Source organism: Nicotiana sylvestris, chromosome 8 (assembly GCF_000393655.2).
Source record: "Nicotiana sylvestris chromosome 8, ASM39365v2, whole genome shotgun sequence".
In the NCBI taxonomy this organism is placed as follows: Eukaryota; Viridiplantae; Streptophyta; class Magnoliopsida; order Solanales; family Solanaceae; genus Nicotiana; species Nicotiana sylvestris.
The window spans coordinates 18,092,111-18,164,199 of record NC_091064.1 but is presented as its reverse complement, the minus strand read 5'-3'; the positions used below and the strand labels follow the sequence as shown (position 1 = coordinate 18,164,199).

Here is a 72,089-nt window from a genome sequence, read left to right as displayed (position 1 = left end):
TCTCATTGTACACGGAACTGGCCAACCGCGGGATCTCTATCTGCCATCTACTGCACCAATATACGCCCAGTTTCCATAGGGGGACGATGTTATATCTCTGTCATCGTGGAGGTAAGAGTTTGGTGGTGAAGATGGACGATAAGGCCAATCATCGATTCTGGTTCAACTTTTTTCTGCGTCAAGACCGAGGACGTATGAGGAATACTAACAATTTTCCTGAGGCGTGGAACTTTGATCGTAAGTACCGATCATTTATTTCACTTATTTTAGTAGTAGCGTAATTGCTCTATTTTCATATATGTATATATTTTTTGTCCAGCTGAGAAAGAGCCCCATTCGTTGGGTGTGGACATCCATGACTAGGTTCGCCAGGTTTTGCTTCATACTGTGGGGATCCGTGAATGGACGACCTTTCAAGAAGTTCGGGTCCAAGCCTTCGACGACTGGTGAGTTTTTAGCTGCTTCGACCTTTGGGTCGCAATATCGTTTTCTTTTTAAATTGTGGATAGTTGACCTAACCTTTTTTTTCAATATTAGGTCAGAGAGCTTCGAGAAGGGTGAGGTCTCCTACTCCGGCATTTTGCCATTCGAGTACTGCTATGGGTTCCGTTCTCATTGCGGCTGCGGATAAGCCTACCCATCCGACCACTTCTTCTCAACCCCCGGCAATGAATAGTTCCAGCCAACCATAGGCGGCTCCAGCAGCAAAGAACCAAGCTTCTCCTGTAATGCACTTGATAGACGAGTCGTTGCCAAGTGATGGGGACTTGGTTCCCTGCTAAAGGAGAATAGTGGATGTGGGCGTTGGGACCACCCAAGAAGTGGACTCTTTGAGAAATGATCATGAGTCGACAACTGCCGTATTGGAGAGTGATTCCATCCCGCCTGAGTTGCCATTGTCTGCGAGGTTGCAGAAAGGTCGCCTTTACGCGAGGACGGAGATAGAATTGGAGGCCGTATGAGGCTATCGATGCTATGTTAATGAGCGAGCCCTCGCGAGGTCGGTCGGCATTCCTTTGTCGGCCAAGGAGAGGGCAAAAGATGTTGTCGAGGAAAGTTACAAACCAATTCTGATATTGACCCCGAAAAGGTGCGGAGGTATAATGAAGGATTTGCTCGGGTGGAGAAGAGGCTGGAGGGGTCTTCTCGTACCATTGTGATTCCTATGGATCGCGACCTCTTAGTAAACACAGAGGATGTAGTCCCCTCCTTGGGTACCCTTTGTTCTAATGCAGAAGGTAGGACTTTGGCGACGTCAATGACGTTGCCCTGTCGATGGGCATAGCTGGCCTTGCTTTGAGGGTAAGTCTTCCTATTTCCCTAGTTTCTATGCCTTGCATCTTTTTCTTTCCCTTCATTTTTTTAGATTCTCTATGGTTCTTTTCAGATCATCATCTTGGAGATTGTGAGTGCTCGCCTAGAAGAGAGTTATCGAGCTACCTTTAAAAAAGATAGAGAAAAAGTATCATGAGTACCGTAACAAGAAATGTGAGATCTATAGGCGGTTTGGTGTGAGTGGGAATTTCCAAGCTATCAAGGACGAGTTGAAGCAGAAAGATGATGAGCTTATGAAGGTCATCGGTAAATGCAGCAAGCTCAAGGGGGCGCTTAGGGAGAAGGAAGAAGAGTTAGAAGTGATTAAGGGAGTTGAAGCTGACTGCGCGGATCTCCAGACCCAAGTGGTATCTCTGCGGGTCGAGCTCGAGCACTATATGATAAGGGCTGATGCTTTAAGTGATGAAGTCGTTGAGAAGATGACATGATTGGAGAAGGTTGAGTCGGCTCGGTTGGTGTCTTCGACGAAGGTAGCAGCTTTGGAGGATTCGATCCGCGTCCTCCGGTCTCAACGGGCGAATGATGTGGAGATGGCCATGCTCAAGGAGGCACGACTTGATGAGTGAATTGGGGGGCTGGAGAAGAAGGTCTCGAACCTTGGCGATCAAGTTGTTGCTCTTAAGGCTGAGAAGGCGCAATTGTTGGCTCAGTCGTCCTCCTCTCATACCTATGCTTACCCCGATGTTCCGCGGAACTTGTACGAGATGTGGATTCACACCGAGGCTTAGTTTGATATTTTCAATAATTTGATGACGGTAGGAAGAGTTCCTAAGGCTGATTTTGAGGATGCTCATGCTAAGGCGCGTGCAGCTAGGATTGCTAGTGGTTATGACCCAGCTACTCCGGGGACCGGTGATGGGGAGGAGGAGGAGGAATTGGATGAGCTCAAGCAGGATGCATGGTATGAAGAAGAATATCCTCAAGGTGATAGCGGAGATGGCGTCGCTGGGCTGAGTGGTGAATAAATTTTCCTTTGTAATTGTGTATATTTTGTGGGCGTCTACTTAGCCATTGTAAAGGATATGTTTTTCTTTGTGAAGTATGAAGTATTATTTTGCTTGTTCGTCTTTAAATCTTCCTTGTTTGGTTGCCTTAGTCGCAATAATTTTGATTTTGGCCACGGCCGAGGCGGATCAGTGTTAATTTGAACGAAGTCGAGTGAGAGTTAATTTGAACGAGGTTGAATGTCTCTTTAATTAATTCGAGCAAGGTCGAATGCGAGTCAATTCGAACGAGGTCGAATGTCACTTTAATTAATTCGAACGAGGTCGAATGCGAGTTAATTCGAACGAGGTCGAATGTGAGTTAATGCGAACAAGGTCGAATGTCACTAATTAAATCGAACAAGGTCGAATGTCACTAATTAAATCGAACGAGGTCGAATGCGATGCAACGTTGTTTCAGTGAACTTGGGCGAACTTCACGTACGTGTGCTTTGCATATATAAATTTGGAGAAATTTACATGTTTTCCAGGCCAGCATTCCAGTCCCAGTCTAATTTTCCAGGCTAGCATTCCAATCTTAGTATATCTAGTCCCTACATTGGTTGACCTGTAGAAGTATTGAGAGGTTGAGCAATGAACTGATTGGTCTGCACCTTCCTCTATTCGTACTTTAACTTGAAATGTCCTCCTTGTCGCCTCGTTAAAAACCTTCCCTAGAAAACCCAATTGGGACAAAACTCGGGTGAGGGAAAAAGAGTATGGCTCGGAGAACATTTTTCCTTAGAAGTTAAAGTACTTGAGGTGGGCGATGTTCTAGTTATTTGGTAGTAGTTTCCCTTCCATCATTTTCAGTTGGAATGACCCCTTGTTTGCTGTTGTTGTGATTTTATATGGGCCATCCCAATTTGTTCCCAGTTTTCCTTCCCGGGGTTCCTTGCTTGGTTGTGTTTTGGCCTTGAGTACGTAATCCCTGACTTTGAGTGGTTTGACTTTAGATTTTTTTTGTTGTAGTAGCGTTTTGCCTGTTGTTTTTTTGGCGATCATCCTTATGTAAACCATATCTCTTCGTTCTTCGGCTTCGTCGAGATCCTGTCTTTTGCTTTCGTTGTTTCTCGTCCCGCTCTCCTGGGAGTATCTCAGGCTTGGTTCTCCGACCTCGACTGGTATTACTGTGCCAGTCCCATAGACTAATGAGTAGGGTGTTTCTCCTATGCTCATTTTTGGCGTGGTGCGATATGCCCATAACACTTTCGGCAGTAGTTCTGGCCATAGCTTCTTAGCGTTCTCGAGCTTTTTCTTTATGATGTTCAGTATTGATTTGTTGGAGGATTCTGCTTGTCCATTGCTTGCGGGATGGTACAGAGTGGAGAGTATTCTTTTGATATGCCATTTCTTGAACAATTCGGCGATCTTTTTCATATTGAATTGGGTCCGTTGTCACAACTGATTTCTTTGGGGAGGTCGAAACGGCACATAGAATTCTACCATATGAAGGCAATTACGTCTTGCTCGCATAACTGGGCGAATGCTCCTGCTTCTACCCACTTAGATAAATAGTCAGTTAAAACTAAAAGATATTGTACGTTAACTCGCCCTGCTGGGAGGGGGTTGACGATGTGCATTCCCCATTTGATGAAAGGCCATGGCGAGGTGACTGAGTGGAGGTGCTTGCCCGCTTGGTAGATCATGAGGGAGTATTTTTGTCATTGCTCACATTTTCTCATGAAGTCATCAGCTTGTTTTTTCATGGTAGGCCAGTAATAGCCTACTCGTACGAGACATCTAACCAGGGCCCGATCACTGGAATATGCTCCATAGTGTCCTTCATGGACTTCTTCTAGAATGCGTCGTGTCTGGTTCGGGCCCAAGCATTTTTCCAGGGGACCACCGTACGTCCTTTTGTAAAGGTCGTTGTCAATGATGATGTACCTGGCCACTTGCATTTGAAGCTTCTTGGCTTCTTTTGTATCATCAGGGAGGACGTCGTTTTGCAAGTATGCAACAATATGGTTGCGTCAGTCCTAAGTTAGGTTTATAGTCCTTACCTCGATTTGGTCGATTGATGAGCAGAGGGGGGTGACCACATTTCCTTCTCTAGTTATAATTTTAGTTACCACCTCTAGCTTGGCGAGGCCGTCTGCTTCGATATTTTGTGCTCGAGAGATCTGGTCGAGCTGGCATTTATCGAAGTCGGGCAGTAGCTTGCAGATCTCGGCCTCATAACCTTTGCTCTTTGATCTGGAATGTCCCTATGAGTTGGTTAACTACGAGCTGAGAACCACAACGTAAGATGACCCATCTTGCTCTGTACTTGAGGTCCAGTCTTAATCCTGCAATCACGGTCTCATACTCAGCCTCATTGTTAGTCATGTCCGGGCATATGATGGATTGGCAAATTACTTCGCCTATTGGGACCTCGAGTACGAGTCCCAATCCAGACCCTGATGCATTAGAGGCGCCATCGTTGTACAAAATCCATAGATCTTGTATTTGGGGAGAGATATTGGCAACTTCTCTCTCGACTTCAGGCATTATTTTTGTGCTGAAGTCGGGAACGAAGTCAGAAAGTACTTGCGACTTTATTACCTTTTGCGGTTGATATGTGATGTCATGTTCGCTTAACTCTATGGCCCATTTGGCTAGTCTGCCCGATAATTCGGGCTTATGCAAAATACTTCTTAAGGGAAAAGTTGTGACTATTAAGATGGGTTGGCATTAAAAGTAAGGCCTACGCTTCCGTGAATCTACGACCAAGGCCAGGGCCAACTTTTTGAGGTGGGGGTACCTCGTCTCAGTGTCGACTAAAGTTTGGCTTATTTAATAGATGGGAGATTGCGTACCTTTATTTTCTTGGACCAGGACTACACTCACCGCCACTTCGGATACTGCTAGGTAAACGAGGAGGCATTCTCTAGGTTCTATTTTGGAGAGCAGTGGGGGGCGAGGATAGGTAGGCCTTTAGTTTTTTCAGGGCGTCAACTCATTCGACGGTCCATTGGAGTCCGTTGTCTTTTTTTAGTACACCAAAGAACTTGTGGCACCTATCAGAAGACCACGAGATGAATCTCGACAGGGCGGCTATACGACCGGTCATTCTTTGAACCTATTTTTTGTTGGTCAAGTTTTCTGGTATCCCTTCTATAGCTTTGATTTGGTCAGGGTTGACCTTGATACCTCGTTCTAATACTAAGAAGCCCAAGAATTTCCTGGAGGTCACGTTGAATGCGCACTTTTCAAGATTCAATTTCATTTCGTATCGCCTGAGTATGTCGAAGGCCTCATTCAGGTGATCGATATGATCCTCTTTCTTTTTCAACTTGACCAACACGTCGTCTATATAAACTTCCAAGGTTTTGCTGAGTTGATCTTTGAACATCCTTGTCACCAACCTTTGGTACGTCGCCCCCGTATTTTTTAATCCGAAAGGTATCACCCTGTAGCAATACATTCCTTGGTGGGTGATGAAGGTGGTCTTCTTCTAGTCTTCCTCTTCTATGAGGATCTGGTTATAGCCTGAATATGCATCTAGGAAGTTTAGCAGCTCGTGCCCGACCGTTGCGTCAATGAGCTGGTCGATATGAGGAAGCAGAAATGAGTCTTTTGGGCAGGCTTTGTTTAGGTCTGTAAAGTCCACGCACATCCGCCACTTTCTGTTCTTCTTTTTCACCATGACCACGTTGGCGACCCATTGGGGATATTTTGACTCCCTGATGAAACCGTTTTCTAACAACTTTTCAACCTCTTCACGGACTGCATAGTTTATGGTAGAATTGAATTTCCACCTAATTTGTCTCCTGGGGGGAGGGGGTAGAATGGGTCGACGTTCAGCTTGTGTGTCACTATCTCCTTTGGGATACCTGGCATGTCTGCATGGGAAAAAGCAAACGAGTCTACATTATTGTTTAAGAATTAACGGAATTTACCTGGTTCTTGAAGCTTGTGGCCGATGTAAGCTTTCTTGTTATGGTCGTTATTATCAAGTTGGACGCGGCCAAGGTCTTCTACGGTTGATCCTACGACTTCTATGATTTCGGGGTCTTTGATCACATCCTTCTTCTCGTCACTGCTCAACCCTATTGATTGCTATGCTTCTTTAGCTTTACCCTTCATCTGTTGGGTGTATGTGCAATCCTGAGTGATACGATAGCATTGCCGGGAAGTGTGTTGTTCTCCTCGAATATTGTGTATTCCCCATGGGGTTGGGAAATTTGATGATTTGGTACAAGCTGGAGGGAATAGCCTTCATGGCGCGTATCCAAGGACGACCTATTATGGTATTGTACGCGTTCTGGTCCATAATGTGGAATGTGGTTTCTAGGGTGACGCCACTAGCCAGGACGGTGAGTGTGATTTCTCTAGAGGTTTGCTCAAATGCATTGTTAAAACCAGTTAGTGTGATGTAGCGTGGCTCTATCTTATCATTGAGTCTTATCTATGCAAGTACTCGAGGGTGAATAATGCACATGTCGCTCCCGTCGTCTACCATAATTTGTCTTACATCTGTATCTAATATGCGTAAAGTGATAACAAGAGCATCATAGTGAGTAAAACCAAACCGTTGGTATCAGACTTGTCGAAAATGATACTTTCTTCGAGTTCATCGTACCGTTCGTGAGCGATTGACCGTTTGAGCTATTGGGTGGTGGTGAACTTCACATTGTTGATTAAGGCGTCGTCGCCCCCTCCGATGATCATTTGAATGGTTCGAATTGGTGAAGGTGGTTTGGGTGGTCCCTGGTGCTGTTCACATCCTCGAGCGAAGTTGGCTCTTCCTCGGTCGCTCATTAGCTCTTTCAAGTGTCATTAGTGAAGCATGTTCATGACCTCTTGCCTTAGGGTGATACAGTCCTCAGTTTTGTGACCACGCTGCTGGTGGAATTCATAGAGGGCATTTGACTTTCTGGTGCTCGGGTCGGACCTCATCTTCTGCGGCCACTTCACTTTTGGGCCAAGCTTCTCCAATGCGTAAACTATTTCTGAGGGAGAAACATAGAAATTGTGAGCAGATTATAAGGGGGCATACCTCTCTCATTTCGGTGAGTCCCTTTTCGCGGCCTAGATGGGCCTTCGTCGTGATAGGAGGTGGCATGAAGGTGCCTCTGACATAAGGTTGATGTCTTTCCCGATTAGGTCGGGATCCCGTTAGATCTTTCTTATTTTCATTTCTCTGATCCTTTCTAGACTTGGCTTGTACTGAAGTACTCAGCCGTTGGGTTGGCCCATTTAGGTCATCTTCGTCAGCTCGAACTTCGGTGTAATAGACATTGTGTATTTCGTCCCAAGTGGTCGGGGGTATTTCATGAGGCGATTCATTAGCTTTCTGGTCGCCTTTGAACCGCTTCTGTTCAACCCATTTTGGAAAGCTGCCACAACCATTCCTTCTGATACATTTGGTAAGGTCATCCTTACTCGGTTAAATCGAGCAAGGAAGTCCCTCAGTCCCTCTCCAAGTGATTGTTTTATGGCAAATATGTCGTTTACTCTTGCCTTCGCCTTCTTGGCTCCGGCATGGGCCATTACGAACTTGTCAGCCATCTCTTCAAATGTTTCAATTGAGCATGCAGGAAGCTATGAGTACCAAGTTAACATGCCCCCGGTGAGGGTTTCGCCGATCTTTTTTAATAAGATGGAGGGTACTTACTCTTTGGCGAGGTCGTTGCCTTTTACTGCGGTGACATAGTGAGTCACGTGATCCTTAGGGTCTATCATGCCGTCGTATATCTTTAGGTATAGAGGGATTTTGAAGGTTTTGGGTATAGTATGTGGTGCGGCTTCGTCACTATACGGTGCTCGACGAATCGATCGGCGTCTCTTTTTGGTAAGAGTTTTGGGGCACCCGGTATTTTGTTTACCCATTCTTGATGTTCTTTCATTTGATCTCGGAGCATTTTATTTTCATTTTCCATTTCTTCCATTTTCCTTAGGATGGCTGTGAGGGCGTCATTACCTGCATCATTAACATTGTGAGTGATACCTGTTATGAGCGGAGGCGGGTCGTGCTGTTCGACTGATGTTGGCGCAACGTAGGTTCTCGCGCCCTCTCCAATTGCCTTCTGAGCTGGTTTGTCAAGGATGCCTATCAACGTATTCGTTAGCCAAGCCTCGAGTACTTTTTTCACCGCTGGTGGCGCTTCATCCGCTGTAGACGTGGAGGCTTCTTTACCACGGGATGTTGTAATGAAGTCATGAGGAGGGGGCGAACTGTTTCGCCTGGGAGAGGTTTTTGGTGTTATATCCTCACCCTCCGTTTCAGAGACCTCATTGATTGTAAGGAGGTTGGCGGTGAGGTCGGTTACTGCTTTCCTCCTTTCATCTCCGTTACCTACCACATTAGATCTGTGTGCACAAGGAAGTGTAGGGTTTTGCATTTTTTTGGTTATAGATCTAGAAGAAACTAAAATTTTAACTAGAAATCCCCACAGACGGCGCCAAATTGTTTGACCAAAAAATATAAATCTTTGGTTAAACTAATTAAATAAAAAGATAAGGGGTTAATCTTAGTTAAAAATAATAACTTTAGATCCAAAAGCGGTTTATGCGGATAACATGGGACCACGTTAGATTAGATTTATTGCAATACACATTAAATGTTATAGTTATTGATGGGATGAGAATAATGATAAGCAATAAATAAAAATAAATGACACTAAATGTAAATAGAGAGAATGGCTCACCCAATATTGAATGAGGTGGATAATTCCTCTTTATGACAATTGATAGTTTATATGAGTCCACCAAACTATAGGGTACCAGGTCCTCTATGAGTTTCACTGAGAATACTAGTAAGACAGTAAGTAAATATGACAGAGAGTTTTACGTGGAAAAATCCCTGCTCAAGGGGATAAAAAACCACGACCTACACCAGTAGGATTTCAACTTCACTATGAGCAACTTTTAGATTACAACCTATGCAACCTAGGAATTAAACTCTTAATCCCTCACTAACTCGTAATACACCTATTACAAGCCACTTTGTAATACACCTATTACAAAGTGTCGACCGAGAAAGGGATTTTGGAGAGATTATCAGCCATTGAAGAGATAGAGTTGAAAATCTTTGGAGAAGGTCTAATGAGGGAGTATGATCAGTGAAGAGAAGAGGGCGGTTTTAAAAGAGAAAAGATAATTATGAGGAGAGAGATATGAACCAGTTCTAAAATGGCGGTAGTGTTTGGGGAGACGCAACGTTTCAGAGGGAGATGGAAAGGATTTGAAACGAAAAGACGTGACAGCAGAGTCTGAAAAGGTGGATGACATGGCAGTTGATATTTGTACCTTTTCAAGATGTGTATTAAAGAATGCACAGGACTACTATCCTTTGGTACAAGAACAAGGTTCTTGACCCGTCTTTGAAAATTTCAATCCTCTTTCATTACCCATGCAATGCATCTACAGCTTCTGTAATCATCATGAGTGTTTACCTGCAACAGTATTGAAGTGAGTTAGACTTGGCCAGAAAACACTTTACCTAATTTTACCTAAAGGTGATTTTCATAGCCAACTGATGGGAATCAGGTTCTCAATTAGGATTCAATAGCCCCAGCTTCACCCTATTTCTTTCAAAATGTCCCATACTCAGTGCTTTGGTGAAGATATCTGCAATTTAAACCTCTGTACTGCAGAACTTCATACAAATAATCCCTCTCTCCACATTGTCCCACATAAAATAAGGTCTCACATCAATGTGCTTGGTTCTTTTGTGTTGAACTGGATTCTTGGCCATGTTGAGTGCACTGGTGTCTAAGTTCATATTAGCTGGAGTTCGTTGATTAGTAATGTATACCAAGTGTGTCAGGTTCCATATTTGGTTCTTGACAGTAAGTTTGTTAGATCATCAAAATATAAGGCTAAGACATTGAAAACACATCAATTTCCCCCTTTTTGATGATGACAAACTGAGACATTGCTAACATATTTTTAGAGCAAAAATAACCAGATGAAGCAATAGGAACTTCACAAGTTCCCCTTGACTTTATGCACCCCCTAATCAGATCCATGTTTCAATTATACCTCCCCCTTTTGGCATCATTAAAAATACACAAGCAGACAATCATCATAAAGAAGTCTAGCCTAGCTAACTCATGCCATATATGTGCACACAACATGATAGAGAAGAGAAATAGAGAACACAAGCATTTAGATAACAAAAGAGGATAGTTTTTATATAGAAAACTGATAGATCTTAAATACTCTTGCCATATGTTTTGATGATCTAACAAACTTACTCTTAAGAACCAGATAGGGAACCTGACCTACTTAGACTGTTGCAAGCTTTAACAGATTCCAAATAAAGGTGAACTGCTACAGCTTCAGGGGCTAGGAACCAACACAAGGACCTGATGCTCTTGTGGTTTCCTTATAGCAATATAAAGTCAATCGAACACAGCTGGGAATGAAGTGACTGACGACACTGTTTCTACCACACTGCACTGCATTGTCCGCCCACTCATTCTCTAACCAAACAAAGTACTCACATTATTTCAAGTGATGTGATCAAGATGTACCCACAATGAGCTTTATACAAAACATCACTAAAAGGTTTCTGTTTCTCATTCAAGCCTTTTGCAACAACAGAGAAATCAATCCTCACAAGCTTGAAGAACAAGGTTGAACGCAACTACGAACCAGTTTCTAAAAGATAGACTGTTGTGGTCCTAGTTGAATTGTAACCTTGTTATTGTACTTATTGTATCTCCTAAACTGCTTACCTAGAAGCGTTTTGATTAGGAATCCTCTTGAAAATCCGTAAACTCCTTGAGTTTATGTCGTGACTAGATTTAGTCATAAAGAAAAGTCTTTGTAATTGTAGAGTTACAAAGTGGCTTGTGGTGAGAGCATCACAAGTTAGAAAAGGCCTTTGTAACTAGGATAGTCACAAAGTGGCTTGTGGTAAGAGTACCACAAGTTAGTTGAGTAAATCCTTTGCAATAGGAAGTATTGTAAAGTGGCTTGTAATAGGTAGATTACAAGTTAGTGAAGTTAAAAGCCTACATGTGTAGGTCGTGGTTTTTGATCCCCTTGTGTGAGATTTTTCCACGTAAAAATCCTCTGCCTTATTTACATACTGTTTTATTAGCATTCTCAGCAGAATCTTGTAGAGGACCAGGTACTCTACGGTTTGGTGGACCCATAAAAACTAACAATTCGTATTAGAGCGGGTTCCTTCTATCAGGCTAACACCTAGGAAGGATCCTCATGGCGGCTCCACCAAATTCTGAAGAAGGTCAATCCATATACCGACCCCCAAATTTTATGGACAATGCTATTAGTGGTGGAAAGCTAGAATGCACGATTTCATCATGGCTAAGGATTGTGAGCTATGGGATATCATTTACGATGGTCCTTATGTTCCAATCAAGGTACTAGATGAATTTCCATATTCAATGGCAAAAACCAGCAAAGAATATACTGAATTAGACAAGAAAGCTGTGGAGAAGAATTTTCGTGCCAAGAAAATTCTGGTATATGGAATGGGATCTAAAGAGTACGATAGAATCTCTGCCTGTGACACTGCAAAGGAAATATGGGAAGCTTTGCAAACAACTCATGAAGGAACTACACAAGTAAAACAGTCTGAAGATAAATCTAATACTGGTGATAGTTCCATGATGGCAGTTGAAGGCGAGGAGATTGGATATGACTCAACTTGTGCTTTGATGGCTCAATCAGATGATAATAAAGACAATGGCAACAAAGAGGTAAATTTCAGGGATGTTTAGAGAAATTTGAAATCCTATTCTCCAAAAAAACTCATATGCTTAGTTGATGTTTTAATCACTGCCTTTTGTAGTCTTGCGGAGGATAGGGATTCTTTTATCTTAGAATTAGAAGAATCTTAACATACTAGAAAAGACTTAGTGGCTGTAGTTACTGACCATAAGAAAACAATTGAAATCCTTAGAAAAGAAAAGAGTGATCTATTGGCAGAAATTGCAGACCAAAAGGAAACAGTAGTTAAACCATAGACTAAGTCAAAACTTGAAAGTTCTGAAAGACGAAAGGAGATAGCAAGTGAGGAATACATTAGGCTTGAAGATGAGGTGAAAGCTATGGGAATTGGGATATGTGCTAAAACTGAGAAAAACAAGCTTTTTCAAACCAATCTAGAAAGAGTATTGAATGGTCTTGAAAAGTCTCTAAAGTGGACCTGGTCCTCAGAAGCTACCACTGCCTTGTTTACTAATGATTGTAAAAATGGGCAGGGAGCAGGGTTCAAAAGGGAGAAAACTCCTCACAACCCTCACAGTAAGTACGTCACTGTCTCTGATAACTGGCCTCGTACCCAATATGGGAACACTGGGCGCTTCAAGGAAGGTGTCCAAGCCAAGAATCAATCAGTTCAGAAAGACAAAGTGGCTGCTGAAATTATGACCACAAAAGAGGGACCGGTTTCCACTCACAAAAAACACACATTACCTGCATGGACTAAGAGAGCTCTTATTCATCCTCTTGCTTACTACAAGGGACCCAAACTTGTTTGGGTTCCTAAAACTAACTCCTAATCTCTTGTGCAAGGAAAAGGGAAGGGAAGCGGTCAACAATGGTTCATGGATAATGGGTGTTCGAAACACATGACTGGTAACACCACAAACTTTCTTTCACTAAAAGCCCTGCAATGAAGGAGTGTATCCTAGGAAAAATGGGATACATTCTTGGAGTTGGAAAAGTTGGGAAGTCACTCACTCATTCTATTAAAGATGTGTACTATGTCAATGGGATTAAGTACAGTCTCATGAGTGTTTCTCAAATCTGTGATAAAGGAAACAAGGTGGAATTCTTGTCCAAAATATGTACAGTTACTGATCTTGTGATTGGTGAAATAGTACTGGTGGCCAAAAGATACAAGAACATCTATGTTGCTGATTTCAAATCTTTACAGAGTGGTGATATGAGTTTTTTGAAAGCTGTTGACGATGATGCTGAACTATGGCACAGAAGACTGGGCCATGCAAGCTTTTCTCTTCTGAACAAACTAATTCAGAAGGACCTGGTCCATAGTCTGCCTATGTCATAATTCAAGATACAAAAAGTCTGTGATGCCTGTGCTAGAGGAAAATATGTGAATTCCTCTTTTAAGTCTAAAAGAGATGTGAGCACCTCAAAGCCGCTTCAGCTTCTGCATATGGATCTGTGTGGACCTATGAGGGTGCAAAGCAGAGGAGGAAAAAGATACATTTTCGTAATTGTGGAGGACTATTCCAGATTCACATGTACTTTGTTTCTCAGAACAAAAGATGAAACTGTTGAAGTATTTGTGGCATTTGTGAAGAAAATCAAGGTGAAGATGGAGTCTAGAGTTATATACATTAGATCAGATCATGGGACAGAATTTGACAATGTCAAATTTGATGAATTCTGTAATGAAAATGGAATCACTCACAACTTCTCAGCTCCTAGAACTCCCCAGCAAAATGGAGTAGTAGAAAGGAAGAACCGAACTCTGGAAGAAATGGCAAGAACAATGTTGATTGACAGTGGAATTGCAAAGAACTTCTGGGCTGAAGCTGTCAACACTGCCTGCTACTTAGTGAACAAGTGCATGATTAGATCACTTCTGAACAAGATCCTGTATGAATTGTTGAATGGAAGAAAACCCAAGCTGACTCACCTAAGAACATTTGGATGCAAATGCTATGTTCTCAACAATGGAAAGGATCAGCTTGGTAAGTTCGATGCCAAGAGTGACGAAGGAATATTTCTTAGTTACTCTTCTCAAAGCAAGGCCTACAAGATATATAACAATCGGACTCAATGTGTTGAGGAAAGTATCCATGTTATTTTTGATGAATCTCATCCATCATTTGAGAAGAGTGATGAGGAAGATCAAGATGGAGAACCTTTACTTGTTCCTGGTGAAGTCATTAACATGACAAACGGAAAGGCAGATATGACGAGTCAAGTAAATGAGCCAAATGAAGACAACGCTGCCTCATCATCAACAGAACCAAGCACTTCAATTACAACCACTGAAGCTGAAAAAAGAGTGGTTGATGCAGTTCAGGGAATCACTCCTCTCGATTTTAGAGTTCAAACCAGGTCAAGAGCCAGAAATTCACTTGCCTTCTCAGCCTTTCTCTCCCAGATAGAACCCAAAAACATCAAGGAAGCCTTAAAAGATGCAGATTAGATTACAACCATGCAAGCGGGCTGTATCAGTTTGAGAGAAACAGTGTGTGTCACCTGGTACCCAGACCCCCAGATCAAACCATTATAGGAACCAGATGAGTATTCAGAAACAATCTCGACGAACATGGAATTACCACAAGGAACAAGGTCAGGCTAGTGGTCCAAGGCTACAATCAGGAGGAAGGGATTGACTATGATGAAACGTTTGCTCCAGTGGTTCGCATGGAAGCTATAAGAATTCTAATCGCTTTTGCATCTCATATGGAATTCACCTTGTTCCAAATGGATGTCAAGAGTGCATTTTTGAATGGACTCCTTAAGGAAGAAGTCTATGTGAAGCAACCCCTAGGGTTTGAATGTCATGAGCACCCTGAATATGTGTTCAAACTGGACTAAGCTCTGTACGAGATAAAGCAGGCTCCTCGAGCTTGGTAGGAAAGACTATCAAAATTCCTCTTAGAAAATGGTTTTAAGAGAGAGAAAATTGACAATACTCTTTTCTTAAAGAAATGAGGAAGGAACCTGCTCATTATTCAGGTTTATGTTGATGATATCATTTTTGGAGCAACAACTGACTCTCTGTGTGAAGAATTTGCAAAACTTATGGGAAGCAAATTTGAAATGAGCATGATGGGGGAATTAAACTTCTTCTTGGGTTTTCAAGTAAAATAGTCCCCAAATGTACTTCCATTTGTCAACAAAATACATCAGGGAACTCTTGAAGAGGTTTGACATGGAAGCATCAAAGGTGATAGACACTCCCATTGCAACTGCCACTCGACTGGACATAGATGAAACTGGATCTCCTGTGAACCAAACAATGTATAGAGGCATTATTGGGTCTCTCCTTTATCTCACTACAAGTCGACCTGATATTGTTTTTAGCGTGGGGCTGTGTGCAAGGTTTCAATCAAATCCTAAGGAATCTCACTTGAAGGCTACCAAAAGAATACTGAGATATTTCAAAGGAACACAGGACCTGGTGCTGTATTATCCATCAGGTGACATTTTTAATCTGATTGGGTATGCTGATGCAGACTATGCAGGTTATCTTGTGGACAGAAAAAACATCTCTGGAATGGCTCACTTCTTAGGTTCATGTCTTATTTCTTGGGGAACAAGGAAGTAGAATTCAGTGGCTTTGTCAACAGCTGAAGCTGAATATGTAGCAGCAGCATTCTGTTGTGCTCAACTTCTATAGATCAAGCAGTAACTGGAGGATTTTGGGGTACTCATTGAGAGTGTGCCCCTACTATGTGACAACACCAGTGCACTCAACATGGCCAAGAATCCAATTCAACATAAAAGGACAAAACATATTGATGTGAGGCATCATTTTCTGAGAGATAACGTGGAGAAAGGGTTGATATGTATGAAGTTCTACAGCACAGAAGATCAAATTGCAGACATTTTCACCAAGGCACTAAGTAGGGAACAGTTTGAAAGAAACAGAGTAAAACTAGGACTGTTAAGGCCAAATTAAGAACCTGATTCCTCTTTGGCTGGCTCTTATCCTTAAAGAAATAACTGGCTCAAAGTGTTTTCTGGTAATGTCTAACTTACTTCAATAGCGTTGTAGGTAAACACACATGATGAGCATAGAGGAGATAGAGGCAGTGCGTGAATGATAAAAGATGATTTATTCTTTTAAAAAAATGTCAAGAACCAGGTTCTTGTACCAACAGGTTAGTAGTTCTATGCATTCTTTTAATACACGTCTTAAAAAGGGTACAAAATACAGTTTCCATGTCATAAACTTTTCAGATCCTACTATCACGTCCCTTCAATTCAAAACATTCCATCTCCCTCTAAAACATCTCACTTCTCCACGCCCAACTGCCATTTCAGAACTGGTACCTATTCCTTTCCCTTTATAATTATCCTCTCCTTTTAAAAACCCTCTCTTTTGCTCTTCTTAACCATAAGTCCCACTCTAGAATCACAAAAAAGGAGAGAAGGATCGTCACACCACTTCTTCCAATGGCTGAGAAAACTTTTAATCTCTCTACCTCAGTTGTAACTACCACATACCTATCTATGGAACCTCTCGCTTTCACTGAGCCTTCATCACCCTCTATCACTCCTACTGCCGCAGTCACACCTTCTCTAGTTTCCCAACTCAGAAACCCTTGAAACTGTTGTTCCATTTTCTCCATCCTCTATTATTCCCACCAGTCAAACCCTAAGTGGAGAACAAGGTCAAAATACTCAGTTCACAAAGGATTCTGCCCTCGTTGCCATCGAATCCATGGTTGTGGAAGCACCGGTTGAAGAAGTGAAAGATGTCGTAACTGTGTTTGTAGTATCCGCTGATGGGGTATTGCATGAAATTACTTCCCAGAAAAATAAGACACACAGTGTGGAGGAAGAATGGGCCACTGTGGCTGTTGAATGGGATGCTGTAGCATACACTACTAGGGCACCACATGAGGAACCCGATCCCTCTCCGGAGGACCCAGGTCAGGGCTCTCATCCCCAGGACAGTGTTGTTCCTGTATTCGATGTTGTGCCCGTGGAAATTCAAGAAAACCTAGACAATGTGGCTCTTGATGTGTTCATTAGTAAGCGAAGGGTTGTGTCCACTCCTGAGTTTGAAATCAAACAACCTACTACCAGGCTTCAAGTCAAAGTGGCTTACGACTCTGCTCTCCAAAAGAGCAAGAAGAGTAGTAAGAAGAAAAGAAGAAAGTTGGTGAAGAATGGTATACCTGTAAGTGATGAGCCTATCCCTGTAGTCGAGGTGGAAGAGGGAACTCCAAAGGAACCTGGTTCACTTGTTAGGTGGTCCTCGAAAAAGGCAGAGCCTGTTTCAATGGAGAAAGGGTCAACATCTAAGTCTAAGATGAATGAGGTAGTGAGTGAGTTTTCCATGTCTAATAAGGATGTACTAGTCAAATCCAAAAGAAAAGGCAAAGTCAGTGGAGAAAAGTTTAGGAAATGCAAGTATGAATCTGTTGAAGAACCTAGTCCTGTGAAAAAAATGAGAAGTGAAGTCAGCCTTGACTCTGAGCGCCTGAGGCATCAAAAAGTTCTGCTGGGTCATACGTTTGACCCAATAATCTCTGAGATTGCCGAAATGCGCCAAATTCTGGAAATGGTCGAGTTTCAACAATGGGTGCATCTATTTCACATTGATGTACCTAAGGTGTATGAGGAGGAGGTACAAAGTTTCTTTGCTAGTCTCTTTCCAGTTGATACTAACTATGTCTGTGCTTTGGTCAATGGGGTGGACATCGTCTTTGATGTAAAATTGCTTGGAGAGATTTTAAAAGTTCCTATAGTTGGGGTGTCGAGTGTACGAGATGTTTGTCGGTATAAATTCAAAAATGCAGTGGTGAAAGACAATCCTAATCAGAAAGGGGACCAGATCCATAAGTAAACACTACTCCCGGTTTACCAACTGCTGTTTGAATTAGTTAACAAAGTCCTGTTGCCTCGAGCTGAAAGGAGGTCAGTGACTTCTAAGTCCGACCAATTCCTAATAGAGCAACTGGACGGTTTCAATCTTGTGAGTCTGCCTGCTATTATGATAGAACACATGCAAAAGGTTGCCACCTTCAAGGACGGTAATCGTGGCATTCCCTATGGATTCTTGCTTACCCCAGTGTTCAAATTCTTTAAAGTTCCACTTGGAATAGGTAAAGTGCAGACTCGAAAGTAGACCTTCTCACATACAACTTTGGAAGAGTGCGAGTGTGTGGATAAGTATAGGGGGTAGGAAGTACATCAACCGTGTCTCAACTTATCAATGCCCAGAACAATGCAGCTGAGGAAATTCGTCGGTTGAAGTCTAGGAATGCTATCCTGGAAGGTCAGCAAGCCCGAGGGGTTCCCATGTCGAATGATGAAGTGACTCATTTGACTTAGGAGAATGCTGATCTCTGGGCGCAAGTTGAGAACCTGAAGGCAGAACTGTTCAATGAGCAAAAGTCGGGAAACACCCGAATAGACCTCGTTCTCCAGACACTTGCTGCAGCTACCAAGTCGTTTACTCCTAGTGCCCCTTAAGAACCCCTTCAGTGACCAGTTTTTTGGATATGTTTCGTCTGTTTTTGTTTCTTTGTTGATGTTTGGTAGATGTTTTTTTGTTTCTTTTTTTTTGATGGTTGGGATGTACTACTACTGCTCCTGTGTTTTTATATTAAATCCTCTTTTTATTAAGTCCAGTACTCTCTCTCTGTGTTCTATTCTCTATCATGATTGTGTGCACATATGTGGTATGAGATAGCTTAACTGGACTTCTTTGTGCTGTTGTTCTTTTTAATGATGCCAAAAGGGGGAAAATAGGACTCAGGGGGGAACATATTGGGGGACTGGTTCTTAAGTTCTTACTGCTCTAATCATGTAAACTTTTGTTACGATAAGGCATAGTCTCAGGGGGAACTCTCTATGTTCCCTGATACTTTGAACTGGTACTGCTCTAATTCCACATTATAAATGCTAAGTTTTTCATCATCAAAAAGAGGGAAATTGATAGATCTTAAATACTCTTGACTTATGTTTTGATGATATAACAAACTTACTATTAAGAACCAGATAGAGAACCTGACCTACTTGGACTGCTGCAAGCTTTAACGGATTCCAACTAAAGGTGAACTGCTACAACTTCAGGAGCTAGAAACCAACACAAAGACCTGATGCTCTTGTGGTTTCCTCATAGCAGTACAAACTCAGTTGAACACAACTGGAAATGAAGTGACTGATGGCACTGGTTCTGCCGCACTGCACTGTCCGCCCACTCATTCTCTAACCAAACAAAGTACTCACATCATTTCAAGTGATGTGATCAAGATGTACCCACAATGAGCTTTATACAAAACATCACTAGAAGGTTTCTGTTTCTCATTCAAGCCTCTTGCAACAACAGAGAAATCAATCCTCACGAGCTTGAAGAACAAGATTGAACGCAACTACAGACCAGTTCCTAAAAGATAGACTGGTGTCCTTTTGAAAATCCGTAAACTCCTTGAGTTTATATTGTGACTAGATTTAGTCATAAGGAAAAGTCTTTGTAATTGTAGAGTTATAAAGTGGCTTGTGGTGAGAGCATCACAAGTTAGAAAAAGCCTTTGTAACTAGGATAGTCACAAAGTGGCTTGTGGTAAGAGCACCACAAGTTAGTTGAGTAAATACTTTGCAGTAGGAAATATTGTAAAGTGGCTTGTAATATGTAGATTACAAGTTAGTGAAGTTAAAATCCTACATGTGTAGGTCGTGGTTTTTTGATCCCCTTATGTGGGATTTTTCCACGTAAAAATCCTCTGCCTTATTTACATACTGTTTTATTAGCATTCTCAGCAGAATCTTGTAGAGGAACAGGTACTCTATGGTTTGGTGGACTCATACAAACTAACAAAAACATATGCCTTTGCTCATAAAGCAAAGACAAAGATCGGACTGTTGAAATCGGGAGCAGTACTGATATATCCCATCCACGTCAAAACAAAAGAAACAAACACAACTACCAAGTCATTAGAACAAAATTAGAAAATCTAGAAACTGGTCACTAAAAGGGTTGCTTAGGGGGCACTAGGAGTAGAGGGCTTGGAAGCTGCAGCAAGGGTTTGGAGAACTAGTTCTATCCGGGCATTCACCGACTTTTGCTCGTTGAGCAGTCTGCTTTCGGGTTCTCCACTTGTGCCTTGAGATCAGCATTTTCTTTTGTCAAACGAACTACTTCCTCATTTGACTTTGTGGCCCCTTGGTCCTACTGACCTTTCAGGATAGCGTTCCTTGCCTTCAACCTTCGAATCTCCTCAGTTGCACTATTTTAAGCATTGATGAGCTGAGAGATTGTTGATGTACTGCCCAACCTCCATTCTTCTCGATGCACTCACATTCTTCCAATGTTGTTTAAGAGAAGGTTTGCTTCTTGGTCCCTACTTTGTCTTGTCCTAGTGGCACTTTGAAGAACTTAAACACGTGCTTAAGAAGAAACCCATACGGAAGGCCATGATTGCCATCCTTGAAAGTTGTTACCTTCTACATATGTTCAATCATGATGGCAGCAAGCTCACAGGTGTAAATCCATCTAGTTGCTCCATTAGATACAAGTCAGACCTGGAAGTCATGGACCTCCTATCAGCACGGGGTAAAAGAACCTTGTTCACCAGCTCGAAGAACAACTTGTAAACAGGGAGCAAGGCTTCTTGTGAACCTGGTCCCCCTTCTGGTTTGCATTATCCTTCACAACAGCATTTTAGAAGTTTGACCCACACATATCTTTCACCGTAGACACACCAACCGTAGGGACTTTCAGAATATCCCCTAGAAGACTCACATCAAACACAATATCTACCCTATTAACCAAGGCACAAATATGGTCAGTATCAACATGAAAGAGGCTGGCATAGAAGCTTTGAACCTCATCCTCATACACCTTGGGTGCATCCATTTGGAATAGATTCCCCGACCATTGAAACTCAACCATTGCAATGACTTGTCCCATACCAGCCATATCAGAAATTGCTGGGTCAAAGTGCGATCCAATAGGACCTTTTGGTGCCTTAATCGTTCTTAAGCATAACTAGTTTCACTTCTCACCCTTTTCGCAGAAACAAGTTCCTTTGTAGGTTCCAACTTTCTCTTGCCAGACTTTTCAACACTTGATTTTCCTTTCCACTAGACTTGATCAACACATCCTCATCAGAACCTGATGATTCACTCACAACATCCTTTAGCTTTCCACTATTCGCAACAACTTTCAATTTTGAACTTGGGGTTGTAACATTCTCAACTAAAGCAGATTGCTTCTTCTTCTGGGACCTTTGCACCAAGGAACTAGGTTACTCTGTTGTTTCCTCCTCAACTTCCACCATAGGGACATCCTTATCATACACTACTTCATTGTTTTTCACTAGTCTCTTCCTTTTATTCTTACTACTCTTTTTGCTCTTTTGAAGGGCAGAGTCATAAGCTACCTTTGCTTGCAACCTAGTAGTAGGTCACTTAGTAGAACAATCAGGGATGATTTCTACCTTTCGCTTGACTATGAATGCATCAAGAGCAATGTTGTCTTGATATTCCTCATCGCTAGACCTCATCTCAGAGGCTATAATGTCCAAGGGCTCAACAACAAAGTGTGGAGAAGGTGCAGGAGTAGAACTGGACTGGGAGTGGGAACCTTGACCTGTTTCCTCCGGAGAGGGGTCAGGTACCTCACAAGAGGGCCCAGTAGTTTCTACTGGTGCAGAGCCTTCAACAAGCACCATGGCTCCTTCTCCCACTAGTCCCTGTGTCTCATTCCTCTGAGACTTGGGTACACAAGAATTTACCTCATGCAATATTCCATATGCAGATAAAACAAAGATGGTTGCGATAGTTTCATCCTCAATAGGCTCCATGGCCACCATAGAATCGGAAGCACTAATGGCGGAAGGTTGATCAACCCTATACCTAGAAACCTCTACAACCTTAGGACTTTTACCTTGTTCTCCACTTTTTCCTTGGTCAATGAGAATCTCTGAAGATAGAGATGAAGGATCAATTACTTTTGGGGTTTCTGAGATAGTCGCCTTAGAATTGGAGGGTGAAGGGAAATTTGGGTTAGAGGTGGTTTTTGTGGTTAGGACAGGGATGGTGATAGAGTATTTATCGGGGACGAAGGACTCAAGGGTTTTCTATGGGTTAGTGTCGACTAAGGAATGGATTTTGGAGAGATTATCAGCCATTGAAGAGATAGAGTTGAAAATCTTTGGAAAAGGTCTAATGAGGGAGTATGATCAGTGAAGAGAAGAGGGGGTTTTAAAAGAGAAAAGATAATTATGAGGAGAGAGATAGGAACCGGTTCTGAAATGGCGATAGTGCTTGTGGAGATGCAACGTTTCAGAGGGAGATGGAAAGGATTTGAAACGAAAAGACGTGACAGCAGAGTCTGAAAAGGTGGATGACATGCCAGTTGATATTTATACCTTTTCAAGATGTGTATTAAAGAATGCACATGACTACTATTCTTTGGTACAAGAACCAGGTTCTTGACCTGTCTTTGAAAATTTCAATCTTCTTTCATTACCCATGCAATGCATCTACAGCTTCTATAATCATTATGAGTGTTTACCTGCAATGGTATTAAAGTGAGTTAGACTTGGCCAGAAAATACTTTAGCTAATTTTACCTGAAGGTGATTTTCATAGCCAACTGATCGAAATCAGGTTCTTAATTAGGTTTCAATAGCCCCAGCTTCACCCTATTTCTTTCAAAATGTTCCCTACTCAATGCATTGGTGAATATATATGCAATTTGGTCTTCTGTACTGCAGAACTTCATGCAGATAAGCCTTTTCTCCATATTGTCCCTCAGAAAATGATGTCTCACATCAATGTTCTTGGTTCTTTTGTGTTGAACTGGATTCTTGGCCATGTTGAGTGCACTGGTGTTATCACATAGAAGAGGCACACAATCAGAAAATACCCCGAAATCCTCTAATTGCTGTTTGATCCATAGGAGCTGAGCACAGCAGGATGCTGCAGCTACATATTCTGCTTTAGTTTTTTGAAAGAGCCATTGAGTTTTTCTTCCTTGAGCCCCAAGAGATAAGACATGATCCTAGAAAGTGAGCCATTCCAGAAGTACTTTTCCAGTCCACAAGATAACCTGCATAGTCAGTATCAGCATACCCAATAAGATTAAAACTGTCACTTGAGGGGTAATACAGTACCAGGTCCTGTGTTCCCTTAAGATATCTCAAAATTCTTTTGGTAGCCTTCAGATGAGATTCCTTGGGATTTGATTGAAACCTTGCACATAGCCCCACACTGAAGACAATATTAGGTTTGCTGGCAATGAGATAGAGAAGAGACCCAATAATGCCTCTATACATAGTTTGATTCTCAAGAGATCCAGCCTTATCCATGTCCAGTCGAGTAGCCATTGCAATGGGAGTGTCTATCACTTTTGATGCTTCCATATCAAACCTCTTCAAGAGCTCCTTGATATATTTCTGCTGACAAATGAATGTACCCTTTATGGACTGCTTCACTTGAAGACCTAAGAAGAAATTCAACTCCCCCATCATGCTCATTTCAAACTCATTTCCCATGAGTTTTGCAAATTTTTCACACAGTGAATCAGCTGTTGCCCCAAAAATGATATCATCAACATATACCTTAACAATGAGCAAGTTCCTTCCCCGTTTCTTCAGGAACAAGGTGTTCTCAATTTTGCCTCTTGTAAAACTGTTTTCTAAGAGGAACTTTGACAGCCTTTCATACCAAGCACGAGGAGCCTGCTTCAACCCATACAATGCTTCGTCCGGTTTGAACACTTATTTAGGGTGTTCATGACATTCAAACCCTGGAGGTTTCTTTACATAGACTTCTTCCTTAAGAAATCCATTCAGAAATGCACTTTTGACATCCATTTGGAACAGAGTGAATTCCATGTGAGATGCAAAAGCGATTAGTATTATAATAGCTTCTATGTGAGCAATCGGAGCAAATGCCTCATCATAATCAATTCCTTCCTCCTGATTGTAACCTTGAACCACTAGCCTAGCCTTGTTCCTTGTAGTGTTTCTATGTTCATCAAGCTTATTCCTAAATACCCACCTGGTTCCTATAATGGTTCGATCTGAGGGTCTAGGTACCAGGTGCCATACATTGTTCCTTTCGAACTAATGCAACTCATCTTGCATGGCTATAATCTAGTCTGTATCCTTCAAGGCTTCCTTGATATTTTGGGTTCTATTTGGGAAAGAAAGGCTAAGAAGGCAAGTGAATTTCTGGCTTTTGATCTGGTTTGCACTCCAGAATCTAGGGTAATTATGTTGTCAAGAGGATGAGAGCTTTTATGTTTCCAGTTGGGTATATGAGGCTCATTTGTGGAAGAGCTGGGTATATCTAACTGGTTCCCTTGTGTTCTTCTCTCAGGTACTTGTAGAGTACGTTGCACCGTATCAACCACTCTTTCTTCAGCTTCAGTGGTTGTAATTGAGGTACCTGGTTCCCTTGAGGAAGATGCAGCGTTGTCTCCACTTGGCTCCTTCACTTGGCTCATCATTTGTCATATCGATGACTTCACCTGGAACTAGTAAGGGCTTCCCATCTTGATCATCCTTATTGCTTTTCTCACAGGAGGGATAGGACTTATCAAAGATTACATGAACACTTTCCTCAATACATTGAGTCCACTTGTTGTATATCTTGTAAGCTTTACTTTGAGAAGAATACCCCAAAAACATTTCTTCATCACTCTCGGCATCAAATTTACCAAGCTGATCCTTTCCATTATTGAGAACATAGCATTTGCGCCCAAATGTTCTTAGGTGAGTCAGCTTGGGTTTCCTTCCGTTCAACAACTCATATGGGGTTTTGTTCAGGAGAGATCTGATCATGCACATGTTCACCAAGTAGCAGGCAGTGTTGACAGCTTCAGCCCAGAAGTTCTTTGCAATTCCACTGTCGATCAACATTGTTATTGCTATTTCCTCAAGAGTTGTATTCTTCTTTTCCACAACTCCATTTTGCTAGGGAGTTCTTGGGGATGAGAAGTTGTGGGTAATGCCATTTTCATTATAGAACTCATTAAATTTGGCATTATCAAATTCTGTTCCATGATCTGATCTAATACATGTAACTCTAGACTCCATCTTCACCTGGATTTTCTTCACAAAGGCCACAAATACCTCAAAGATTTCATCTTTTGTTATGAGAAACAGAGTCCATGTGAATCTGGGGTAGTCATCCACTATCACAAAGATGTATCTTTTTCCTCCCCTGTTTTGCACTCTCATAGGGCCACACAAATCCATATGAAGAAGATCGAGTGGCTTTGAGGTGCTGACATCCTTTTTAGACTTAAATAAGGACTTCACATGCTTTCCTCTAGCACAGGCTTCACATACTTTCTATACTTTGAACTTTGACATGGGCAAACAACGGACCAGGTCCTTCCGAATTAGTTTATTCAGAAGAGAGAAGCTTGCATGCCCTAGTCTTCTATGCTATAGTTCAGCATCATCATCATCAACTTTCAGACAACTCAGATCACCACTTTGTATAGACTCGAAATCAACAACATAGATGTTCTTGTATCTCTTGGCCACAAGTACCACTTTACCAGTTACCAGATTAGTAACTGTACATATCTTGGACAAGAACTCCACCTTGTTTCCTTTATCACAGATCTGAGAAACACTCAAGAGACTGTACTTAAGACCATTGACATAGTACATATTCTCAATAGAGTGATTGAGTGATTTCCTGTCTTTTCCAACTCCGAGAATGTACCCCTTTTTACCATTGTCAAAGGATACACTCCCTAATTGCAGGGTTTTTAGTGAAAGAAAGTCCATGGTATTTCCAGTCATGTGCTTTGAACATCCACTATCTAGGAACCATTACTGTCTGCTTCCTTTCAGTGTTCCCTGCACAAGAAAATCAAGAGTTAGTTTTAGGAAACCAAACAAGTTTGGGTCCCTTGTAGTAGGCAAGAGGATGAATAAGAGCTCTCATAGTCCATGCAGGTAACATGCGTTTTTTATGGGTGACACCTGGTCCCTTTTTAGTAGTTACATTTTCAGCAAACACTTTGTTTTTCTGAATAGACTAGACCCTGGCTTGGCAATTTTCCTTAAAATGCCCATTGTTCCCATAGTGGGTACACAACCAGTTATCCGGTACAGTAACATACTTGCTATGAGGGTTGTAAGGGGTTTTCTTCCTTTGAAACCCTATTCCCTGCCTGTTTCCACTATTATTAACATACATGGCAGTGATAGCTTCCGAGGACTAGGTCCACTTGAGGGACTTTTAAAGATTATTTTTTACTCTTTCCAGTTCAGTTTGGAGATGCTTGTTTTTATCAATTTCAAAACACAGGCTAGTTTTCACAACCTTCAACTCGTTTTCAAGCCTAATGTGCGCCTTACTGGCTACCTCTTTTCCTTTTCCAGAATTTCCAGGTCTAGACTAAGTTCCTAGTCCCTCTATAGTTTCCCTCAGGTCTGCAATCACTATCAAGAGATCATCTCTCTCCTCCTCAATTTCAGTCACTCTCTTCACTAAGGCCTTTTTTTCTTTACTAAAATTCTCAATGGTTTCCTTATAGTCAACAACTACAACCACTAATTCATCCCTTTCATGTTCTATGCTAGCACTATTTTCAGTTAAAACAATTTTTTCTTTCTCCAAATCACTTATGGTTTCCTTCAAATCAACTACACACACTACTAGTCATCTCTAGTTTGTTCAGCTTCTCCTAGATCTAAGGTCAAAGCATCTTTATCCTCCACAAGACTATGATAGGAATCAATCAATACACTAGCTAAAGACATGAGTTTCTTAGGGGAGTAGGATTTCAGATTTCTCTGAACATCCCTGAAGTTTACCTCACTGTTGTCATCATCCTCATCATCATCTGATTGGGCAATCAAAGCAAATATTGAATCATATTCATTTTCTTCACTTTCAATTGCCATCATGGAAGTGTCACATACATCAGTTTCTTTTCAGACTCACTAGAGGAGTCTCCCCATGCTGCAAGAGCCTGTTTCACAACATTGTCAGCCGATCTCTTCCTTTTGAAGTGCTTGTCAGGAACCAGGTTCCTCTTTGTTGCTTTATCAGGATTGTATTTGGAGTGTTCTTTCTTCATGAGAGGACAATCTTTGATGAAGTGCCTTAGCTTTCCACACTTGTGGCAGAGGTCATAGTTCTTTGGTTTACTGGAATTGCCCCCTTTCAGTATTCCTCCATTTCTTCTAACCATCTTCTAAAACCTTTTGGTTAAGTAAGCCATGTCACTATCCTCCTCACTTGAGTCATGGCTTTCAGTTTTGAGTACCGGGTTCTTTTCCTTCTTTGGTTCTCTTATTTCACTGTCTATCATCCTCTTCATCTCGTAAATTTTTAGATTTCCAACCAGCTCATCTATGGCCAGCTCCTGTAGGTCCTTTGCTTTAGTAATGACATTCACCTTACTCTCATGAAATTTACCTCATGAGCTTGTTCCTGGAAATGATTTCACCAAGTGAGTATAGTTCATTTTGATGGAAGTGAATCTTATGTGCATGTCTTGAATAGATTCATCGTCTTTCATCCTAAAGAGTTCATATTCGGTGGTGAGCATATAAATCTTAGATTGCTTTACTTGAGTAGTTTCCTCATGTGCTGTCTATAAAGCTTCCCATATCTCCTTGACAGTTTCACAAGCTGAGATCCTATTGTATTCATTAGGTCCTATTCCATGCACCAAAATTTTCTTGGCACGAAAATTTTTCTCCACAGCTTTCCTGTTTGCGTCAGTGTATTCTTTTCTGGTCTTTGGCATCGTCAATGGAAGATCTTCGATGTTCTTCGTTGGGATGTAAAGACCATCACATATGACATCCCACAACTCAGAATCTTCAGCCATGATAAAATCAAGCATTCTTGTCTTCCACCACCCATAGTATTGCCCATTGAACCTGGGTGGTCTATACGTAGATTGACATTCTTCAAAATTTGGTGGAGCAACCATAAGGATCCTTCCTAGGTGTTAGCCTGATAGGAGGAACCTGCTCTGATACCAATTGATAGTTTATATGAGTCCACCAAACTATAGAGTACCAGGTCCTCTATGAGTTTCATTGAGAATACTAGTAAGACAGTAAGTAAATAAGACAGGGAGTTTTACATGGAAAAATCCCTGCTCAAGAGGATAAAAAACCACGACCTACACTGGTAGGATTTCAACCTCACTATGAGCAAATTTTAGATTACAACATATAAAATCTAGGAATTAAACTCTTAATCCCTCACTAACTCGTAATACACCTATTACGAAGACTTCAACTCATGACTAACTCTAGTCACGACACAAACATAAAGGGTTTATGGTTTTACAAAGGGGTTCCTAAGCAATGCTTCTAGCTAAGCAATTTAGAAATTACAATGAAGAACAATTACAAAGTTACAACTCAACTAAGGACAACGAAATACTAGATTTTGGAACTGGTCCATAGTAGCGTTTAACTTTGTTCTTGAGGCTCTTGAGAATTAAATTCAATGTCTCAGAAGGCTTGAATGCTTGAAGTGAATTCTCAAGTGTTCAAGTGATATTTTGTTGTAATACTCTTGTTAATACACCTTTGATGACATCACTTGAATGATGTAAGCACTTGGTTGGTCAAAGGACAAGTGACTGAAGAACTGTGCTGCACTGTGTCCACTGTTTCTGAGGCAATCATTTTTCAACTGTACACAGTTGACCTTCGTACTGCTGTTAGGGATACACAAGGGATCAAGTCCCCGAGTTAGTTCTCTGTCTTCTACATTTGCAGCAGTTCACATTAGCTGGAGTCCTAGCTGGAGCCCGTTGATTAGCAATATATACCAAGTGTGTCAGGTTCCCTATCTGGTTCTTGACAGTAAGTTTGTTAGATTATCAAAATATAAGGGTAAGACATTGAAAACCCATCAACAATGATGTAAGACAAACAACTATGGGAATATTGGAGACTTTCTCGGATCTATTGTTAAAAGTATAAAATAAACAATGAATCGAATATATTTAGAAAGGTTGTCTTTGTTTTTCAAGAGAGTCAACTTTTCAAGAGAGATCTTATCAAAATTAATAATACATGCCCCTTACTTTTTCTCTCTCTTCCTATTTATAAGACATGCTCCTAATCTGATCTAAAAGTACAAGTACAGAGAATATTCATTGGAATATTCTCTCTAATATCTTATTACAAAACTAGCCATTATTGTTGCTTTGAACACTTGACCTCGGCCATAATTGGTAGTAAGTTCCATTAATCTTCATTCGACCTCGGCCTAATCACCTCTAATAATCTCTCCTTGTGCTGGATTCCCTTAGTCGGATTTTGACCCATACAACAATATGGCTAGTACAAGAGTCAGCATGTGGACAAGCATTTCCTAGTCAGCTCCAAATCGCCTGGAGTCATATAGATCAAAGATTGAAGATCAGGAGCCAATACCAACATCGCCATATGCTTATCGAACAAGGTCGTTCCGGAGCAATCTGTCCGCACCTTCTCTAGACTAATAAATTTTGAGTTTTTTGTGATATTTCATTGACTACGTCCTACAGTTACGATTGAGCTAGCATAACAGACGGGATCCATCTTTATTGCTTGTAACATATAAGAGAAATCCTAGAGAACTATTAAAATTGGATTACCCTACAAATATTTTCCCTTTCCCAACATCGTAACACATTCTAATTACTACACGATACTATTATACTCAAATTATTGCTATAGCTTTTTTAATCGTCTCCACTGTTCATTCGCTATTGTCCATTGAAGATTAATCACTAAGATTTTCTTTCTCGTGTTCTTATTATTTTGATATAACACTTGGCTGAACAAAAAGTTTAAGACTCTTTAGCCAACTTCAATTATCAATAATAAAGAAGGTAAAACTTAGTCAAGAATAATTAACTTCAGATCTAAACATATACAATGGGAAATAATGAAAGATAGGAACATCTTAGATTTATTGATGCCATAATCTTATATCAAACATGAGAATTAGGCTTACATCTGAAGTAGAAAAGAATCACAAGTGAGAGAGCAAAGAAGAAAACCGGAGCCCCCTTGTATTAGTGCTTACACCCATCTATATATAGTTCCTAGAACTTCTATTCAGTTGTCTTTGACCAACATGCTTTCCTACGGCTGTCCTTTTTATCATTACTCGAGTACAATATTGACTTGACATACGCTATCGATGATTTGACCCCGAGGTCGATCGTGGTGTTCTTTGCTATTTCGCCACCTGGGCGAGATCCCAGCTTGGCCGACCACTATGATTAGATTTTGACCTATACAGTTAGTCCCTCCGTCCGTCGAGGTCATATCTTAGAGGGCTTGACAGGCGAATTCTGTCGATTCGAAAGTTAGAAGAAATCTAAATGTTTACGCCTTGAGCGAGATTTTTAGGTCGAGGCGATGGTGTAACGCTTCAATGATACCTTTGGATCGTCGCATCCATTCGGAGTTGAACCGTTATGCTAATTCAAAATGTCGTTTGTAATCACTATTATTATGACACACGTTCCCTATGGATTGAACCGTTTCTCATTCCCTATCAGTTTTGATTGGCGACTCTCGGGTTTACCGCTCAGGGCATGTATGTTCCTATAAATAGGGGAAACACCATTCTATTGGCACACTTTTTTGATCTATCAAAGGAGTTTTGCGAGTCTTTACCTTCTCCGATACTTTAGATTTTTTAATTCACTCTCATGCTAGTCGGAAATTGACATCACCGTCTTCCCTCTTACTTCCCTTTGTTTATTAGCTCTATTCAATTGAGATAAATGGTTGGTACTTCTTCTCGCGCTGACAGTTTTGCCAAAGTTCCGGCACTGGAAAATAATGCGTTTGCTCCCGGAGGAGTGGAGGTGGTGGAGGATGAGTGGGTTCCAATAGCGGCCGAAATATTGCCCCGTCCGGGGAAGCCATGGACCGATTTTAATAGCCATGCCAGAGAGGAATCTGAGCCTATTTCCTCTATTATGGATAAAGCGGCGATCACAGAGCTTAAGACCAAATGGGGGATTCCACACCATGTTGAGATGTTGCCGGCGGTAGAAGATGACATTATACATTTTGACCGCCCAAGATATTGTGCATTCTACGCATATCCTTTTATTGTCAGGTATACGCTTCCTCTTCCTTCCTTGGTGGTAGACTTCTGCCGTTTCTACGAGGTATGCCCGACTCAACTTTTGTCGTACTTAGACAAATTGTTCCTCATGCTGCTCAAATTCGCGGAGCTTGCCGGTCGGGAGATCACCCTGGGGCATATACTCAATATTTTTGCCCCTTAACTTATTCGAGGCACGATGATCCACATGCGCCATCGAGGAACGAAGAGTCCGGTGGTGAAGATGGATGATAGAGACAATCATCGTTTCTATGAAAACTCTTTTTATGTGCGGACCAAGCACCTTGTGGCGGATTCTGCAGGGTTCCCTGAGAGGTGGAACTTCTCACGTAAATTTTTATATTTTCTGTCGAAGTGATGGTCAACCGCTTTTCTTTGGGCAGTATTAAATCATTTGTACTTTTGCAGCCGCGAGACTACCCCTTACGCCCGTTGACAATATCTGCGGATAGGTGAATGCCATTCTTCCTCATACGGTGGGAGTTTGCGAATGGGCGTCTTTCCACGAGATATACGGACGTAAGCCCTTTAATGGTAAGTCAACTTGCTGCAGCTTTCCAGTTTTTCACCTTGCAATTTGACCTCGTTGCTTATACGACCATTGCCGTCATCAGGGAGAGTGCGAAGGGTGAGGGCTCCTCCACTTGCATTTCGTCAGCCGACTTCTTCTAATCGGCATGTACCAAGGTCTGCTGCCCAACCTACAACGGGGGCTACTCAAGTTGAACCTACTACCGGAGCTATGTACATGGAACTGTTCCCCAATTTGGGACTCCAACTCCTACTGCCCGATCAATAGGTGAGTCTTCCTATGCTGTGGAAGGGGAAGGTCCGTCGAAGAGATGGCGAGTGGAGTCCGAAATGGATCCCCCAGCCGCAATATGTTTAGAGGGAAATATTCTCTTGACGGTGTCTGAAATGGGTAGTGATGCTAATCCGACCACAGAGGTAAACCCGACAACCGTGACCAACCTGACGGCAAAGGCTTCGGCAGCTACTATTGATCAACAGGCTACTATGACAGGAGGTCGGGGTCCCGAGGCCGCTATTGCCACTTTGGGTGGGACTTCATCTTCTAGATCGAGTTGTGCTTCTTTTTCAACTGCAGATAGGGGAAAATGTGTCGTGGTCAACGACTACGAGTCAGAATCCGATCTTATTCCTGATGATGTTAGAATGTTTGAGGAGGTCCTTACTCACTCGGTGGTAAGAGCTGGAGGTCCATCTCATATACTTGAGATTCCGTCGGAGATTAACCTTCTACAGGACATGGAGGACTTGGTATCACAGTTTGACCTTTTGTGCTCTGTTGTAGAGTGTGAGGCTCTTCGGGACGTCCGTGATGTTGATTTGATACATGAAATGGCCGCTATGGTTTTGAGGGTAAGTTTCTCCTCTTCTTTCATTCGTGTTCATTTTGTTTTTGGCAACCTTGGCCCTTATCGCCTCTTTTCTTCCTTTTTTGGGTTTTCAGTCGTACATGCTGGAGATTGAAAGTGCTCGTAGGGCCGACACTCGGGCCAAAAATTTTCTGATGATGTTGGAGAAGTATCGGCGCTACTGCAACAAGTGTTGTGAGATGCACGAATGGCTCAAGGTGAACGCCGACAGTTAATCTATTGGGGAGGAACTGGAGAAGAGGTATCAGGAGCTGATGCAGTCTATTCGCAGGAATAGCGAGCTCGAGGATCCACTTCGTGTAAAGGATGAAGAGCTTGAGTTGGGAAAAAGGGTCGCTACAGAATGTGAGCATCTTCAGGCGAAGGTGCTGTCGCTGCAGTCTAAGTTGGATCAAAATGCCATCAGAGTTGAGGCTTTGAGTGCAGAGTGGATGGGGAAATTAGCCGAGCTGGAGAGGAAGGTCTCTGAGTTGGAGAGTGCCGAGAGTGCTTGGGTGTCGGCTTCAGCGAGGGCTACAGCGTTGGAGGACACTATCCGCGTCCTTTAGTCTGAGCAGGAGTCTAAGAGGGCGATGACTATGCTCATGGAGGCGAGGCTTGAAGAGCGTATTGGAAAAATTGACCGGAAAGCTTCAACCTTGGGAGATGGGGTCACCATTCTTGAGGCCGAAAAAGCAATTGTTGGCCCAAGTCGGATTTTCCTCCGCCGCTGTTCCTCGCCATTAGCACGAGCTCTGGGTCCATGCTGAAGCCCAACGGGACATATACAAGAGTTTGTAGAAAGTGGGCAATGTTTCTAAGGCCGCTTATGAAGGAGCTTGGGCAAAGGCACGAGAGGCTCGTGTTAATCGTGGCTATGATCCTGCGACACCAGAGGCCCGAGAGGATGTTGATGCTAAGGAGGAATTTCCTGGAAATGGTGATGGGGAAGACGTCGGCAATGACACTGAGTGAAAAGCTGTTACCTTAGTCTGTTCGTTTTTGCTTGTTGTTTTATTTTTTCATGTTTTCTGTACTGGACCAATTTTAGCCGCATATAATCTGCGGCCATTTGTGCAACTGTCTAAATAAAAAAGGGTTTTTGTCATTATACATCCTTTGTGTTTTTCTCCTTTCCCCTTGCTTTACACATCTTTGGCGTAGACTCTCGGATTTTTGTATGGTGAATTCCTGAATTTTTAGGGAAGCCAATTTTAATCGTACCGAGTAGGATTTTGTCGTGAGAGTCTAAATGGAGTCTCATCAAATTCGCCTATTTGGGCAAGATCGACTTTTTAATTACCGCTTAAGCAGATTAATCCTTGACTCAAAGGAGGTTATATTCGGATTCGTTGTCTTAGCTGAAGTCAGTGTCGACTTGAGTCATTCGAGTGGGATCAAACTGTTGTTGACTTGGGCGAAGTCGCTCTTTTCATATATATTCGAGCGAGGTCAAACTTGGAGTTTGTAGCGAAATTAGTTTTTTAGAAAGTAAAAAAAAATGTACGACAACGACCGATGACCGCAAAGGCGTTATTGAGGGTAAGATCGGGATGTTAGTCCGCATAATTTGAGCGGGGTCGAACTTTCCCTTTTGCGATGGCCTTTTGACATAGGGGTGTTGTTTCGGGCTAGATGTCGAAATATAAACCCGTCATGATTCGAACGAGGTCGAGCTCTTCTCTTTGGCGATGGCCCTTGGCCGTAGGGGTGTTATTTCGAGCTGATGTCGAAATATTAACCCATTATGACTCGAACGAGGTCGAACTCTTAAAATTGACGATGGCCCTTGGCCGTAGGGGTGTTATTTCGAGCGAATGTCGAAATGTTAACCTGTTATGATTCGAAGGAGGTCGAACTCTTCTCTTTGGCGATGGCCCTTGGCCATAGGGGTGTTATTTCGAGATGATGTCAAAATGTTAACCCGTTATGATTCGAAAGAGGCTAAACTTTCTCTTTGCGATGGCCCTTGGCCGTAGGGGTGTTATATTTAAGCTGATGTCGAAATGTTAACCTGTTATAATTCGAACGACGTCAAACTTTTCTCTTTGGCGATGGCCCTTGGCCGTAGGGGTGTTATTTCGAGCTAATGTTGAAATGTTAACCTGTTATGATTCGAACGAGGTCAAACTTTTTTCTTTGGCGATGGCCCTTGACCGTATGGGTGTTACTTCGAGCTGATGTCGAAATGTTAAACCGTTATGATTCGAACAAGGTCAAACTTTTCTCTTTGGCGATGACCCTTGGCCGTAGGGGTGTTATTTCGAGCTGATGTCGAAATGTTAACCCGTTATGATTCAAACGAAGTTGAACTTTTCTCTTTGGTGATGGCCCTTGGCCGTATGGGTGTTATTTCGAGCTGATGTTGAAATGTTAACCCGTTATGATTCAAATGAGGTCAAACTTTTCTCTTTGGTGATGGCCCTTGGCTGTAGGGGTGTTATTTCGAGCTGATGTCAAAATGTTTGTCACACCTCCTTTTTCCGCGCCCGCGAGGGTACAGGGGAGTTTTCTCCAATTAAAGGACAGTCGAAACGGGATTTGTTTGTTTGTTTCAGAGTCGCCACTTGGGAATTTTAAGGCGTCCCAAGTCACCAATTTTTATCCCTGAATCGAGGAGAATATGACTCTGTCTATTTAACAGTCTGCGCACCAGAAATCCGGATAAGGAATTCTGTTAACCCGGGAGAAGGTGTTAGACATTCCTGAGTTCCGTGGTTCTAGCACGGTCGCTCAACTGTTATATTCGGCTTGATTATTTTGATTTGTTAAATACATTTTTATTTCATGATTTTATTGTTACCGCTTCTATTTAGATTTAAAGACCCTTCTTTGAATCGAATCACGCGTACGTATATTCGTGTTATAAATTATATTTTAACGTGAAAAATCGTGTTACGCGTACGTATACACAATGATATTGATAATATAATAATTATTATAATTATTTTCGAAATTATGCTTTAATAAAATCAAGAACATTCGCCCCTTTTGTATAATTAAGTAGTGAACCTCACATCTCGGGTTTTTATGAAATTAATAATGATATTCTCCGAGGAATCCCTTTTATTAAATATTCGATCGAAGTTGCGCGAACGCATAATCCGAATTGCTTTTAGAAATATAATCAGGTTACGCGAACGTATCCCTAATCACAAAAATATTCTTGATAAGGTTCTCTACAAATTGTTATTATGTGTTGACCGCGAGTCTTGTTTTACACATATGAATCATATACCTCAAATTTTAAAGAATTAATGACGTGAAAAAGAAAACAGACAATACGTATCTTAAAACTAACATTTTTTCGTGGATACAACATTTGGATGTCCATAAATCGAATCGTGTGTAAAATTGGGAAAGAACTTAAAATGGTAAACAAATTAATAGTTTCCGCAGAATCTTCATTGTTTCATTTAAGGCGAACTCTTCTTCTATATATCTTTTACATAAAATGCCACAATTCGTTTATAAATCCTATGTCCTTCTCATGTATTTGTTTTAGTCCAAAGTTGCAATGGTTTGGTTAATGTTTGCAATGGAAGACAAGAGTCAAGTTGATAAGAAAGAGAACTATTATACAAATTGATTCAATAAAATTTCATCACATGCAATATAGTTGTACGTTTGAACCATTCCTAATATTGTATCAACTCACCTTCCACATATGATTATATATATACTCATCATCATGCCATATATGAACATACAACTTATATCAATCTAAACCAAAATCAGATTTTTTACAAGATATACTAATAATGTAATTTCTTGATACTTCCATTCTACTTTACATTTAGCTAACAATATTACGGGATGTAATTAATGGCCCATTTTATGCCATGTTCCCTACCTTGATATTTCAATCATGACTTCACTTAATGAAAATTCCGAAATAGATGATATTATTACAACACTTAAACGAATTTTAAGAGGTAACAATTATCTTATATTCATTACGCCAAAACGTACTATTATATTAATCAACTGAAACAAAAACCAAATTTTTTAACTAATGAACTTGAACGAATGGAAAACAGAATTATAATTCCCGAACTTCATTAATTTGTCATGTTGAAGCTTTTCGTGACATGAATTTACAGATATGTACCTGATATTGGAAGCAAAAGAAAATGAAGATGAGAATCAGCAGCAGTAATAACAGTACAACAGCAACAACTGCCCAGCAACAGTAACAACCCAGTAACAGACCGGTGGAGTAGTAATCCCAAAAACAAAAGCCTTAAGCTTTAAATGAAACAACAACCATCAATACTAATTTCAAACAAAGAAAGAAAGCAGTAGATTTTTTTTAGTTTTTATTTTTATTTTGAAAGCTTAAATGTTTTTCGGAATTTTTCTCTCTTCTATTCTCTGTCCGTTTTTTCTCTCTATCTGTGTGTGTATTTTTTTCTCGTTTATCTCTTTTTTTTTATTATGTCTTGTGTTCAAGACTTCTTCTTATAACCCATCTCATAAACCTTTCAATTAATTAAAATCCATACTTTTTCTCTACCCAACCCATTATCTTTCCACTCATCCCCATTACATTAAATAAACATATCACACCACCCCATTATATTTTGTCCCCCATGCTTCATTTAAAATAATGCAAGATTCCCCCTTTAAATTAAATCTTGTCCCCCCTTTATATTAAACAACTATATCACAACCCACCCCATTTCATTTTGTCCCCCATGCTTCAAATAAACAATTTCAAAATGTACAATTCCTAAACTACCCCTCCGACCTTACTGAAATTACCAAACTACCCCTAAACGTACTACAAATTTACCAAACTACCCATCAGCTATAACACATCAATTAATCAAACTTAACCAAAATATAGACAATATGATCAATTTCTAACAATGTTCAAACAACAATATGAACACGGATGAACATCATAACAACAATATCACATGAACACGATTTTAACAACATTTCAACAACAAATCACATGAACACAAATTGAACAACAAAGAACAACTAAAATTTGATTGAACAATATTTTAGCAACAAACAATTCTATTTTCGGATTCAACAACTACAACAAACAAGTATATTTAGATTTCTAACTTCAATCATATTGAACTTAAAATCAATTCTAACAACATTACAACCAACAATTCCTATATTAAACTTTATGAGACAAATTCAAGAAATAATCACAAATGGTAAACAAGAAATCAAGCTATACAAATTTCGGATTCAAGAACAATCAAACAAAGTATGAACATGAATTAAATCTATTTTAAACAACAAACATGATGGATTTAAACGATTAAACCAACATATTTCTCTAACACAACTAAATTCTTTAAACAAATAACAAGATCGACGAAGAAACAATTATGAACTTAAACTTGAACTTAACAATATTAACAATTTCTAACAATACATAAACACATGAAACAAATTGAAGAAATAGTTAATTAAATTTCAATTTGAATCTAACAAACATCAAACTAACAAATACTTACTTAAACAATAATACAAACATGAAATAAACATGAAAACAACTAATTAAACTTCTATTTTGAAATCTGAAAATTAATTTAACAAACAACATGAACACACTAGAAAATTATTTCAACGACGAACAAATCAAACAAGAATTAAATTACTTCTTTATTTTGGATCCGAAAAATACCAAACAAAATATGGACAAAATTTGAAACATAAACCAACTAACCGATTCAAAAACAACGACGAAGACGAAGATGATGGAGAGGCATGAAGCAGTAGGGAGCTGCTGCGACGAGCAGCAACAACATCGCGGGAGCAGCTATGGCGGATGGCAGCAGCTGGTCGAGGAGATGGAAGATGCAGCAGCGGAGTAGAAGAAGAAGCCGCGACAGCAGCGGCGTGGGCAGCGATGGGGTTTGTTTGCTCAATGATGGGGTGTTTGGCGATAATAGAAGCTTGACGAAGCATCACTAGCAACGTCCATGGTGGGTTGTGAAACTTCACGAGATGGAGAGCTGCTGGACATCAAGCAGCAGCGTGAGGTGAAGGAAGAAGAAAAAAAACAGCAACGTTTGGAGCTTTGACGAGGAAGAAGAAGGCGCAACGTTGTAACCATGGGAGCTCGACGTGACCGGAGGAGCTTGGGCGTTCATGGCTTGGGTAGGCGGACTGGAGAGTGGTCGATGTTGGGCAGCCATGGTTGGAAAGTTTGGAGCTTTGGGGAAGAAGAAGATAGGGAGGGGGGGGGGATGGGTTAGTATAATTTTAGGGTTTTCTTCTTCTTCTTTTTTTGTTTTTGTTTTGTTGTTTTTGTTTTGTAAAAAATGAAAGACAAAGGGGGTTTGGGTCTTTTGGGTTATGGACTGGGTCGACCCAGTTCGAAATGGACTGGGTCGTAGGGAAGATTGGGCCATTTTTTGGGCCTGTGGCTTGAAATTGAAGAAGAGGCCCAATTCCGACTTTCTTTATATTTTCGCTCTCTTTTCTTCTTTTATTTTTCTAAAACTAAATTATAAAAATACTTAAACTATTATTAAGAACTAAATTAAGTTATAAAAGCGCAAATTAACTCCCAATAACAATTAACGCACAATTAAGTATTAATTAAGCATAAAATTGTATATTTGGACATTAAATGCTAAAAATGCAAACGATGCCTATTTTTGTAATTTTTAATTTTTGTAAAAACAAATTTAATTACTAACAATTGTAGAATTAAATCCTACATGCAAAATGCGACGTATTTTTGTATTTTTTATTAATTTAACAAATAAGCAAACACAGACAAATACAAATAATTATCCAAAAATATCACAAAAACACTCAAAATTGCACATCAAGAAAAATCATTTTATTTTGCATTTTTTGGGAGTATTTCTCATATAGGGCAAAAATCACGTGCTTACAATGTTAACTCGTTATGATTCGAACGAGGTCGAACTCTTCTCTTTGGCAATGACCCTTGGCCGTAGGGGTGTTATTTCGAGCTGATGTCGAAATGTTAACCCGTTATGATTCGAACGAGTTCAAACTTTTCTCTTTGGTGATGGCCCTTAGCAGTAGGGGTGTTATTTCGAGCTGATGTTGAAATATTAACCCATTATGCTTCGAACGAGGTCAAACTCTTCTCTTTGGCGATGGCCCTTGGCCGTAAGGGTGTTATTTCGAGCTGATGTCAAAATGTTAACCCGTTATGATTCAAACGAGGTCGAACTTTTCTCTTTGGCAATGGCCCTTGGTAGTAGAGGTGTTATTTCGAGCTGATGTCGAACTGTTAACCCGTTATGATTTGAACGAGGTCGAACTTTTCTCTTTGGCGATGGCCCTTGGCCGTAGAGGTGTTATTTCGAGCTGATGTTGAAATGTAACTCGTTATGATTCGAACGAGGTCGAACTTTTCTCTTTGGTGATAGCCCTTGGCCATAGGGGTATTATTTCGAGCTGATATCGAATTGTTAACCCGTTATGATTCGAATGAGGTCGAACTTTTCTCTTTGACGATAGCCTTTGGTTGTAGGGGTGTTATTTCGAGCTGATGTCGAAATGTTAACCCGTTATGTCATTGTCAGATTTTGGCAAATCATAGACTACCATACTGTCTGTAGACATCAGAGCGGATCTTGGCGTACACGATTTTGCTTTTTTTTTTTTGGAGAGTTTCGAGTGTCCCCTGGGGGAGTCCCAGTTTCACTTAACCTCTGCATTTCCTGGGTGAGTCCCAGTTCCCTTAATTTTTGCGTTTCCTGGGTGAGTCCCAGCTTGCTTAATTTTGTTTGCATTGGAGAATTTGATGTCGGAGAGTGTAAAACGTTGTTGTTTTGCTGACTGGGGGTACCATATGCGTTCGTTTCGTGCATATATTGTAATTTCCCTGTATCTAGTCCCTTTATTGTTTGTCCTGGAGAGCTCGTCGGTAGGCGGGGCGATGAATTATCCCTTGAACTTGGAGATATCCCCCTCATCGCCTCATTAAAAACCTCCCCGAGAAAATCGTATTGGGACAAAACCTGAGCGAGGGAAAAGGAGTACGACTTAAAGGGCGTCAGTTTCCAGAAGTGTTTGAGCTGGGCGATATTCCAGTTATTTTGTAGTAGATTTCCTTCCATTGTCTCTAGTTGGAATGTTCCTTTGCTCGCTTGCCCGTATGGCGCTTGTGTTCCTGTTTAAGTAAACAACAGAGGGTAAACCAAAATGAGATTTTCCTTACCTCGATCCAATGGGTCGGTGAACGAGGGTAGCCTTATAGCGTTGCTTGCTCTGCCTAGCGTTTAAGTGGTTGATGGAATAGTGGTTTTAGATTCGGCGGCCGTATTCAACTCTCCTTTCTTTTATAAAGGTGCCCTAACTCCGCGTGGGTTGGGTTCGCCTTAACTGCTACGGTGTATAAATCGAGTCCGAGTTCGATCTCGTCTGATTCGTATCCATAACAAGGGAGACATGTCGTGCCTTGTTCATGGATCATCCGATGTGTGGGGGGATGTGAGAGTAGGGAAGGATGTGCCCATTCTTTTATAGGATTGCGCAGCAGGTGTCATCCTCTCGTGTGGACTTTGCGTGGATATTGGTTGTAACTTCTGCTTTTATGTAGCACCCTGATCTGGATTAGCATGTGAGGTTTACTTACCACTTTTTCGGGTGGGTGATTATATTTCACCGGTTTTGGATCTGAAGGAAACTAGAAATTTAGCTAAGAAATCCCCACAAACGGCGCCAAATTGTTTGAATGAAAAGTTTAAGACTCTTTTGCCAACTTCAATTATCAATAATAAAGGAGGTAAAACTTAGCCAAACATAATTAACTTCAGATCTAAACATATACAACGGGAAATAACGAAAGATAGGAACATCTCAGATTTATTGATGTCATAATCTTATATCAAACATGAGAATTAGGCTTACATCTGAAGCAGAAAAGAATCACAAGTGAGAGAGCAAAGAAGAAAAGCGGAGCCCCCTCCCCCCCCCCCAATTGTATTAGTGCTTACACCCATTTGTTCCTAGAACTTCTATTCAATGGCCTTTGACCAACATGCTTTCCTGCGACTGTCCTTTTCATCATTACCCGAGTACAATATTGACTTGACATACGCTATCAATGCTTTGACCCCGAGGTCGGTCGTGGTGTTCTTCGCTATTTCGCTACCTGGGCGAGATTCCAGCTTAGCCGACTACTGTGGTCAGATTTTGACCCATACAACACTATCTTTCATTAACACTGATTCAGTTGCATTAGTTTAAGCTAGTTATTTGTGGCCTAATTTTGTAAATCTAGTAATCGAATTTTAAGTTAAATAATAGGAGTAATTTGTTATCATACATACTCCGTCAATAATACGATAACAAACCAATAATAACATGATGACATCGACAGGATAACAACGACATAATTTTGAAGAGATGAGCGTAATTTTCAATATTGTCCAGCTATTCCAATAAACCATTAAAATATCATGTTGAATTTGACCATCCCAACCTAATTTATTCCCATTGTACAACCTTTGATCACATAAATAATAGAATTGAGCGCCTCGCGCTTCAAATATGTATTTGATCTCGTTGCTGCCGTCTTTCTTTTATTTTTCATTTCTACTTTTTTAATTAAAATTTTGACCATTGAAAACAACTCGAAATCAAATAAAATGATACTAGCTAGTAGTTACCAAATACCAACTCGAACACAGGACGTGAATTTCTATACTTTTCCTAAAAACCATTGAGGTCAAAGTAGTATAATGAAGACACATACCACAAGAATGATAAGGACAGTTCGGTGCACAAAGTATTCCGTATTAACGTAGGGCCCGAAAGGGCCGCACCCCAAGAGTGTGATGTAGACAGTCTACCCTAATGCAAGCATTAGTGGCTGCTTTCACAGCTCGAACCCACCACCTATAAGTCACACAGAAACAACTTTACTGTTGCACCAACGCTCCCTTCCACAACTCAAACATATGAAACAAACATATTTGCCCGACTAAAGTGACCAAATTCTATATATACCACACTTCACCAGCCATTTCCACCATTATATTGTTGCTCTCAGAGCCCCTCTAGCAGCTTCGCGCTTCATCTCTACAGCTTTACGACTTCCACAGAAATACATACATACTTAGTGCATAAGGAGATCACGAGAAAACCGAGATGTTAGGTATCCGAACCCACTGGCTCGATGAATCCGGATTCACGTCGGGTATGGCAAGAATAAACTGTAAGTAGAGATCAAATATATAAGAGAGAGATCATACCTATAACCAAGATGCTCAGCACAGATTCAAGACAAAACAGCCCAAAACCGATGAAATAGAAAATCTAAATGAGGAAAATAGCATATTCATGTTAACAGACTGACTCCTATAATTTGTATGCTATACTTCATGCTATACATCATCGCCCATGAGATCTGTTGTAGGTAGAATGCCTCTGTTCCAACAAATTGTAAAAGGTCAGGTCATGAAACCAGATAATAATTGCAACAACTTAGAGCAAAATCCAGAGAAATCTAAAAGCAATTAGCTAAAAGAAGGACTAAAGCTCGTTCCAACAAGTCGTACGAAAGGAACTTACGTAAGTGATTTTCCATCAAAAACTAGTCGAGGCAGAGGCGGACCCAGGATTTGAGCACGACGGGGCACCATTGTATGCTAATTACTATCGATAAAATTTGGCGTACAACTCTTTGAGTACTTAATGATTATGATGCCTTATTATCCAAGTATAAAAATAAAGTTCTAAAGAAAGAGAAAGCACCGAACATAGAGAGATATTTCTTCTCAAAATGGGTGCTACGAAAAGGGAAGGTGTTTGGTTTAAGCATGTTTCAAACTTTAAAGTTTCTAATTTTTTCTCAAATAAAAAAGGACCAGTAATCAAAGGGGTATTCAAACTTCAAAAATAATCAAAAACTTAATAAAGAAATCAAGATTAAGGGTGTGTTATAATCAAAGAACTGAAGAAGAATCTTTAACTCTAGTTGTCATTACCGAGTCGAAGTTAACAAATATATATATGCTACTTTATCTAAGTGATTGTTGAAGAAGGTTGTGGCAATAAGTTGCAACCTTAGGCTTTTAAAAGGGAGGGATTTAAAAAAGAATAAAATTAATTAAGTTCACTATTATAGGAGGGATTTAAAAAAGAATAAAATTAAATTCAAAGAAGGATAAAAGTAAAAAATAAAAATTTGGAGAAAAGTTGGTGAAGGGTCTCGAACCCTAGTAATCCAATTAAAGGGTTAATTTTAAGAGATTCATACAACCAGTCCTCCCGTGTACATTTTATGTCTTGGATGCACAAATAAAATATTTAAGATGTCCCAGCTATGTACAGCTATGTACAGTGATATACAAGCTATATATACCGGGTTTTTGCCGAGGTTAACGGTCCCGTGACCCATCAAACCATAATGTAGGCCCGCCTATGACTCGAGGTGAAACAGCAGCAAAGACGCAGAATATAATATGAAGCTGTACACAAAAGCAAAATATAATAAGACATCTTTGCATTCACCAATTTAGATAAAAAAAAAAAAATCTAGGGGACTTAATTGCCTTGTAAAACAAGAAAAATCCCGCAAACTGCATGGTACCCTCAGTTCTGTGACAAAATATTTGTGTTAGCCCCAGACAAGATCAAAATAATGAATGAGTTTTCTGCCATATATCAACCTTGTAAGCTATAATATTTCAGCTACATGACCAAAACTCAAGTGACAATTTGCGTTATTGCCTGTGTTATCACAAGGTGAAAAGCGCAAAAAAGCTCAAAGGGTTGTTGAGGCTTTAAGCGCAGCGCGCAAATTAAAGCGCGGGCTTTAATGAAGAAAGACACAAGTGGGGAAAAACTACAAATATGTATGTATAGTTCAAGACTAATATCTATAAGAATGAATACCAAATATGAATAAAGAAATTGAAGAAAATTTACGATAAAATCATGAAATATCAATTATTTAGTATCGTCTTCTCATGACTTAGAGCCTTGATGACAATATTAAAGTGCCCGCTAAGCGACACGAAGCGCTCAACATATTTTGAGCCTCGCTTCAGGAATTAAGCGCGCCTTTGATAACATACAGGAACATTATTTACCTAAATCACGATAAAGAGGACGACACCACAATACATAGGCTCCTGGAACACTCGATATGAAGTAGATAACAGAAAGGAACCAGATCTTGACATCTAAAGCCAAAAAAACTAAAAGTTAGGATGCTTCATGACATGCAGAAATGAGGAACACACTGAATTAAACAAACCTCCTTCTCTAATCCATGCTATAGTGAGAGCTATGATATTCCATAAAAGGCGCGCAAAAAGTCCTGTTAACATCATAAGTTATGCCAAAATGACATTTGTAAAATACGAAAATCAAAATGAAGAACCAAACATATAGTTAGGTAAAGATAACATACCCAAAAATGCAGTAAATGCAGCATATTGCAGCTTTTGCAAATGAACAGGTATTTCATTTGCAATGTCGTGATGGATAATTGGGAAGAATGGAGGCCAATTTTTCGCCTCAACAACAATGGCTGCTGTAAAATCAGAGAGAATAGAGGGACTTGAAAATACTGCATAAAAATCATCTGAACCATGTAACCTTTAAACTTGTAAAATACTTATTAGAAAAGTCATAAGATTCGCATTACTTATGGCTACACCACTGTAATTAAATTTGGACGGACACAATGGATATAATAGAACGAAAACCAAAAAGGAAAAGTCAATAAGCTCTATTTCTTCATATGTAATTAATTGGAAATTTATGGTTCTATCCCATTTTAAGCTAAGTTGCTCGGACACGGGTACGGGTGTCCAGCACGGGTGCGGATCTAGAGGTCGGATCCTTCGAGATATAAATTTTAAGATTTGGGGATACGGATCCTAGTACGGATACGGGTGCAGGGATCCGACTAAAAATAAGTCAAAAAAATAAAAATATCTCTAAATTATGAGAAATTTTGTGGAATATTTACGTGTAGCTTATAAAGTGTGGATTTCCTTTTTATTCTCAAGTTATAGATGAGTAAAAGATTGATTTTCTAGATAAGGTATACTATTTTCTTCAAATTTATCCTAGTTTCGGTTATGATTTTGGGAATCAACTTGTATCTCGTCTCGAACTTTTCTATCTGTCGTGATCAAAATATCCAAAATTGTTTGACCAAATCCAGTACGGATCCCATACTCACACCCATACTAGTATCGTGTCGACATGAGTGCGACACCTAAACTGCAGTATCGGAGCAAATTAGATTTTAAGTTCCTAGTTTCAATGTCTACAAAGTTACTAACTGAAATAGCCCTGATATTGAATGAAGAAGCATAAAAGGGTACAAGAGATCATTCGACTAACGCAAGGAGAAAAAGGAAACACCTCTTGCAGCAGCCTCTTCTTTTTGTCTCAATTCCTGCGCATGCAAGAAACCAAATCAACTGATACTAACATTGATACCTCAAGCAAACAGGAGCAGCCGAATGTTATATCGCTATTGTCACACCTCCTTTTTGCGCGCCTACCCCGAAGGATAAATGCGTGAGGGAGTTTTTCCAATTTAAGTGACAATATTCGAAAATGGGATTATTTATTTAATTCAGAGTCGCCACTTGAGAAAGGTTTGACTTTTGGTGTCTCAAGTCACCGGTTTATCTTGAATCCCAAATCGAGGAAATTTCCGACTTTCCAAATGAAGTATGCGAACCAGAAATTCTAAGTAAGGAATTCTGTTGACCCGAGGGAAGGTGTTAGGCACCCACGGATCCCGTGGTTCTAGCACGGTCGCTTAAATTGTTATAATGGCTAAATATCTGATTTTAATACATGTTATAACCTGTGTGCTTTTATTAAGTTTAAAACCGCTTTTATTATTATTTTTATAGAATTGCAACGTCGTGGAAATGGATCTTCGAACCACGTCGCAATCAATGCACCCGTGGTTGTTGATACATTCCGACACCGTTGAGATTTGGATTTGGGTCACATAAATGCGCACCCGAATTTAAGAATGTAAATTAATTAAAATCGCGCCTAAAAGTCTAACACGTTATTATCTTTGAGGAAGGCCGTAAAAATTCGCTAAACGGCCCATCCCAAATTCTAAGTATTTTATTATGACCAATTATTGAAGGCCCCGCAATTTGCATTTTTGTTTGGCAAGGCATGCCTCATTTTTGTTTTAAAAGGATCAACCTATAGTGACTATGTTTTTCTATTTCGTTTGTCTCTATAATGAAAAAAAAAGAATTCTAATTTATTTACATGCTCACGAGTTATTATAGTTGAGTTTCGAAAGTGAGTCATTTAAAGAGTTTACATGGGCAGCGCATAGAATGTTCTAAATACAGACAGTAAAAGAAAGAAAAGACTACATTAAACTACAGCTTCAAATCTTTCCCATTTTTTTGCATTCATGCTTCGAGTAGCTTACAAGATGTACCAGTGTATCAGTTTGTGTACCTGGTATTTGGAAAGCAAGGAAAGAAGATGAAGATCAGTAGAAGCAGCAGTAGAGTAAATACACAGCAACAACAGGTTCAGCAACACAGCAAAACCAGTAACGACCAGTAGAATAACCCAGTAACAGATTGAAAAACCAGCAGTACCAGATGCAATCGCAGTCAAAGCAGAAGAGACGGATACAAGATGCAGTAGTTTACTGATTTTGAATAACACTCAAGGAAAGGCAAACAGAAATTATTCAAGTAAAAGTTCAACTTGTTTTTCTCTTTTGCTCTCAAATTCTGATTTCTCAAAATTCAGTCAACTCTCTCAACTTTCTTTTTTTCTTCTTCAAAGTCTCCTAAAAGTCTCCTTTTATCCTCCAACTCTCCTTTCCTAATGTGTCAAATGACTCTATTTATAACCGGACTCTTGTCTTGAACCACTAACCCGAAATATTCCCATAATTGCATGTTTTGTTCCCCACTACCTTAAACAAATGAATTATTCCCCACTATTTTGTGTCTTATCCCCTACTATATTAAACTAAAGAGTTATTCCCCCACTATCTTGTATCTTGTCCCCCATTATATTAAACAAATGCATTATTCTCACTCCATTATGTCTTGTCCCCCACTATATTAAATAAATGCATTATTCCCACTCCATTATGTCTTGTCCCCCACCATGTACTATTGTAATATTATTAATGCCTAGTGGACGGAGCACTCAGATTAAATAATTGTTCACATTTTCAATTCCAAAAATACCCCTCCGAACTTACTGAAATTACCATTTTACCCCTGAACATACTGCAATTTACCATTCTACCCTATCAGCTATATCCAATCCGCCTAATCAATTCTAACCAAAATACAACAACTATAACCAATTCCTAAACAAATTCAAACAACAAATTCAAACTAAATGATGAACAACAAAGAAACAAACTGGAATTACTTTGACTGAACAATATTTTTATTTTCTTTTTTTTTTCTTTTAACAACAAACCTACTTTAAGATTCAACAACAATAACAAACAAGAACACAAAACTCAACAAAATTAATTGACCTTCAAATTAAATCTAACAACATTATAACCAACACACTTCCATATTAAAACTAAACAAGAACAAATGCATAAAAATGAACTGAAGAAATAATCAAGAAATGAATCGAACATATACTGATTTCAAATCTGAAAATATTAAACAAGATACGGACAGAAATGAAACTTAAACCAACTAACCGGATCGGAACAACGACGAACTCGAACGGAAACAAATCTGCCCGGAAACAATTATCGCACCAAAATAACTCGAATCTGCCCGGAAACTTAAACATAGACGAAGCTCGATGGAGGGGTGTTTGGCGATGACAAGCTGTGGTCGTTCATGGCTGGTTTGACAGTGAGGAAAGCAGCAGAAGCGACGAGGTTCGTTTGGACGTGAGCTGAGTGGTCGTTTAGGCTGTTCGTTGGTTCAAAGGAGATGGTGGTGGAGGGCAGTCCATGGACGAGCTTGAGCTCGCCATGGAGAAGACAAAGCAGCAAGGGGCAGCCATGGGAGCTGGACCTCGAGGGTAGTCGTTCATGGCAGAGCTTCGTGGCATGAGGTCGCTCATGGTGAAGCTCGCGAAGACGATGTGTTGAAGGGGTAGCCATGGTCGAGCTTGAGCTCGACATGGAGAAGACGAAGAAGATGAAGGAGGGCAGCAGGTGGTCGTGCCGGACTGTTGGTCGACGGTGGAGGAGGGCAGCCATGGTTGCTTCTTGTGTGTGAGGGCAGCCATGGGAGGTTGGGGTGTTTTGGAGTTTTTGGAGAAGAAGAGGGGGGGTAGGTGTTTTAGGGTTTGGGGATCTTTTGTTTTGGGAAAAAATGAAAAATGAAAATAAAGAGGGGGAGTTGGATCTTTGGGGTTATGGGGCGGACCGGGTCGGGTTGGCCCGGTATGGGTTTGTTTCTTTTGGGCTTGTGGTTTAAATTTGAAGAAAAGGCCCAATCCGATTTTCTTCTATTTTTGTTCTTTTCTATTTATTCAATTTCCTAATTAATAAAGCTAAAAATGCTAAGATTAAATTATAAAACCCAAAATTATCTCAAAATACTAATTAACTCCTAATAACAATTAACACACAATTAAATAGCAATTAACGATAAAATCACACAATTTGGACGTTAAATGCTAAAAATACAAAATACATATTTTTATGATTTTTTTTCATTTTGTAAAACAAACTTAATTACTCCTAACTGTAGAATTAAATATTAAATACAAATGCGACATATTTTATATTTTTTATTAATATAACAAATAAACATGCACAAACAAAAATACAAATAATTATCAAAAAATGCCACGAAAATTCAAAAATTGCACACAAAGGAAAATTATTTTATTTTGAATTTTTTGGGAGTAATTCTCATATAGGACAAAAATCACGTGCTTACAGCTATAAGACTTTTGAAAATTGTGATCTTTAAGATACTATAATATTTGAATAATTATAAAAGCTTGTCATTAAGAACAAAACGGGAAGGCTGAGTTAAATTATTTTCAAATTTAGAAAGGTGTCATTCTTTAAGGAACAAATTAATAAAGAATGTCACATAAACTGGAATGTAGGTGCACATTTACTTATTAGTCCTTTCCAATAATAATGATATATTTTTATATTTAAAAATAATTAATTTTGCACTATCCATTTTATCCTTAATGAGCCACACAATAGTATGGCATATTTAAGGGCACAAACTTAAAATGTTTTATAGCCACACAAGTATTATGGCATATTTAAGATCATAAGTTTCAAAAGTCTTCATTGTTTTTTCTTAAGTAGTATGCTGAATTAAACTCTCTCTCTCTCTCTCTCTCTCTCTCTCTCTCTCTCTATATATATATATATATATATATATATATATATATATATATATATATATCACACAAATTGGAACGGAAAAAGTATTTAACAAATTATTTTGCGAAACAAGTTTGCGATTTGGCCACGTTCCTCCGCTGTGCAAGCATCACAAGCTCTAAAATAAGAGCAAAAGACCAGAAGAAGCCTAATAAGGGGCGGAGCCAGCCCTTTGACTATGGGTTAGGTGAACCCACTAGCTTTGGTTCAAATCTTATATTTGTCTTAAGAAATTCATTGAATATATATAGAACCCAGTAAATTAAAAAAAATTAGGATCCTAAACCCATAAGCTTCAAATCTTAACTCCACCTCTGAGCCTAACGTAGAGGTGCATAAACGATCCCAAGGATTTTGCAAGGGTAAATTAAACCTATGGAACCAAAAACTTTGAAGACTTGGTAGAATGGTTAATTAAGAAACAGGGATACCGATAAAACGGCACAACAATGTTAGGCCTCATTTTTGTAGTTAATGGAGCTCTGAATCTTAATCATTCAGATTTCAGACATTAAGTGCGCTTGTTTTTAAAGTCTGAATCTTAATTATTCAGATCTTAATCATTAAGTGTGTTTGTTTTTTTACTTCAGAACCACTTGATGGGTTTGAATAAGTCTGTATGATTAAGATCCATAACAGAGACTTAATTTTATTAAGATGCTATAATCCATATTCATTATTAATTGTCGCCACCACCAATCATTATCAATTACCATCATGCCACCACCACCACCACCATAATCGACTACCATCACCCACTATCCCCACCACCATCATTCTCAACCACAAACAACACTCATCCACCTCAACTACCACAACTAACCACCCCATCACCGTCAACAACCATAATCGGCACTGTCTATCATTATAAACTACCACCACCCACCACCAGCTTCCTCAATCACAACTATCACCACTCACCACCACCATCCTCAATCATAATTGCCACCACTAGCTACTACCTTGAACCACCACCATCAACCAAACTTACCACCAATCACTGCCTCTAGTCGGCATTCACAAGCACCACTGTTAGCCATCACCACCAACAACTACTATATTTTAAAAAAAAAATATTTTTTATTGATAGAATATTAGATTAATTAATATTTCATTTGAATTTTATGTTTATTAATTTTCAAATAAAGATAAATTTTATACATTCAGATGTTAAAAATCAAACAGTCTTAATCATTTAGTATTCAGATCTTAATACACATCTTAATATTCAGATATATATATTCAGATTCAGATATCTTAATCTTAATACACATCTTGATATTCAGATGTGTATTTAGATTTAGACGTCTTAATCTTAAAAAAAACAAAATGAGGCCTTAGCCTGTTACACAATTTAGATGTTACTTCATAAAAGAGGCTAATTTTTTTTTAACATTAACTATCTATATATGATTTGAACTCATTTAATATTAGTGTGGATCAAGACAATGGGGTAAAATATTTTTTCCACGCAAGGACTCCAAGGTCACACTAAATGACGTATCATTGCAAAGCACAATGCTTTGTTGCAAAAATTTACTCGCACTTAATATTTAAATTGTAATGAAACAATAAAGAAGAATATTACAAAGAAAGAAAGAGAAGTCTTATTGATTTAGGATGAATTATAATGGAATAGAACCCTTTATTTATAGAAAAAAAGTGACTTAGCCACAAAGTAACAAACCCTATAATCTTTCTAAAATATAGACATTCACCTTAAATAAAACTCTATTTATAACACTCCCCCTTGAACGTATATTCAACAAATAATGTTCTTCATTAAAATCTTAACTAAAATAAAACCCTTGTTCCTAGATGGGTATAAAACCGTGTTAGAATTCTTGGACCGGAACAAAATAAAATTGGGTCGAATGAATAAATGGATAGGGCTGCGGCTTCAATTAAATTATAGAGAAAGAAAAAGCAACGTACGTAGGGGTTAAGAAAGCTCCCTCTCTTATAGGAGAGACGCTATTGAATGAAAAAGAAGTCAGACATTTCTAGAACACCTCTAACAGAGGGGAAAATAGTCAATTTTGAAAGAACTTATTGTCAACTTTTACTACTCTTTCTCTCTCCATCCCCGTTATCCATTGAGCCCGCTCTGAATAATCCCCCTTTTGAGCAGAGAGAGATTGTGAATGAAATGAGTAAGGGAAACTTTATTTGTGACCTTTTCTCGTATGCGGGACTCTCTATCTTCTTTGGTAGAAAATCGATCGGCCGTATGGAACATGGATTAACATTATGCCATTCCTACAAGTGATGACCCCCCAGGATTGCTATGTAAGGACTTAGAGATCAAATATAATATGTTTCTTTCCATTCCTCGTGAGCCACTTATTTCTCCCAAACAATAGTGAGAAAAATTCTAGTGAAGGAAAAAAAGCACACATATCTAACAATATGCCTTTCGGTTGCCTCGTTAAAAATCTTGCAAGAAAAACCTAGTGGGACAAAATCTTGTAAGGGAAAAAGAGTACAACGCGTATTAACTCCCCCTGATGAGAGCATCAATTCACATTATTGAGCCCTCGCACACCAATCTTCTACACTAGTTTCTTAAAAGTTGATGTCAGTAGAGATTTGGTGAACAAATTAGCCATATTATCACTTGAACGAATCTGTTGCATATTGATATTACCATTCTTTTGAAGATCATGTGAGAAAATAACTTTGGTGAAATGTATTTTGTCCTATCTCCTTTTATGAATCCTCCCTTCAATTGGGTTATGCATGCTGCATTCTCTTCATACAAAATCATGGGTAGTTTATCACACTTCAAACCACATTTGCCTCGAATAAGATGTATTATATACCTCAACCATACACATTCTCGACTTGCTTCATGAATAGAAATTATCTCAGCATGATTAGATGAAGTAGCTACAATTGATTGCTTAGTCGATCGCCAAGATATGCAGTGCCTTCACATGTAAACACATAGCCTGTTTGAGATCGAGCCTTGTGTGGATCGAATAAATACCCTGCATCGACATAACCAACAAGATCAGGACTGCAATCGTTGCTATAAAATAAATCCATATCGGTAGTCCCTTTTAGATACTGTAATATGTGTTTGATTCCATTCCAACGCCTCCTTGTATGAGTAGAGTTATATCTTGCTAGGACATTAACCGAAAAATGTATGTCAAGCCTTGTAGTATTAGCAAGATACATTAGTGCACCAATTGCACTAAGATATGGTACTTCAGGACCAAGAAACTCTTCATTCTTTTCTTGAGGTCGGAACGGATCCTTATTCACATCAAGTGATCGAACAACCATCGGAGTACTTAATGGATGTGCTCCATCCATGTAAAACTGTTTCAATACATTTTCTGTGTAGGCAGATTGATGAACAAAAATTTCATTTGCCAAATGTTCAATTCGCAAACCGAGACATAATTTTATCTTTTTGAGATTTTTCATCTTGAATTCCTTCTTTAAATAATCAATTGCCTTTTGGAGTTGTATAAGAGTTCCAATAAGGTTTATTTCATCGACATATACGGCAAGTACAACAAACTCCGATATGTTTTCTTTATAAAAACACATGGACAAATGATATCATTTATATAACCTTCCTTAGACCATACAAAGCTCTTTGCAATTTGATTGAAAATATTTTTTGGGACTTTGAATTATGTGCATCGAGCATTTTAAATCCTTCAAAAATTTTCATGTGTATCTCATTATCAAGTCAGCCATAAAGGTAGACTGTAACCACATCCATTAAATGCATGTCAAGATTTTCATGTACAACAAAACTAATGAGATAACGAAATGTTATTGCATCCATAACAGGTGAATATATCTCTTAATAATAGATACTAGGTCTTTGTGAAAATCCTTGTGCAACAAGGCGTGTATATCTTTGTACCTCATTTTTCTCATTTCTCTTACTTACAAAGACCCATTTATAGCCAACAGGCCTAACACTATGATGACCCAAAAGATCATCACTTGATTTACAAGTTAATTCTATATTTCGAGACCTTAAAAGCCTCCTTTTATTTCACTTCGATTTGCATGCGTGGTCCGGGCGTATATTCTGAACGCTTTTATGTGAAAATTTGATGAAAATGCTAATTTGGCCTTTAAAATTGAATTTAAGTTGACTTCGGTCAATATTTTAGGTAAACAGACCCGGACCCGTAATTTGACGGTCCCGGAGGGTCCGTAGAAAAACATGGGACTTGGGCGTATGCTCGGAATTGAATTCCGAGGTCCCAAGCCCGAGAAATGAATTTTTGAAGAAAATTGTTTCACTGAAATTATAAAATTTGAAAGTTTAAATGTGTTTGAATCTGATGGTATCGGGCCCGTATTTTGGTTCCGGAGCTCGGTACAGGTCTTATATGGTATTTAAGTTGAGCCTATAAAATTTGGTAAGAAACGGACTTGATATGACGTGAATCGGACCCTCGATTGTTAAAATTTGAGCTTAAGAGTTCTTGAGTATTTTCTTTGATTTTGATGCTAAATTCGTTGTTAAAGATGTTAATTTAGCGATTTGATCACACGAGTAAGTCCATATGATGTTTTTGAGTTAGTATGCATGTTTGGTTTGGAGCCCCCAGGGCTCGGGTGAGTTTGAGATAGGTTTCGGGATGTTTTTACACTTAGAAAGGTTGCAAGTTTTGCTGTTTCAGGTGCACAGTGATTTTGTTCTTCGCGTGGCTTCACTCACGAACGCGTAAGGCAAATTTCCTCAGGTGTCGGTTTGTTCTTCACGAATGCGGAGCTCAGGACGCAAACGCGAAGCTTTGGGGGGGAGGGGGGGTTACCCTTCGCAAACGCGTTCAGGCTCACACGAACGCTTAGGGTTAGTGGGCCTGGGTGAGGGAGTTCAATTTGCTCTACGCGAATGCAACCCTTTGACCGCGAACGTGAAGGCCTAAGGAGCTAAAGATCCGTGAACGCGAGCCACCCAACATGAATGCGAAGTCCATTTGGGCCTGACCCATCGCGAACGTGGCAGGCCCATCGCGAACGCGGCAGGCCCATCGCGAATGCGATGAAGGCCTGCCCAGTCTTATTAAAACATATTTCAAAACGGGCAGAACCTATTTTCTTCATATTTTTGAACTCCCAAGACCTAGAGGCGATTTTATTCACACAAATTCATCCCCAAAGTGTTGATAATCAATTCTAAACTCTATTCTTTCAATTACCCAACGTTTTTCATCACTTTTAATCAAAAAATCAAGAATTTTCATGGTAGAAATTGGGAATTTGGGTAGAGTTAGGTTTTTTTGAATAATTAGAATTTAGACCTTATTTTGGGGTCGGATTTCGAAATTAATTGCATATTCGGGCTCGTGGGTGAATGGGTGATCAAGTTTTGGTCCGAACCTCGAGTTTTGACCAAGCAGGTCTGGGGTCGATTTTTGACTTTTTGGGGAAAATGATAGAAAACCTAGGGTATGCATTCTTTAGAATTTATTGATGTTGTTAAATTAATTTGGGCTAGATACAAGTAACTTGGAGGCAAATTCTAAAGGAAAAGCGGTGTTTGAGGCTTGAGTTGGCCGTGGAAGTTCGAGGTAAGTGTTTGGCCTAACCTTAGCTTGAGGGAATATGTGTTGAGCATTGGCTCCAGTTGAGGTTTCATTTGTGAAGTTAATAGTTGATAAGAGTTTGGTTATAGCTGATTCCCTTGCCGTGACGTATTTAATTCTTACTGTTGGTTCCCTTGCCGGGATATGTTTATTCTTGTTGCTGATTCCCTTGCCGGGATATTGTTGTTTCCTTATTGTTCCCTTGCCGGAACTCTTTGGTGATTGGTGTTGATTTGTGTATTGGGATCGGGTTGCACGTCGCAATAATATTATATGGGATCAGGTTGCACGTCGTAACAAGGAGTAATAAGGGAGGACATGAGGGGTCGGGTTGCACGCCGCAACGGTGATATATGATTTGGATCAGGTTGCACACCGCAACAGTGTTATATGGTTTGGATCGGGTTGCGCGCCGCAATAATAAAGAATAAAAGTAGATATTGATTCGTTACTGTTTCCTTATTCTTACAGATGCAAATTTTAAGATGTTCTTTATGTTTTTTTCCTGAGATAATGTTGGTACTTGATATTCCCCGCAACATGTTCTCCCTTCCCATCTTTAACTGCTAGTTCCCGTTATTATTACTTGTCGTATATGCTTTAACTGCACAAGTTTATTTCGTAGTCTTGTCCCAGCCTTGTCACTACTTCACCAAGGTTAGGCTCGACACTTACCAGCACATGGGGTCGGTTGTACTGATACTACACTCTGTATTGTGTGCAGATCTTGGTACTGGAGCTTTTGGATGATAGCGAGGTTGTTGTCTTCAGTCCAGCGGAGACCCGAGGTAGTACTGCAGACGTCTGCAGGCCTTGACGTCCCCTTCTATCTTTTATATTCTATTTTCATTTACTTCAGAGACAGACTTGTATCTTTCTTTTCAGACCACTATTTGTAGTATTCGTACATGGTCCGTGATATTGTGACACCAATTCTGGGTAGAGTTGTATCTTGGATTTTCGCACTAGCCTTTAGTTAAATTATCAGACTTCGTCTTCCGCATTTCCTTTATTATTATTATTATTATTATTATTATTATTATTATTATTATTATTATTATTATTATTATTATTATTATTATTATTATTATTATTATTATTATTCCGCTGTTGATCGCATGTTGATTTAAATTGTTAAAAGGTTAAGAAAAAGGATAATAAAATCTATAACACTCAGCTTGCCTAGCTTTTCGAGTAGGCTCCATCACGAATCCCGAGGGTGGGATGTCCGGGTCGTGACAAGTTGGTATCAGAGCTCTAGGTTGCTTAGGTCTCACAATTCACGTACAAGCTTGGTAGAGTCTGAGGGATCGGTACGGAGACGTCTGTGCTTATCCCCTAGAGGCTACAGAGTTAGGAATAGTTTCACTTCTATTCATCTTTGTCGTGCAGTTTGGTTTCTCAATGCTAATTGAATTTCTACTCTGTTCTTTTGTAGATGGCGAGAACACGTGCTTCTTCATCCGCTGACCAGCAACCCGAGCCCCTAGCAGCAGTTCCTACGATGTGCAGAGGATGAGGACGAGGTCGTGATAAGGGCCGAGGCAAGGGCAGAGCTCAGCCCAGAGCAACAACACCAGCGTCGGAGCCTCAAATAGAGTTTGATGATGAGGTTCCGGCCCAGACAGTTCCGGTGGGCCCAGCTCAGGTCTCAAAGGGATCATTGCTACCCTAGTACTCCAGGATGCTCTGGTCCGTCTAGTGGGCCTTATGAAGAGTATCACCCGGGCAGACTTACTTCCTGTAGCACCAGCCGTCTCTCAGGCCGGGGGAGGAGCACAAACTCCCGCTACTCGCACTTCGGAGCAGATGGCTCCCCAGTTTCTGACTCCAGCAGCTCAGCTAGTTGGAGCAGTTCAGCCGGGTGTAGTAGCTCGGACTGGTGATGGAGCAGCTATGTCTGCCGATGCTTTGTAGAGATTGGACAGGTTCACCAAGCTGTTCACTACTACTTATGGTGGTACCTCTTCAGAGGATCCCCAAGATTACTTAGACAACTGTCATGAGGTTCTTCGGAACATGGGGATAATGGAGACCAATAGGGTCGACTTTGCTGCTTTTCGTCTGTCAGGTTCTGCCAAGACTTGGTGGAGGGATTATTGTTTGGCCAGGCTAGCTGGGTCGCCTGTCTTGACTTGGGATCAGTTCTCTCAGCTATTTCTTAAGAAGTTTCGTTCTATCACTCAGAGGGAGGACTATCAGAGGTAGTTTGAGCGTCTCTAGTAGGGTTCTATGATCGTCACTCAGTACGAGACCAGATTCATTGCTTTGGCCCATCATGCTCTTATTATACTTCCCACCGAGAGAGAGAGAGAGGGTGAGGAGGTTCATTGAGGGACTCACTTAGCTGATTCGATTGCAGATGGATAAGGAGACTGGAAGCGAGATTTCTTTTCAGGATGCGGCCAATGTGGCTAGGAGAGTTGAGATGGTTCTATCGCAGGGGAGTGGTCAGGGGTTTGACAAGAGGCCCCGTCATTCAGGCAGGTTCAGCGGTGCCTCATCTGGAGGCAGGGATTCTTTTGGTATGGGCCATCTGCCAAGTCATTTCATTCAGCACTTCAGACTTCTCATAGTGCTCCAGGTGGCCGTGGTTCTCATGTGCAGTATTCTGATCAGCAGTCCTACCATGCACCATCAGCTCCTATCAGAGCACCTCCTCTTCAGAGCTATTCTAATGGTCAGCTAGACCGCTAGGGTCAGTCTCGGTTTCCTCAGCCGTATCACTCAGGTGGATGCTTTGAGTGCAGTGAGTATGGTCATACCCGAAGGGCTTGTCCGAGATTAGTGGGTATTCAATCACAGCAGCAGGGTTCCCATGCCATGGTTTAGAAACTAGGTTTCCATCGCCCGCTCAGCCAGCTAGGGTGGGGGTAGAGGTGCTAGAGGTGGAGGTAGAGGTATTAGAGGCGGAGGTCAGGCCGCTAGAGGTGGAGGCCAGCTGACAGGAGGCCGTCCTAGGGACGTAACTCAGAGTGGTGTTGCCCATCCCCGATGTTATGCTCTTCTAGCCAGGCCTGAGGCTGAGGCCTCCGATGTAGTTATCATAGGTACTGTTCTGGTCTGTAGTAGAGATGCTTCAGTTCTATTTGATCCAGGGTCTACATACTTCTATGTGTCATCTTATTTTTCCATGTATCTGGTCATGCCTAGTGATTATTTGAGTGCTCCTATATATGTGTCTATACCGGTGGGGGACTTTATTATAGTGGATCGTGTCCATCGTTCATGTATAGTGTTGATTGGGGGTTTTGAGATCCGAGTAGATCTATTACTTTTGGATATAGTGGATTTTAATGTCATATTGGGGATGGACTGGTTATCACCTTACCACGCTATCTTGGACTGTCATGCCAATACTGTGACCTTAGCTTTGCTGGGTTTACCTCGTTTAGAGTAGAGGGGGACTCTTGGTTATTCCACCCATAGGGTTATCTCATATATGAAGGCTCTGCATATGGTTGAGAAGGGATGTTTGGCCTATTTGGCGTATGTTCGTGATTCTAGTGTCGAGGTACTTTCTATGGATTCTGTGCCTATTGTTCGTGAGTTTCCATAGGTTTTTCCTGCAGACTTGCCGGGTATGCCGCCCGACATGGATATTGACTTTTGCATTGATTTGGCTCTGGGCACTCAGCCCATTTCTATTTCGCCGTATAGTATGGCCTTGCCAGAGTTGAAAGAATTGAAAGAACAGTTGCAAGACTTGCTTGATAAGGGATTCATTAGACCTAGTGTCTCGCCTTGGGTGCGCCGGGTGTTGTTTGTTAAGAAGAAGGATGGATCGATGAGGATGTGTATAGATTATTGACAGTTGAACAAGGTCACAATCAAGAATAAGTATCCATTGCCGAGGATTGATGATTTGTTTGATTAGCTTCAGGGTTTCAAGGTGTTTTCGAAGATTGATTTGAGATCTGGCCACCATCAATTGAATATTAGGGCGTCTGATGTCCCTAACATAGCTTTTCGCACTCGGTACGGGCATTATGAGTTCTTAGTGATGTCATTTGGGTTGACAAATGCCCCAGCAACTTTCATGGACTTGATGAACCAAGTGTTCAAGCCTTATTTGGATTCCTTCGTGATTGTCTTCATTGATGATATTTTGATCTATTCCTGCAGCCAGGAGGAGCACGAGCAACATCTTCGATTCGTTCTGCAGACTCTGAGGGATAGTCAGTTGTATACCAAGTTTTCAAAGTGTGAGTTTTGGTTGAGTTCGGTGCATTCTTGGGTCATGTTATATTAGCAGAGGGTATTCAGGTGGATCCTAAGAAGATTGCGGCAGTCAAGGATTGGCCTAGACCCATATCAACTACAGAGATCCAAAGTTTTCTGGGCTTGGCGGGTTATTACCGTCGGTTTGTGGAGGGGTTTTCATCTATTGCAGCCCCGATGACCAGGTTGACCCAGAAGGGTGCCCAACTGTTGGTACCCAATTTTTTTCTATATTTTTTATATGCATAAATACCTTCAAAATAGCATATATATGCATATATAAGCATGCACAAGGTTTTTATAATTTTTCCATAATTTTAAGGATTTAAATTGATTTATTTCCTTCCCTTTTATTCATAAAATCCCCAATAATTATCCCTCAAATTAGTGTTGTGGTGATTTAGTCATTTAATTTCTATATTTATGCCAAAATATGGTTAAAATAATTTTATGCATTTTTATAATTGTGTTTTTGTATTTTTAAAGCTAAATTGCATATAATTGTAATAATAGCCCCATTAATGTATAATTACATTTATATGCGTGAAATTGATCTCCTAAATTTTTAAAATATTAAATATCTATTTTAAATCATTTTAGTACACAAAATTATTTTCCAAAAATTATTTATCATTTATTAATAATTATATAGGGAAAATTGGCTATTTAAAATATAGCCAGATTGCATTTCAATTGTAGCCCAATTTAAACCCAACCCCGGCCCAATTTTAGATTAAAAACACCCGACCCAAAGCCTTATTAAATCCTGGTTGTTGATCTTCTAGATCAACGACCCTCGTCCGTTCTTACCATTTTTAATTCCAACGACCCCTAACCCTAGCTCATTGTTTAGATACCGCCGCCTCTGTATTCTCTCATCTCCTCTCCTCTCTCAACCACTCAACCTAACCCTATCACCTTCAACCACCGACCTTCTTCTCCGGTCTTCTCCGATGATCTCCCTTCAACTCCTAAGCCTCCAATGGCTCCTCTATTGCCATGCTCGCCTTCCCTAAGGTCTTCAAGGGCCCTGGGCCATGCCGACTTGCATCTAGGGTTTTCCATTTGGTCTATTCTTGGATACTTCAATATGATTTCGAGCAAAATCATGCTGTACTTATTACGATCCTTAGATTTTAGACAGGTTCTTTCATCTCTACTTGGGTTTATTCTAAAACCCTAATTTTTGCTTTCATCTCCTAGATCTGTACGATTTTTAAACAATTTGAGTCTGTTTCTTTGATGTTTTACACTATCCTTGTAAATCTTTACAAGAATCATCGATTTCAAAATGTTTTCACCTTCTTCTAAAATTAGGGTTTTCGGAACTTCTTCTAAAACCTTATTTAAACTTATTCTTTATGTTTAAACTTCTATCTCTTGCATATTTCGATTGATTCTATGATTTTACTACCTCTTCAACTTGCCTATGTTGAAAGCCCTAATTTTTCTAGGTTTCTTCGTTTGATTTTGTGACTAGCCTGTTCTTGTTTGAGTTTTTGTGACTATTTCACTTCGAATGTGTTTTCTACTGAGTTTCTTATGCCTAACTTATATCATCTCTGTATGTTTATGTTCATCTTGATTGTTCAGACTTACCTCTTTCTATCGATACTGTTTAACCTGCATGTTTGCTATGACTGATTATTCTTATTTTACTCTATTTATATGCTGAATACTGAATCATGACTTCCCTTTTGATTGATTCTGGATTTTCTATTTTATGGTTTGACTGAAATACCTTCCTTTAAAACCTCAATTTCTACCTCTTCTATTCAAATTAACTGATTCGCCTACCTTGTCTGCTGTGGTACTTTATTCTTACCGACTATTTCCTTAATTAAGAGTATTCTGAATTTGGCCCTAATTGTTTACCCTATACTTACTGAATTTGATTCTTTACTTATTAGTCATACACTGATATCTTTCCTTATATGCTACTTGTTCCTACCGTTTGAATTGATTCCCTTAACTTAAGAGAGTACTTGTCCTGATTTTGCTCTAATTGGTTCTGAGTTCCATAATTGTTATGCTACTATGATTCTTACCTTATTTTACCTAATTTTCGAACTACTATATATACACACTCTCTCATTAACAACACACACGAATACTTTGGTTCAAAAGCTCTCTCTCACACACATAAAATTTCTGCTCTCTCTCTCTTTTGTGCTACTTGCTACTATTCTGAGTTAGCCGGCTGCAAGGCAAGGCTAACTATTGTGCTCTCCTACTCTTTCACTCTTGCTTACTGTCTTCTTTACTGCTATGTTCTAATTTCAGTTCAAGCTCCAAAAACAATATGGTTCTTTTATTGCTTAAATTCATCTTGTTTCTAGTTTGCTTTTACTTATGGTTTTGCTGTGAAACCTGCAGTTAATATGATTACCTAATTAGCATGTCATGTACTCCCCTTCCTTAGGATCAGTGTAAACATGTTACCCCCTCTATGTCTGATCAATTGTTTCTGAGCATGTCTGTACCAATTACCTCTGCCTGTTATGTGTTTACCATCATGTGTTCCATGTATCCCCAATCCCCATCACCCATGTATGTTGGTTTGTTCCTTATGTTTGGTTCTGTGCTCTTTAAGAATTGATGATGTGGTTTTGGACTTCATGTTTGATTTACTATTATCTAATCATGAAACTCTCTTTTCAAAATTGCTTTACTGCATGACTCCTTCTTTTACTCCGCAAACTATTTCAAACAAACCTTCTCTTTTAATACAATTTTCCCACTAAAACCTTTCAACTTGTGTCAAGCACTTTCACTCTACTCCTAAGTCAATAATTTCTGCCCCCTCCAGTATGTGTACTGCCTTGGGATCCTCTTAAGAACCCTCTGAACTCTGGCATACTGAGGCTAGCCCTTGCATACTGCACTTATTCAATTTTGGTTACCAAGTCTAGGTGTAAGCACTGCCCGGGATCCTTGAGATCCTTAGGGAACTTTGATGCACCTAGACTACGACATTGTCTATGGAATTTAGGCGTTTGAGGCTATTGGAGGCTTTGGAAACTTGGGCCTATCTGTAGTCTCCCTATAGAATAACTTCTTATTTTCTTATTTACTTATGTAATTCATTCATATGGTCTGTAATAACTTGTAAACGAATATTGAGGTAATTAGTGAAAAGGGTGGGTAGCTACATGTTTGTGGTGTAATACGGGTAGAAAACATGTCTATAGGACTTTTACATCCTGTCATGTTTATCTCACCATGTTAGACATCATGCCTATAGGTTTCAAGTGATTCCATAATAGAAATCATGTTTATAAGTCTTAAAATCAGCTTCACAAGTAGATGCCATGCCTATAGGATATAATCCAACTTCTGTTATAACAAGTGTTTATGTGTGTTTTCATTTGTCATCATGCCTGTAAGTCTTTAAAATCAGTATTAAAATTAGATATCATGCCTATAGGGAACAACACCAGAATACTGCCTATAGATCTAAACTAGTTTGGTTTTAAATAAATTAATCCGGTTAACGATTAACTCACTTCTAAACTGATTTAATTAAGTGGTTTATATTTCCCTGAAACGAGTTCTTTTAAAAACTGCCTTAATCTATTATTAGACAGCATGCCTATAGGGATTAAAGACTCCATTTTAAACCTGCCTTGTTTCACTCTATAAAATGTAGTCATCAGTATTCCGTGTACAGGCAAGCCTATAGGACATTTTCAAATCTTGCAACTCTGAAACTGTTTCTGTGACTTAGGTCATTCTGGTTTAACAGGTTTTTAAAAAAATTAATAGGCAATTGCTAGGGTCATTGTTTGTGAGTTTATAAAATAAACTGCTTGTCTTCTGTATATTCACTTAGACATTATGTCTTAGGATACTATTTAACAAAAGACCCTTATTTGTGCTTGAGTCTTGCTATTTATGTGCCTTGTTTGAGGAGGAAACTTTGAGCCTCTAATTGCTCCCTTTTATCTTATGTGCTAAAGTCATAATTGTTCTTGCCTGTCACCTTAGTATTTTCACCTTTAAAACCTTAGGGGGTCTGTCTAGAACCACATATAGGTAGAGGTCATAAATCCCACCAGGACCATTAAGAAGGGACGGGTAACAACACACAATAGAGATTGCTGACCAAACACTCGCTTTAAGTGACCACCACGGGGATGGGAAGGGTAGATGTGGGATATGATGACTATGCGCTAATGTCACGTATATCCCCTCATTGAGGAGTGTTTACCGGACATTGAATGGGGTGATTCTATAGGTTAACAAACCTAGGACTCCCCCCTTTTCCCGAGATTCTTTTTGTTTAAGGCTTTGTTTTATACTTGTTCAAAAATCTTTATCTTATTATTTGAGTTATCCAACGTGTTTTACTTGCAATCTATTTGATTCAACTGCTTATTGTAATGGGCTAATTTGTGAATATAAGTTCGGCCGGGACCCACAGTTGTAGACCAAGAGGGGTGCCTAACACCTTCCCCTCGAGGTCATTTCGAGCCCTTACCCTAATCTCTGGTAATGCAAACCAATCCAAGAGTTAATCACTCTAGGTGCCCTAACGCACCATAATCCGTTAGGTGGCGACTATTCAAATACCCAATTCTCAAAAGGAAATGAGTTATTACCCCCATGAATGTCGAAACCCGGATCTCTCTCCGCGAAGGGAAAAAGGGGCGCGACACTAGTTCAGGTGGTCAGATGAGTGTGAGGCGAGCTTTTAGAAGCTTAAGATAGCTTTGACTACGACGCCAGTGTTGGTTTTGCCCACAGGTTCAGATCCATATACAGTATATTGTGATGCATCGCGTATTGGACTTGGTGCGGTGTTGATGCAGAATGACAATGTTATTGCATATGCTTCGCGATAGTTGAAGATCCATGAGAAGAATTATCCAGTTCATGATTTGGAGTTAGCAGCCATTGTTCACGCGCTAAATATTTGAAGGCATTATTTATATGGCGTGTCGTGTGAGGTGTTCACGGATTACAAGAGTTTGCAATACTTTTTCAAGCAGAAGGAGCTAAATTTGAGGCAGAGGAGGTGGTTGGAGCTGTTGAAAGACTATGATATCACCATCTTGTATCATCCGGGAAAGGCCAATGTAGTGGCCGATGCATTGAGTAGGAAGTCAGCCAGTATGGGCAGCCTTGCGTATATTCTAGTCAGTGAGAGACCGCTTGCTTTGGATGTTCATGCTTTGGCCAATCAGTTTATGAGGTTGGATGTTTCTGAGCCCAGCCATATGCTAGCTTGCGCAGTCGCTCGTTCTTCATTATTTGAGCGTATTCAAGATCGGCAGCATGATGATCCTCATTTGATTGTCCTTAGAGACACGGTGCGGCACGGAGGTGCCAAGAAGGTTACAGTTAGAGATGATGGAGTTTTGAGGATGTATGGTTGTATTTGTGTGCCTAATGTAGATGGGCTTCGTGAGTTGATTCTAGAGGAGGCCCATAGTTCCCGGTATTCTATTCATCCATGTGCTGCTAAGAAGTATCAGTACTTGCGGAAGCATTATTGGTGGAGGACAATGAAGAATGGCATTGTTGCCTATGTAGCTCGATGTTTGAATTATCAGCAAGTGAAGTATGAACATCAGAGACCTGGTGGTTTGTTCCAGAAGATTGAGATTCCTGAGTGGAAGTGAGAGTGTAGCACTATGGACTTCGTTGTTGGACTCCCACAGACTCAGAAGAAGTTCGTTGCAGTATGGGTTATTGTTAATAGGCTGACCAAGTCAGCGCATTTCATTCCTGTGGTAGTTTCCTATTCCTCAGAGCGGTTGGCTGAGATCTATATCCGGGAGATTGTTCATCTTCATGGTGTGCCCGTGTCTATCATTTTTGACCGAGGTATGCAGTTTACCTCACATTTCTGAAGGGTAGTTCAACGTGAGTTAGGCACACGGGTCGAGTTGAGCACAACATTTCATCCCCAGACGGACGGACAGTCCTAACGTACAATTCAGATTTTGGAGGATATGCTCCGAGCTTGTGTTATGGATTTTGGAGGTTCATGAGATCAGTTTTTGCCTTTAGCAGAGTTTGCCTACAACACAGATACTAGTCGAGCATTTAGATAGCCCCCTATGAGGAATTATATGGTAGGCAGTGTCAGTCTCCAGTTGGATGGTTTGAGCTGGGAGAGGCTCGGTTGTTGGGTACAGATTTAGTTCAGGATACCTTGGACAAGGTTAAGATCATTTAGGATAGGTTTCGTACAGCTCAGTCCAGGCAGAAGAGTTATGCCGACCGCAAAGTTTGTGATGTGGCATTTATGGTCGGGGAGCGGGTGTCGCCCATGAAGGGCATGATGAGATTTGGGAAGAAGGGCAAGCTAAGCCCTAGGTTAATTAGCCCTTTTGAGATTCTTGATCGAGTGGGAGATGTGGCTTACAGACTTGTGTTACCGCCGAGTTTAACAACTGTGCACCTAGTGTTTCATATGTCTATGCTTCTAAAGTATCACGACGATCCATCCCACGTGTTAGACTTCAGCACCGTCCAGTTGGACAAGGATCTGACTTGTGAGGAGGAGCCGATGGCCATTCTGGACTGGCAGGTTCGTCAGTTAAGATCGAAGAGTTACCCTTCTATTCGTGTTTAGTGAAGAGGTCAGCCTACCGAGGCAGCTACCTAGGAGACCGAGTCCGATATGCAGAGCCGATATCCTCATCTTTTCCGCGACTCAGGTACTTCTTTTCTATGTCCGTTCGAGGATGAACGATTGTTTTAGAGGTGGAGGAAATGATGACTCATCACTTGATTTACAAGTTAATTTTGTGTTCCAAGGCCTTAAAAGCCTCTTTTTATCTTACCTCGATTTGTATGTGTGGTCTAGGCATATATCCGGAACGCTTTTATGTGAAAATTTGATGAAAATGCTAATTTGGCCTTTAAAATTGAATTTAAGTTGACTTCGGTCAACATTTTGGATAAACAAACCCGGAATCGTAATTTGACGATCCCGGAGGGTCCGTGACGTATGCCCGGAATTGAATTCCGAGGTCCCAAGCCTGAGAAATGAATTTTTGAAGAAAATTATTTAACTAAAATTATAAGATTTTTTGGAAGTTTAAATGTGTTTGAATTTGATGGTATCGGGACCGTATTTTGGTTCCGAAGACCGGTACAGGTCTTATATGATATTTAAGTTGAGCCTGTAAAATTTGGTAAGAAACGGACTTGATATGACGTGAATCGGACCCTCAGTTGTTAAAATTTGAACTTAGAGTTTTTGAGATTTTTCTTTGATTTTGATGCTAAATTCGTTGTTAAAGATGTTAATTTGGCAATTTGATCGCACGAGTAAGTCCATATGATGTTTTTAAGTTAGTATGCATGTTTGGTTTGGAGCCCCGAGGGCTCGGGTGAGTTTCGGATAGGTTTCGGGATGTTTTTACACTTAGAAAAGTTGCAGGTTTTGCTGTTTCAAGTGCACAGTGATTTTGTTCTCTGCGTTCGCGTGGCTTCACTCGCAAACGCGTAAGGCAAATTTCCTCAGGTGTCAGTTTGTTCTTTGGCAATGCGGAGCTCAAGATGCGAATGCGAAGCTTTGGATGGGGGGGGGAGGGGGTTACCCTTTGCGAACGCGTTCAGGCTCACACGAACGCGTAGAGTTAGTGGGCTTGGGTGAGGGAGTTCAATTTGCTCTATCTGAACGCGGCCCTTTGACCACGAACGCGAAGGCCATTTGGGCCTGACCCATCGCGAACGCGGCAGGCCCATCGCGAACGCGATGAAGGCCTGCCCAGTCTTATTAAAACAAATTTCAAAACGGGCAGAACCCATTTTCTTCATATTTTCAAACTCCCAAGACCTAGAGGCGATTTTCTTCACACAAATTCATCCCTAAAGTGTTGGTAATCAATTCTAAACTCTATTCTTTCAATTACCCAATATTTTTCATCACTTTTTAATCAAAAAATCAAGAATTTTCATGGTAAAAATTGGGAATTTGGGTAGAGTTAGGGCTTTTTGAATAATTGGAATTTAGCCTCGTTTTGGGTTCGGATTTCGAAATTAATTGCATATTCGGGCTCGTGGGTAAATGGGTGATGGGGTTTTGGTTCGTACCTCGAGTTTTGACCAAGCGGGTCCGGGGTTGATTTTTGACTTTTTGGGAAAAATGATAGAAAACCTATAATTAAGCATTAGGTATGAATTCTTTAGCATTTATTGATGTTGTTAAATTAATTTGGGCTAGATACAAGTAACTTGGAGGCGAATTCTAAAGGAAAAGCGGTGTTTGAGGCTTGGTTGGCCGTGAAAGTTTGAGGTAAGTGTTTGGCCTAACCTTAGCTTGAGGGAATAGGTGTTGTGTCTTATTTGCTATGTGTTGGTGTCGAGTACGATGTATAGGTGAGGTGACGAGTATCTATACGTTGGTGTCAAGCATGCCCGCGAGTCTTATATTTGAATTTGTTGTGATTTTACTATATATTGATCATGCTTAACTTGATCGTTAGCAACCGTGGTATAAGAATTATGATTATCTTCATGGTATTTGTTTATTGTTGAGCATTGGCTCCAGTTGAGGTTTCATTTGTGAAGTTAATTGTTGGTACAAGTTTGGTTATAGATGATTCCCATGCTGGGACGTATTTAATTCTTACTGTTGGTTCCCTTGCCGGGATGTATTATTCTTGTTGCTGATTTCCTTGCCGGGATATTGTTGTTTCCTTATTGTTCCCTTGCCGGGACTCTTTGTTGGTTGGTGTTCATTTGTATATTGGGATCGGGTTGCACGCCGCAAAAATATTATATGAGATCGGGTTACACGCCGCAACAAGGAGTAATAAGGGAGGACATGAGAGGTCGGGTTGCACGTTGCAACAGTGATATATGATTTGGATCGGGTTGCAAGCTGTAACAGTATTCTATTATTTGGATCGGGTTGCACGCCGTAACAGTGTTATATGGTTTGGATCGGGTTGCGCGCCGCAACAATAAAGAATAAAAGTGGACATTGATTCATTGCTGTTTCCTTATTCTTACTGATGCGAATTTGAAGATGTTCTTTATGCTTTTCTCCTGAGATACTGTTGGTACTTGATATTCCCCGCAGCATGTTTCCCCTTCCCATCTTTAACTGCTAGTTCCTGTTATTATTACTTGCTGTATATGCTTTAACTGCACAAGTTTATTTGGTAGTCTTGTCCTAGCCTCGTCACTACTTTCCTGAGGTTAGGCTCAACACTTACCAGCACATGTGGTCGGTTGTGCTGATACTATACTCTGTACTGTGTGCAGATCTTGGTACCATAGCTTTTGACCTTAGCGAGGTTGATGCCTTCAGTCCAGCGGAGACCCGAGGTAGACCTGCATACGTCCGCAGGCCTTGGCATTCCCTTCTATTTTTTATATTCTGTTTTCATTTACTTCAGAGACAGACTTGTATCTTACTTTTCAGACCAATATTTGTAGTATTCGTAGATGATCCGTGATATTGTGATACCAGTTCTGAATAGAGTTGTATTTTGGATTTTCGCACTAGCCTTTGGTTAAATTATCAGACTTCGTCTTCTGCATTTCCTTTATTATTATTCCGCTGTTGATCGCATGTTGATTTAAAATTGTTAAAAGGTTAAGAAAAAGGATAATAAAATCTATAACGCTCGGCTTGCCTAGCTTTTCGAGTAGGCGCCATCACGACTCCCGAGGATGGGAAGTCCGGGTCGTGACAAACACCATTAGGCGTTTGGACTACATGCCCAAAAATTTCACGTTTCGCAAGTGAATCCAACTCAGATTGGATTGCTTCTTGCCATTTTGGCCAATCACGTATTTGTCGACATTCTCCAACAGATTGAGGTTCAAGATCCTCACTATCTTGCATAATGCTAGATGCAACATTATATGCAAAGACATAATCCAACACTATATTCAATTGATTCAAATCTGGCTCAATATCGATTGGATTTATTGATAGTTCCTTATTTTCTTGAGTCTCAGGCTCAGTGATTTTCTCATGAATCTCAGGATTGGTTAAATCGTGGATTTCTTCATGAGATTCTTTCGTAGTGTCATCTTGATCATTTATTTTTTTTCTAGGATTTCGATCCTTAGAATCCAATAGTCTGCCATGTTTTAGGCGTGCTTTTGACTCACTAGTTATGACACTAGAAGATTGTCCAATAAGGACATCAATACGAATTGGAATACTCTCGAGGAATATGTGATTTTGTTATCCTTTTCAGATCCAAATGCATCTGGCATTTGATTTGCTATTTTTAGTAAATGGATATTCTTTTGCACATTTTTTTTCACAAATAGAGGCACATGGATGAAGCTGAGACAATGATGGATTTTTTCACAAAACTTCCCATTTGCTTTCACCAATTTCTCCCCCTAATTTTGGGAAAATCGCATCATTGAATCGACAATCTGCAAATCGAGCAGTGAACAAATCTCCCGTTAATGTTTCAAGGTAGCAAGCGAATAATGGAGGTCGATTCAAACACAACATATATTCCTAACCTTCTTTTGAGACCCATCTTGGTGCGATATGGTTGTGCTACAGACATATATACTACGCACCCAAAAATTCTTAAATGAGATATTTTAGATTCATGACCTAAAACTAATTGCAACAGGAAATATTTATGATAATTTATCGGTCTAAGACGAACTAGCATTGCTGCATGCAAAATGGAATGACCCCAAACAAAAGTAGGTAATCTCGTTTTCATGAGTAATTGCATTGCTATCAATTGTAGACTTTTAATCAAAGACTCTGCAACGCCATTTTGAGTGTGAACATAAGCTAAAGATGTTTCACTTTTATCCCAATTGATAAGCAATAATCATTAAATACTTGGGATGAAAACTCAGCAGCATTATCAAGTCGAATAGACTTAATTGGATTATGGGGTAGTTGTGCCCGTAATCGAATTATTTGTGCCATTAATTTTGCAAATGCCAGGTTGCGAGATGACAATAGGCATACATGAGACCATCTATAAGATGCATCTATTAATACCATAAAATATCTAAACCACCCACTAGATGGGTGAATAATTTCACAAATATCCCCTTGTATACGTTCTAAAAACGCAGGGGACTCAATCCCAACCTTTGTTGGTAATGATCTAATAATTAACTTGCCTTGATAATAAGAAGTGAAAGAAAATTCATTATTTAAAAGAATCTTTAAATTCTTTAATGGATGCCTATATTGATCCAGGATGTTCCAATCGATCATGCCAAACTATAAAAGTATTAGAATCAATAACCTTTTGGTTTACGGCAGAATGTGCCTCAATTGCACTAATTCTTGTCCAATACATGCCACAAGATAAAGATGGGAACTTCTCAATAACCCTTTTCTGGCCAGAGACATTCTTAGTAACGATGAGATATTCAAGATTATTCTCATATATTATGTCAATATGATATCCATTTCAGCAGATATCTTTAAAACTCAACAAGTTCCTCTTGGACTTGGAGGAGAACATTACATTATCTATGATAAATAGTATTCCCCTAGGCAAAGTTATAGTAGTTGTTCCAAAGCCTTCAATTAGATTACTACTACCAGAAATTGTAGTAACATCTACCTTACACATACTTAAATGAGAGAAATATTTCTTCTCTTTGAATATTGTATGTGTCGTACATGAATCAATCAAACAAATATTTTTACAATTAAACTTTGATCCAAGTTTGCTTTGTGAGATATCCATATTTGCTTAGTCTTCTCAGAGAGCTTCTTGAGAAGTTAGAGTCTCGTGCTGATAACGTGTAATGAAAAAATAAAGAAGAATATTGCAAAGAAAGAGAGAGAGAGAATTCTTATTGATTTGGGATGAATTACAATGGAATAGAATTCTCTGTTTATAAGAAAAAAATGACTTAGCCACAAAGTAACAAACCCTAGAATCTCTCTAAAATATAGACATTCACCTTAAATAAAACTCTATTTATAACACAAACCAAATTAATGAATGCAAATATGTCCATTTATTCACTTAATTATAATTAAGTGATACATATTCTCACCTTAATTTGTATTTAATTGAGTTAAATTGTTTAATTTTGTATCATATTCGGGTGAGCAAAATATTTACTAGTGGTTACTTACTCCACCTAGTGTTTATTTCAAATCATATCAATTTATTATTGTTAAGTAATTTAATTAACAAGGTGAGAATATATATTATTTTTTCATGATTAAGCCATAATAATCTATTGGTGAAACAAATGTCATGCATCTATTAATGTGACGTAAACACTGAACCAATACAACTACTTACCCTCTTTTCTCCCTTGCCCCTCACCCTCCCTCACCAAAAAGAAAAAGAAACAGAGGGAGGAGAGGTTGATCGACTACTTCTAAGACCCCCCCCCCCCCAAACTAAACCTCAAGCAGAAAAATTTATATTATATTAAAAGTTTGAAGTCCTTTGGCGAAATGTTGTTTACCTTTTTTATACTTTAAGAATAAATTTCTTATTGGACAAAATCGTATTTTAATTATTTTTCTAATATTTAGAATAAAATTAACTAAAATATTATTTATCTTTCTTTAATAAAAATATACAGAAATCCTAACAGTTAGGACTTTCACATCATATAGATGTTTTCTTAATTGAAATTTATAG

The 72,089-nt window shown here is 39.9% G+C and overlaps 2 protein-coding genes across 2 annotated transcripts; one reads left to right on the top strand and one right to left on the bottom strand.

Annotated features, from left to right (window-relative positions):
• The first annotated feature begins 15,084 nt into the window (after positions 1–15,084).
• LOC138874742 (secreted RxLR effector protein 161-like) lies at positions 15,085–15,534 on the top strand. The gene has a single exon (XM_070153523.1). It carries the CDS (start codon positions 15,085–15,087, stop codon positions 15,532–15,534), a length of 450 nt encoding a protein of 149 aa, XP_070009624.1.
• Positions 15,535–44,448: 28,914 nt separating this feature from the next.
• Positions 44,449–60,576, bottom strand: LOC104217854 (secretory carrier-associated membrane protein 1-like). Its single transcript, XM_070153522.1, has 5 exons — positions 60,430–60,576; positions 45,745–45,778; positions 44,780–44,902; positions 44,624–44,686; positions 44,449–44,549 (listed from the first exon to the last, which is right to left on the bottom strand). The coding sequence occupies exons 1-5, from the start codon at positions 60,574–60,576 to the stop codon at positions 44,449–44,451; spliced, it is 468 nt and encodes a 155-aa protein (XP_070009623.1).
• Between the last annotated feature and the right edge of the window lie 11,513 nt (positions 60,577–72,089).

Coding starts and splice junctions, on each gene's coding strand:
- LOC138874742 (XM_070153523.1), top strand. CDS start 15,085: ATGTACTTCCATTTGTCAACAAAATACATCAGGGAACTCTTGAAGAGG.
- LOC104217854 (XM_070153522.1), bottom strand. CDS start 60,576: ATGGAAAACCCTAGATGCAAGTCGGCATGGCCCAGGGCCCTTGAAGAC. Junction 44,903..45,744: donor AGAAGAGGCTGCTGCAAGAG/GTGTTTCCTTTT, acceptor CTGATTTTACAG/CAGCCATTGTTGTTGAGGCG. Junction 44,687..44,779: donor TGCATTTACTGCATTTTTGG/GTATGTTATCTT, acceptor TGATGTTAACAG/GACTTTTTGCGCGCCTTTTA.